The sequence below is a fragment of the Salmo salar genome, chromosome ssa22, assembly GCF_905237065.1.
Source record: "Salmo salar chromosome ssa22, Ssal_v3.1, whole genome shotgun sequence".
Classification (NCBI taxonomy): Eukaryota; Metazoa; Chordata; class Actinopteri; order Salmoniformes; family Salmonidae; genus Salmo; species Salmo salar.
In genome coordinates, this window is record NC_059463.1 from 63,585,360 (window position 1) to 63,646,307 (window position 60,948).

The 60,948-nt window shown below is 43.6% G+C and overlaps 4 protein-coding genes across 7 annotated transcripts in view; 2 read left to right on the top strand and 2 right to left on the bottom strand.

Moving 5' to 3' along the window:
* mkrn2 (makorin, ring finger protein, 2) overlaps positions 1-5,013 on the bottom strand; it is a 26,392-nt gene extending 21,379 nt beyond the window's left edge. Inside the window, 3 exon segments of one of the 2 annotated variants that reach the window (NM_001173723.1) lie at positions 3,462-3,655; positions 4,158-4,286; positions 4,761-4,855. In NM_001173723.1, the coding sequence (NP_001167194.1) occupies positions 3,462-3,655; positions 4,158-4,286; positions 4,761-4,786 (349 nt within the window). In that variant the 5' untranslated portion in view covers positions 4,787-4,855. 2 annotated transcript variants of the gene reach the window in all.
* mkrn2os.1 (MKRN2 opposite strand, tandem duplicate 1) lies at positions 4,666-7,454 on the top strand. Of its 2 annotated transcripts, none has more exons than XM_014168478.2 (5): positions 4,666-4,956; positions 5,060-5,355; positions 5,518-5,564; positions 5,662-5,833; positions 6,985-7,454. In XM_014168478.2, the coding sequence occupies exons 2-5, from the start codon at positions 5,129-5,131 to the stop codon at positions 7,190-7,192; spliced, it is 654 nt and encodes a 217-aa protein (XP_014023953.1). In that variant the 5' UTR covers positions 4,666-4,956; positions 5,060-5,128; the 3' UTR covers positions 7,193-7,454. The 2 variants fall into 2 exon arrangements, with proteins under 2 accessions (XP_014023953.1, XP_014023954.1); XM_014168479.2 differs by having other exon boundaries at positions 4,801-4,918.
* A 5,480-nt stretch (positions 7,455-12,934) lies between these two features.
* On the top strand, positions 12,935-17,070 carry mkrn2os.2 (MKRN2 opposite strand, tandem duplicate 2). The gene is made up of 4 exons (XM_014168477.2): positions 12,935-13,140; positions 13,290-13,339; positions 13,491-13,659; positions 16,853-17,070. Exons 1-4 carry the CDS (start codon positions 12,935-12,937, stop codon positions 17,064-17,066), a joined length of 639 nt encoding a protein of 212 aa, XP_014023952.2. The 3' UTR covers positions 17,067-17,070.
* A 10,061-nt stretch (positions 17,071-27,131) lies between these two features.
* tsen2 (TSEN2 tRNA splicing endonuclease subunit) lies at positions 27,132-54,645 on the bottom strand. 2 transcript variants are annotated; one of them, XM_014168481.2, is made up of 11 exons: positions 54,308-54,645; positions 54,022-54,088; positions 53,889-53,928; positions 47,118-47,685; positions 44,798-44,887; positions 39,167-39,217; positions 38,919-39,057; positions 34,719-34,755; positions 34,518-34,629; positions 28,288-28,377; positions 27,132-27,404 (listed from the first exon to the last, which is right to left on the bottom strand). In XM_014168481.2, the coding sequence occupies exons 1-11, from the start codon at positions 54,494-54,496 to the stop codon at positions 27,345-27,347; spliced, it is 1,443 nt and encodes a 480-aa protein (XP_014023956.1). In that variant the 5' UTR covers positions 54,497-54,645; the 3' UTR covers positions 27,132-27,344. The 2 variants fall into 2 exon arrangements, with proteins under 2 accessions (XP_014023956.1, XP_014023955.1); XM_014168480.2 differs by having other exon boundaries at positions 44,798-44,890.
* Between the last annotated feature and the right edge of the window lie 6,303 nt (positions 54,646-60,948).

Genomic DNA, 60,948 nt, shown 5'->3' on the forward strand with positions numbered 1-60,948 from the left:
TTATTTACAATGACAGCCTAGGAACAGTGGGGTTAACTGCCTTGTTCAGGGGCAGAACAACAGATTTTTACCCTGTCAGCTCAGGGATTCGATCTGGCAACCTTTCGGTTACTGGCCCAACGCTCTAACCACTAGGCTACCTGCCACCCCCTTTGTTTTATAGTGTACTTTCTTTTAATTCAGATGATTTCTCCATTGGCAGTACATTTGCCAATCGGTTGTGCAGCCAGACTTATTTGCCATTCCTTTTGCCTCATCCTGGCCCTGTCCGGGGGTATCATCGGATGGGGCCACAGTGTCTTCTGATCCCTCCTGTCTCAGCCTCCAGTATTTATGCTGCAGTAGTTTGTGTGTCGGGGGGCTAGGGTCAGTCTGTTACATCTGGAGTATTTCTCTTGTCTTATCCGGTGTCCTGTGTGAATTTAAATATGCTCTCTCTATTTCTCTCGGAGGACCTGAGCCCTAGGACCATGCCTCAGGACTACCTGGTATGATGACTCCTTGCTGTCCCCAGTCCACCTGGCCGTGCTGCTGCTCCAGTTTCAACTGTTCTGCCTGCAGCTATGGAACCCTGACCTGTTCACCGGACGTGCTTGTTGCACCCTCGACAACTACTATGATTATTATTATTTGACCATGCTGGTCATTTATGAACATTTTAACATCTTGACCATGTTCTGTTATAATATCCACCCCTCATAGCCTGGTTCCTCTCTAGCTTTCTTCCTAGGTTTTTGGCCTTTCTAGGGAGTTTTTCCTAGCCACCGTGCTTCTTTCACATGCTTTGCTTGCTGTTTGGGGTTTTAGGCTGGGTTTCTGTACAGCACTTTGAGATATCAGCTGATGTACGAAGGGCTATATAAATACATTTGATTTGATTTTGATCCTACTCAACCATACAATGTTTCAATTCCTCATCAATCCACGGGGATTTAACAGTTTTTAACAGTCATTTTCTTAAATGGGTGCATGCTTACTAGTAACTGGAATAAGCAATTTCATAAGTGCAAAGTCTGTTTGCTTCTCAATACACACCACAGACCAACAACATAGGAATCACTACAAAAAAAACATATTGTATGACCTCTTAAACACTATATTAGGCCCAGCCTTAGGTTTTCCTAGATATGGCTACTATATTGTGATCACTACATCCTATGGATCTGGATAATGCTTTCAAGCACATTTCTGCAGCGTTAGTAAAGATGTGATCAATACATGTTGAGGATTTAATTCCTGTGCCGTTTGTAACTACCCTGGTAGGTTGACTGAACCTGAACCAGGTTGCAGGCACTGGTTACAGATCGAAGCTTCTTCTTGAGTGGGCAGCTTGATGAAAGCCAGTCAGTATTTAAAATCACCCCAAAAATTAGCACATACATTTCACACATTACTGACTGTTAGCACTTGGTCTATAGCAGCTTCCCACCAGAATGGGCTTTAGGTGAGGCAGATGAACCTGTAGCCATATTACTTCAACAGTATTTAACATGAGATCCTCTCTAATCTTTACAGGAATATAAACAGCAACATCTCCACCACTGGCATTTGTCTTTTCTGTAAATGTTATAACCTTGTATTGCTACCACTGTATCATCAAAGGTATTGTCTAAGTGAGTTTCAGAGGGATATAAATTAGGCTACTTACATTGTGTCTACCAACGCCCCTGGTATAATGTACATTTGCTAAAGCATTATGATGACTCGGCGACACAATGGTAGGGATGAACTGAGCTGGGTCATTGATAAATCATTGTCTCAACGCAGCCTTATAGTGCTGTGAAGGGATCCAGGATCCTACATTATTTGGGTGAACCCCATCCTCCTTATAAAACCCATTTTGTTTCTAAAAGGTATCGAAATTGTCAACAAAAGTAACACCCATTGAGCTGCAATAATCACGTAGCCAGTTGTGAAGAGAAATAATCTTGCTGAAGCGTTTAATGCCATGATTCAGAGAAGGGCACAGGGCCAGATATGATGGGTCTTTTATTAGTGTGTAGCAGAGAGTCAATCAAAAATCCAGTTTCAACTGTTCAAAGCTGCCCTTCATAATGTCATTAAAACCCACATGGACTAGGATAGAATCGATGTCCTGGTGTAGTGCATTCAGGACCAGCTTAGTAATGTCATTTACTCGAGCTCCGAGATAGAACTTAACAGGAATAGTCATTTCTTAACATGGAGCTGCACAAAATCACGGCTGGCGAGGATATCCGCCCACTCCCACGTTTCAAAGGATGGTGCAGGCCTCCGACAGATGGAGAAGCCCGCTCAATCCAGAGCAGGGACAGAAGGTTGCCGACGTCAACTTCGAAATCTTAGGGGAAGGAGTAGGCACAGGTAACCCCAGCGTGGAAGGTGCAGGGAAGATCAGGCTCCAGACACAGGTAACCCCAGCGTGGAAGGTCAGGCTCCAGGACAGTTTAACTATCCGCTCCAGGCCTCTTGTTAGGAGTGTAGACTGCTTTGCGAGAGGCCGCTGTGTTCGGCTTCCACGGCTTCGTGACATGTGACCATTGTTGATTGCCATGTTCCTCTGGCTGTGCTCCTTTGACCGCTATCAGGTGGGGGAGCTCCGGGCAACACTGGCCAGTCAGATAACAACCAGCGACAAGGCGGAGATTAGGGTTGCAAAATGACTGGCACTTTCAATAAATTCCCTGTTTTTCATAAAAATCCTGGTTTGAGTAGTCTGGATTTCCTGCTTATTCCTTCCTGATTTCTGGAAAACCATGTAATTTATTGAAAGTTCCTGGAATTTTGCAACCCCAGCGGAGATGCATCCAACAAGCGTCAACGCCGTCCAGCCACCGGCATAGAAAAGGTAAACATTTCACTCTGCGTTTCCCCCAGTTTCTTACGTAGGCTGGCGACCTGCATGATTAACGAAGCCACCTCAATACTATAAATCCTCGGCATTGGAACTCTGAGTGATCCAGTTTATCCTGAAACAGATCGTAGTAGATACAGCTCCTACAGCACTGGAACACAGTGGTCTGGTTTGTCCTGAAACAGTGGGTGATAGCTTCAGCTCCTACAGCACTGGAACACAGTGGTCTGGTTTGTCCTGAAACAGATCGTAGTAGATACAGCTCCTACAGCACTGGAACACAGTGGTCTGGTTTATCCTGAAACAGTGGGTGATAGCTTCAGCTCCTACAGCACTGGAACCATTCATTTAGTTCTCCAGATAAAGAGGACTCCATTGCAAAACTCATCTGGGACTAACTTCGTTAGCTTGATGGCTAACGTTTGGAGTATAGAGGCTCTTTCAAGCAGACTTTAACTTGTCAGTTAAGCGGGATTCCGGGACAATAGCGGTTCTAGATGTTAAAAGCTAACCGCGTCGCGGAATCAATGCAAAAACAAGTTTGGTATTTGTTTAACAAAGATTGGTTATGTTTTAGTTTAAAATAACAAACCCGAGTGTTTCCAGCATACAGTGTTCAGTACTGTACCTCTATCTCTCAGCACCAGGGGTTTCTTCCCTCCATTGTGCCTGGGTGGGGGTGCAGAGTTGCCTGGATGTCCCGGGACAGCAACACCAGGGGGGATGAAGGCCCCAGCAGTGATGGGGTTTCTGTTAGGGAGGTCCATGGGCACACCTCTCCCCCCTCCACCACCACCACCAGCCGGCTTGATGTGGTCATACCTACAACACAGAGTCACACACCATCATAATAACAGATATTGAACACGATGGTTGGGCTATGTACATAAAACGCATACAGTGACTGTAGATTGGGGATTATGTTGTATATTGGTATTGTACTGTTAGTTACTTACTGCACTGTAAGCATCATGAGCATTTCGCTGCACCTGCTTTCACATATGATAATCTGTGTACGCGACCAATGAACTTTGATCACTTACGCTGCTGCTACTGTTATATCTAGCTGTTGCCTAGTCATTTTATTCCTAATTATATGTACATATCTACCTCAATTACCCTGTACCCCGTGTATATATAGCCACGCTATCATTGTGAATTTATTATGTATTATTACTTTTCTATTTTCTTTTTTTGCGTTGTTGGGAAGGGCCTGTAAGTAATAATGTCACAGTTGGCCTATTTTATAAACCATTCGACAATTAAAATGTGATTTGTAGCCTACATTCCAGCCCATCGGTGTGGTCAGTATGTTGGATCGTACCTGCAGCGGTCTCCGTAGGCGCACACACCTCTCTGGTAGAACTTACAGATGGTTGAAGGTTTACTGGTGGTCAGGTCATGAGAAAACATGCACCTATTCCCCTCTCGGCAGACACCATGGAGAAAATACCTGCAGAGCAACACAAGAAACCGGTAGAATTAGCAGAGGTTAGCTATGATATCTACTGCTAGCTACGTTTTGAGGCCTGGTGTTCGGGGATAGAGTCTGATTAGGTTCATATACTGGAGTGATTGGAGGCTACTGGTTAGCAACAGAAACGGTCTGACATCAACAGCTTCTTACTGGTAGGTGTCATTCATACACGCTAGCCTAGCTAACTAGCAGCTAACACAGCTAGCTACTGGTAGCTGCACTTTCTAGTGCTAACTAGCGAGCAAAAACACCAATCGCGTGTTAAATGGAAATGTTCACTTTGCACAACACACTGCAGCATGTTTTCACAAATATATCGTACCAGTATCGTTAGCGGCATCCCAGCTAACTTTAGCTAGCTAAGAAGCTAACATCTGCCAAATACAAGAACTGAAACAGCTCGAAGCAAGACACACACTCAACAAACAGTAAACACGGGACAAGTTGTACCTGCAGGTGACTTGCTTCGTGTTCATTTTTTATGCTCAATAACATTGGAGCGACGGTATTTATGTTCCCGTTGTCACGTTTGAGTGCAAGCAGAAACTCCCGCCTATAAACCCCCAGATGCAATGAACGAAAGGTTCCGAGGGGAAGGTTCAAGACAGGTAGGTAGCCAGGTATGAGTCTATCGAGAATACGACAGGTATGTTGAAAAACGATTATCTTTAAGAATAAATAAACAGTTATTCTTTATGAATAAAATAATGACTTTTTAACGCGTTGTAATTGTTTCCTTTTTTTTTTAGCAACGTTTGTAACCCCTAAAAACACCGGTGTGTGTCACCTAGCTCTGCACTTCCCGGTTCAACCTTCCAATGGACTGCACTGTCTTGAAGTTTAACCATTGTGGAAGAAAAATCTATAGTTTTGACAAAAATAGGCTCCAAACAGAAAACACAGGGCGAAAATGCCCAATCTGTCAGGAGCAGATGAGATTCAGTCTCCTCCAGGCACCTGTCATAGTTCCATGTCCATTTAGTAATGGACACAAGGTCCGCTGTGCCTTCCTCATTGGATCCTCACTGGGACCTGCTTTTCTTAGGTAAAACCAACACTTTACTGATATTTTTACTGTATTCTCATATTGTCAACAAATGTTTATTTATTTTTGCAACATTGAATGTTAAAAGGTAAATCATTTTAAATGTGTATTTTCAACTTTCATGTGTCTTCCTGACCGGACCTGTCATGGTGTTTGTCACAGTGAATGGCAGGACTCGGAGCTGCATGTTGGAGTTACTAACTCACAAGGTGCCTTCAGAATAGTTTACTTGCAGTTTGAATATCAAAACAGCCAGTTTGGGTGTTAGACTGGACTAGGTAACTAGAGCTGATGTCTGTGTTCAAGGTGTGGTGTACAGCTACACCTCCTCGGGGGTCCAGAGAGAGGAACAGGGCTGGGAGCAGTGCCTCTGTGTGCCGCTGGTGGCCCCCGGGACTGGCAGGGACAGCCTAGCTGGGACGCTGTGGGACAGTGAGCTGGAACAGTTCTCCCTCCTCTCCACCTGGTCACGACACAGGTGAATATTACAAATGGAAATAGTTCATTCTGAAAACCTAATAGATATAAGATGGTGGTTCCACTTTATATACCCCACATAAAGAATACCTTTAATATAAAGGGGTTCTAAGTAGTTTACAATAATCAAAATATTCATGTTGAAGTTTTTGTTAAGACAGACTAATCTCCAAAAGTATTTGTACTGTGACAATGTTTTTGTTTGTTTTGGCTCTGTACTCCAGCACTTTGGATTTTAACCGATACAAATAATTTGAGGGTATTTTCATCCATATCGGGTGAACTGTTTAGAAATCCCCTCCCTGAACCGGTCGGAAATTACAGCTTTTTGTACATAGTCGTCCCCATTTTAGGGAACAAAAAGTATTGGGACACTTATGTGTATTAAAGTAGTAAAAAGTGAAGTATTTGGTCCCCTTCATAGCACACAGTGACTACATGAAGCCTGTGACTCTACACATTTGTTGGATGCATTTGCTGTTTGTTTTGGTTGTGTTTCAGATTATTTTGTGCCCAATAGAAATGAATGCTAAATAATGTATTGTGTCATTTTGGAGTCACTTTCATTGTGAATTGAATATGTTTCTAAACACTTCTACACTTCTTCATGTGAATGCTACCATGATTACAGATAATCAACCCTGAATGAATCGTGGATAATGATAAGTGAGAAAGTTAGACGCACAAATATCATACCCCCAAGACATACTAACCTCTCACCATTACAGTAACAGAGGTGGTTAGCATTTTATATCATACCCCAAGACATACTAAGCTCTCACCATTACAGTAACAGAGGTGGTTAGCATTTTGGGGGGGTATAATATGTGCGTCTAACTTTCTCACTCATTATAATTCACAATTAATTCAGGATTATTCATAATCATAATATAGAACCAAATACTACATGTTTTTAATACACATAAGTGAATTTGTCCCAATACATTTGGGCCCCTAAAATGGGGGCACTACTGTATGTACAAAAAGGGCTGTAATTTTGAAACGGTTCACCCGATACAGATGAAAAATAACCTCAAATTAAAGCTGACAGTCTGCCCTTTAACCTCAGTCATTGTATAATTTCAAATCCAAAGTGGAGTACAGAGCCAAAACAACAACACGTGTCACTGAAGCTCACTGTATTTGCTCCAGATTTGAAGAGGAGAGGGAGTTTGGCTCGTGTTGCTATGGCTTTGCCCTGTCCTTCCTGAACCAGCTGAGGAGAGCAGAGGGCAGAGAGTCGGTCACTAGGGATGACTTCACACAGCAACATGTCCTGCCCCACGTTAAGACTGCCTCCAGATACATCACAGTCTACCAAGAGATCCATCAACATGGTTTCTACGTAGCTGATTTATAAGATGCTTGTATTTAGTGTAATTTTCAGAGGGATTGGGATAAAGCTGAAGGACCTTCGGTTGGATCTTGTATAGAATTGATATTGTTAATGCTTAGTTGTTCATCACAGATACATCCTGAAGCTTTTAATTTGTTTAAGTAATTTACAGAATATGGGTAGATGAATGTCTGTATTTTATACTCTTGAGCAAACTTTCACAAAAGCTCTGACGAAGGCCTGGAGGCCGACAAGTAAGCTTGAATAAAATAAGTGATACTCGCAAGAGCAGTTTGCAGGGTTCATTTTAATTTCAAGTATTCACATTATTCCCAATCACCTGCAACCAGACAACTCAGAAGTGGGAGTGCTTTTTTAAATGAGCTCTACACTATGTAAAGGAAACCACAGTGTATAGTAGCTGACATGGAAAAACAATCTCCAACAAACATTTAAACAACACCACACCATGTGGTATTGAAAACACCACACCACACCATGTGTTATTGAAAACACCACACCATGTGTTATTGAAAACACCACACCATGTGTTATTGGCAACACCACACCACACCATGTGTTATTGACAACACCACACCATGTGTTATTGACAACACCACACCATGTGTTATTGACAACACCCCACCATGTGTTATTGACAACACCACACCATGTGTTATTGACAACACCACACCATGTGTTATTGGCAACACCACACCATGTGTTATTGACAACACCACACCATCCCATGTGTTATTGACAACACCACACCATGTGTTATTGACAACACCACACCATGTGTTATTGACAACACCACACCATGTGTTATTGACAACACCACACCATTTGTTATTGAAAACACCACACCATGTGTTATTGGCAACACCACACCATATGTAATTGGCAACACCATACCATACCATGTGTCATGGACAACACCACAAGTCCCGTATGGCTCAGTTGGCAGAGCATGGTGTTTGCAACGCCAGGGTTGTGGGTTCGATTCCCACGGGGGACCAGTACGGGGAAAAGAAATGTATGAAATGTATGCATTCACTACTGTAAGTCACTCTGGATAAGAGCGTCTGCTAAATGACTAAAATGTAAAACAACATTTGTTATTGACAAAACCACACCATGTGTTATTGACAACACCACACCATTTGTTATTAACAACACCACAACATGTGTTATTGAAAACACCATACCATGTGTTATTGAAAACACCACACCATTTGTTATTGACAACACCACACCATCCCATTTGTTATTGACAACACCACACCATGTGTTATTGACAACACCACACCATGTGTTACGGACAACACCACACCATGTGTTATTGAAAACACCACACCATGTGTTATTGAAAACACCACACCATTTGTTATTGACAACACCACACCATCCCATTTGTTATTGAAAACACCACACCATGTGTTATTGAAAACACCACACCATTTGTTATTGACAACACCACACCATCCCATTTGTTATTGACAACACCACACCATGTGTTATTGGCAACACCACACCATGTGTTATTGACAACACCACACCATGTGTTATTGGCAACACCACACCATGTGTTATTGACAACACCACACCATGTGTTATTGGCAACACCACACCATGTGTTATTGACAACACCACACCATGTGTTATTGACAACACCACACCATGTGTTATTGACAAGACCACACCATGTGTTATTAACAACACCACACCATGTGTTATTGAAAACACCACACCATGTGTTATTGAAAACACCACACCATGTGTTATTGAAAACACCACACCATCCCATTTGTTATTGAAAACACCACACCATGTGTTATTGACAACACCACACCATGTGGTATTGACAACACCACACCATGTGTTATTGACAACACCACACCATCCCATTTGTTATTGACAACACCACACCATGTGTTATTGGCAACACCACACCATGTGTTATTGACAACACCACACCATGTGTTATTGGCAACACCACACCATGTGTTATTGACAACACCACACCATGTGTTATTGACAACACCACACCATGTGTTATTGACAAGACCACACCATGTGTTATTAACAACACCACACCATGTGTTATTGAAAACACCACACCATGTGTTATTGACAACACCACACCACACCATTTGTTATTGACAACACCACACCATGTGTTATTGACAACACCACACCATGTGGTATTGACAACACCACACCATCCCAGAAATGTATGAAATGTATGCATTCACTACTGTAAGTCACTCTGGATAAGAGCGTCTGCTAAATGACTAAAATGTAAAACAACATTTGTTATTGACAACACCACACCATGTGTTATTGACAACACCACACCATGTGTTATTGACAACACCACACCATTTGTTATTAACAACACCACACCATACCATGTGTTATTGAAAACACCATACCATGTGTTATTGACAACACCACACCATGTGTTATTAACAACACCACACCATTTGTTATTGACAACACCACACCATCCCATTTGTTATTGACAACACCACACCATGTGTTATTGACAACACCACACCATGTGGTATTGACAACACCACACCATGTGTTATGGACAACACCACACCATGTGTTATTGAAAACACCACACCATGTGTTATTGAAAACACCACACCATTTGTTATTGACAACACCACACCATCCCATTTGTTATTGACAACACCACACCATGTGTTATTGACAACACCACACCATGTGGTATTGACAACACCACACCATGTGTTATGGACAACACCACACCATGTGTTATTGAAAACACCACACCATGTGTTATTGAAAACACCACACCATGTGTTATTAACAACACCACACCATGTGTTATTGACAACACCACACCATGTGTTATTGACAACACCACACCATGTGTTATTGACAACACCACACCATGTGTTATTAACAACACCACACCATGTGTTATTGACAACACCACACCATGTGGTATTGACAACACCACACCATCCCATTTGTTATTGACAACACCACACCATGTGTTATTGGCAACACCACACCATGTGGTATTGACAACACCACACCATGTGTTATTGAAAACACCACACCATTTGTTATTGACAACACCACACCATGTGTTATTGACAACACCACACCATGTGGTATTGACAACACCACACCATCCCATTTGTTATTGACAACACCACACCACACCATTTGTTATTGACAACACCACACCATGTGTTATTGACAACACCACACCATGTGGTATTGACAACACCACACCATCCCAGAAATGTATGAAATGTATGCATTCACTACTGTAAGTCACTCTGGATAAGAGCGTCTGCTAAATGACTAAAATGTAAAACAACATTTGTTATTGACAACACCACACCATGTGTTATTGACAACACCACACCATGTGTTATTGACAACACCACACCATTTGTTATTAACAACACCACACCATACCATGTGTTATTGAAAACACCATACCATGTGTTATTGACAACACCACACCATGTGTTATTAACAACACCACACCATTTGTTATTGACAACACCACACCATCCCATTTGTTATTGACAACACCACACCATGTGTTATTGACAACACCACACCATGTGGTATTGACAACACCACACCATGTGTTATGGACAACACCACACCATGTGTTATTGAAAACACCACACCATGTGTTATTGAAAACACCACACCATTTGTTATTGACAACACCACACCATCCCATTTGTTATTGACAACACCACACCATGTGTTATTGACAACACCACACCATGTGGTATTGACAACACCACACCATGTGTTATGGACAACACCACACCATGTGTTATTGAAAACACCACACCATGTGTTATTGAAAACACCACACCATGTGTTATTAACAACACCACACCATGTGTTATTGACAACACCACACCATGTGTTATTGACAACACCACACCATGTGTTATTGACAACACCACACCATGTGTTATTAACAACACCACACCATGTGTTATTGACAACACCACACCATGTGGTATTGACAACACCACACCATCCCATTTGTTATTGACAACACCACACCATGTGTTATTGGCAACACCACACCATGTGGTATTGACAACACCACACCATGTGTTATTGAAAACACCACACCATTTGTTATTGACAACACCACACCATGTGTTATTGACAACACCACACCATGTGGTATTGACAACACCACACCATCCCATTTGTTATTGACAACACCACACCATGTGGTATTGACAACACCACACCACACCATTTGTTATTGACAACACCACACCATGTGTTATTGACAACACCACACCATGTGGTATTGACAACACCACACCATCCCAGAAATGTATGAAATGTATGCATTCACTACTGTAAGTCACTCTGGATAAGAGCGTCTGCTAAATGACTAAAATGTAAAACAACATTTGTTATTGACAAAACCACACCATGTGGTATTGACAAAACCACACCATGTGGTATTGACAACACCACACCATGTGGTATTGACAACACCATACTCTGTTCTGACCCTTTACAGTGAACTACCTAGACAGTATAGGACTGACCTTTTACAGTGAACTACCTAGACAGAATAGGACTGACCTTTTACAGTGAACTACCTAGACAGAATAGGACTGACCTTTTACAGTGAACTACCTAGACAGAATAGGACTGACCCTTTACAGTGAACTACCTAGACAGTATAGGACTGACCCTTTACAGTGAACTACCTAGACAGAATAGGACTGACCCTTTACAGTGAACTACCTAGACAGAATAGGACTGACCTTTTACAGTGAACTACCTAGACAGTATAGGACTGACCCTTTACAGTGAACTACCTAGACAGAATAGGACTGACCCTTTACAGTGAACTACCTAGACAGTATAGGACTGACCTTTTACAGTGAACTACCTAGACAGTATAGGACTGACCCTTTACAGTGAACTACCTAGACAGTATAGGACTGACCCTTTACAGTGAACTACCTAGACAGTATAGGACTGACCCTTTACAGTGAACTACCTAGACAGTATAGGACTGACCCTTTACAGTGAACTACCTAGACAGAATAGGACTGACCTTTTACAGTGAACTACCTAGACAGAATAGGACTGACCCTTTACAGTGAACTACCTAGACAGTATAGGACTGACCCTTTACAGTGAACTACCTAGACAGTATAGGACTGACCCTTTACAGTGAACTACCTAGACAGAATAGGACTGACCTTTTACAGTGAACTACCTAGACAGAATAGGACTGACCCTTTACAGTGAACTACCTAGACAGTATAGGACTGACCCTTTACAGTGAACTACCTAGACAGAATAGGACTGACCTTTTACAGTGAACTACCTAGACAGAATAGGACTGACCCTTTACAGTGAACTACCTAGACAGAATAGGACTGACCCTTTACAGTGAACTACCTAGACAGTATAGGACTGACCCTTTACAGTGAACTACCTAGACAGTATAGGACTGACCATAACCCTTTACAGTGAACTAAGGAATGAGCAAAAAACAGGACTGCTGAACAGAAGAGAATGGGGACAGTATAGGTGCAACCTGATAGGCCCCAGTCGGTTAGTGACAAATGAGAAGGTTGTGTGAGTGCAGCGTCATAGACCAGATAGGTTAAATTACCCTGCTGTCCTGCTAGGGTGTTAGTGTGAAGACCTAGCACTGGGTAGGGAACTTAGTAAGCAACCTAGTAGGGAAGTTCTATTCCATCTGTTTCCATGGAGAAAAAGAGTGTGATTAAGTTCAGCCACTGTGAGAAGGACATCTTCTGTTTCTTCGTTCCAGAGAAATGTCCAGAGTGTGGAGTGAGCTTCAGCAGTGGCAGGCTGGAGGAGGCTCCTATCCGTATCCCTAACCCTTTTTCTAACGGACACAAGACCCCATGCTGCTTCCTGGTCGCACCTGCTGAGGAAAACAACCTCAGGTAACCAATGACTACTGTGTTGGTGTAAAAGGCAACATGCTCTTCTAAGCAGATGGTCTGTTTGCTGCACATTGAATGGACACAAACTCAATGCACGGACAGCTGTTACACACATCATAGATTGATTGAATGTAGATTGCTGTGTTTAGGGAGTTTGATGGCGGCTCAGACCTACACACTGGGATCACAGACACTAATGGTAGGTTTTTTTTACCCATACTGTAACGGTACATGCTACAACTTCCCTTCACAATTTACTCAATGGAAAGTTAACATTACTGACATCAAAATGTCATTAGGACTAAAACTGGAAACACTTAATACTGACAGTCCGTGTCTTTGTTCTAAAGGAGTGGTGTTCAACTACACTAAGCCAGGGGTCCGGCAGGACCAGCGAGGCTGGGAGATGTGTATCAGTATTCCCCTTATCCAACCAGACATGTTTAACCTTCTCAACCAGTGGGACCAATACCTCAACAAGTTCTCAGACGCCGAGATGTGGGACCCAGCATACAAAAGGTGCACCTTCATATTGAACTTTAAGATCCTATTACTGTATTAGTGATATAGGAACAGTTGATAAAGTCTCTATTTGTCGCGGCTGTGTGAATGATCGGAACCAACGCGCAGCATGGTTGTGGTTCCACATATTTATTAAACGTGAAACTGAATGAAATACACTTAAATACTTGAAGAAACAAAAACAACAAACCGTAACGCGGAGAGGAAAACACACTACTCGAAAGATAATCACTCACAAAAACAACTAACCGTGACGCGGAGAGGAAAACACACTACTCGAAAGATAATCACTCACAAAAACAACTAACCGTGACGCGGAGAGGAAAACACACTACTCGAAAGATAATCACTCACAAAAACAACAAACCGTAACGCGGAGAGGAAAACACACTACTCGAAAGATAATCACTCACAAAAACAACAAACCGTAACGCGGAGAGGAAAACACACTACTCGAAAGATAATCACTCACAAAAACAACAAACCGTAACGCGGAGAGGAAAACACACTACTCGAAAGATAATCACTCACAAAAACAACTAACCGTAACGCGGAGAGGAAAACACACTACTCGAAAGATTATCACTCACAAAAACAACAAACCGTAACGCGGAGAGGAAAACACACTACTCGAAAGATAATCACTCACAAAAACAACAAACCGTGACGCAGAGAGGAAAACACACTACTCGAAAGATAATCACTCACAAAAACAACAAACCGTAACGCGGAGAGGAAAACACACTACTCGAAAGATAATCACTCACAAAAACAACTAACCGTGACGCGGAGAGGAAAACACACTACTCGAAAGATAATCACTCACAAAAACAACAAACCGTAACGCGGAGAGGAAAACACACTACTCGAAAGATAATCACTCACAAAAACAACAAACCGTAACGCGGAGAGGAAAACACACTACTCGAAAGATAATCACTCACAAAAACAACAAACCGTAACGCGGAGAGGAAAACACACTACTCGAAAGATAATCACTCACAAAAACAACAAACCGTAACGCGGAGAGGAAAACACACTACTCGAAAGATAATCACTCACAAAAACAACAAACCGTAACGCGGAGAGGAAAACACACTACTCGAAAGATAATCACTCACAAAAACAACTAACCGTAACGCGGAGAGGAAAACACACTACTCGAAAGATAATCACTCACAAAAACAACAAACCGTAACGCGGAGAGGAAAACACACTACTCGAAAGTTAATCACTCACAAAAACAACAAACCGTAACGCGGAGAGGAAAACACACTACTCGAAAGTTAATCACTCACAAAAACAACAAACCGTAACGCGGAGAGGAAAACACACTACTCGAAAGATAATCACTCACAAAAACAACAAACCGTAACGCGGAGAGGAAAACACACTACTCGAAAGTTAATCACTCACAAAAACAAGTGGGACAAACATCAACTTAAATATGACCTCCAATTAGAGACAACGACAACCGGCTGCCTCTAATTGGAGATCATACCAAAAAACAACATAGAAATACAAAACTAGAAACTGAACATAGAAATAGAGAAACAGACAAACACCCCCTGACCTACTCTACCATAGAAAATAACAACTTAGGTCTTCCTTGGTCTTCCCTGTGGCTCAGTTGGTAGAGCATGGTGTTTGCAACAACCAGGGTTGTGGTTTCGATTCCCACGGGGGGCCAGTACAAAAAAAATGCATGAAATTAAATTAAATGTATGAAATGTATGCATTCACTACTGTAAGTCACTCTGGATAAGAGCGTCTGCTAAATGACTAAAATGTCAATGTCAGGACGTGACACTATTACTGTATTAGTGACAGAGGAACAGTTTGTTTTTTATTTAACCTTTATTTAACCAGGAAAAGCCCATTGAGAACAAGTATATTTTTCAAGGGAGACATGGCCAAGAAGGCAGCAACAATCAATACATTATAGAATTATAACATACAACAATACAAGAACATGATCCAGCCTAAAAACAAGCATTTACATTCCTCCGTAACAGAGTCTCCCATCAATATTTTAAAGTCTCTATTACTGTATTACTGACAGGGGATCAGTTGTTAAAGTATATTACTGTATTACTGACAGGGGAACAGTTGTTAAAGTATATTACTGTATTACTGACAGGGGAACAGTTGTTAAAGTATATTACTGTATTACTGACAGGGGATCAGTTGTTAAAGTATATTACTGTATTACTGACAGGGGAACAGTTGTTAAAGTATATTACTGTATTACTGACAGGGGAACAGTTGATAAAGTATGTTACTGTATTACTGACAGGGGAACAGTTGTTAAAGTATATTACTGTATTACTGACAGGGGAACAGTTGATAAATTATGTTACTGTATTACTGACAGGGGATCAGTTGTTAAAGTATATTACTGTATTACTGACAGGGGAACAGTTGTTAAAGTATATTACTGTATTACTGACAGGGGAACAGTTGTTAAAGTATATTACTGTATTACTGACAGGGGAACAGTTGTTAAAATATATTACTGTATTACTGACAGGGGAACAGTTGTTAAAAGTATATTACTGTATTACTGACAGGGGATCAGTTGTTAAAGTATATTACTGTATTACTGACAGGGGAACAGTTGATAAAGTATATTACTGTATTACTGACAGGGGAACAGTTGATAAATTATGTTACTGTATTACTGACAGGGGATCAGTTGTTAAAGTATATTACTGTATTACTGACAGGGGAACAGTTGTTAAAGTATATTACTGTATTACTGACAGGGGAACAGTTGTTAAAGTATATTACTGTATTACTGACAGGGGAACAGTTGTTAAAATATATTACTGTATTACTGACAGGGGAACAGTTGTTAAAAGTATATTACTGTATTACTGACAGGGGATCAGTTGTTAAAGTATATTACTGTATTACTGACAGGGGAACAGTTGATAAAGTATATTACTGTATTACTGACAGGGGAACAGTTGTTAAAGTATATTACTGTATTACTGACAGGGGAACAGTTGTTAAAGTATATTACTGTATTACTGACAGGGGAACAGTTGATAAAGTATGTTACTGTATTACTGACAGGGGAACAGTTGTTAAAGTATATTACTGTATTACTGACAGGGGAACAGTTGTTTTGGCATTGAGATTGAGGTAAAGGTACTGTAATAAACATGTTTATCTTCTGGTCTTGTAGGTTTGACAAGGAGACGCACAACTGCTACAACTACACTCTGATGTTTCTAAACCGTGTGCTAGCAGCACAGGGGAAAGGCTCTCTGACCAAAGACCAGTTCACTCAGAGCTTCGTCCTGCCCAAGATCAAGAGAGCCTGTAAATACACCACAATGTGCAGGGAGATATCACAGAACTACTTCTATATAGTGGACAGTCCTGTTAATACTTCATAGTAAATACACCACAATGTGCAGGGAGATATCGCAGAACTACTTCTATATAGTGGACAGTCCTGTTAATACTACATAGTAAATACATAGTAAATAACTTATAAAATTGTATGAAATGTATGCATTCACTACTGTAAGTCGCTCTGGATAAGAGCGTCTGCTAAATGACTAAAATGTAAAATGTAAAATGAGATATCACAGAACTACTTCTATATAGTGGACAGTCCTGTTAATACTTCATAGTAAATACATCACAATGTGCAGGGAGATATCACAGAACTACTTCTATATAGTGGACAGTCTTGTTAGAGTGATGGCCACAGTGCTACACAGAACATGAGTTAAAATGACCATCATCCCAGAAACCCTGGACTCACTCCAATTCGCATACTGCCCCAACAGATCCATAGATGCCACAATCTCTATTGCACTCAACACTGCCCTTTCCCACCCGGACAAAAGGAATGCACTCTATGCTCATCACTAAGCTAAAGATCCTGGGACTGAACACCTCCCTCTGCAACTGGATCCTGGACTTCCTGACGGGCCGCCCCCCAGGTGGTGAGGGTAGGCAACAACACATCCACCACGCTGTCCCTCAACAGGGGCCCCTCAGAGTTACAGTTCATATAAGGAGATCAGTCAATTGAAATTCATTACGCCCTAATCTATGGATTTCACAACTGGGAATACAGATATGTACAGTTGAAGTCGGAAGTTTACATTCACTTAGGTTGGAGTCATTAAAACTTGTTTTTCAACCACTCCAAAAATGTCTTGTTAACAAACTATAGTTTTGGCAAGTCGGTTGGGACATCTTGGGACATTTTTCCAACAATTGTTTACAGACAGATTATTTCACTTATAATTCACTGTATCACAATTCCAGTGGGTCAGAAGTTTACATACACTAAGTTGACTGTGCCTTTAAACAGCTTGGAAAATTCCAGAAAATTATGTCATGGCTTTAGAAGCTTCTGATAGGCTACTTGACAACATTTGAGTGAATTGGAGGTGTACCTGTGGATGTATTTCAAGACCTACCTTCAAACCCAGTGCCTCTTTGCTTGACATCATGGGAAAATCAAAAGAAATCAGCCAAGACCTCAGAAAAAGTCTGGTTCATCCTTGTGAGCAATTTCCACACGCCTGAAGGTACCATGTTCATCTGTACAAACAATAGTACGCAAGTATAAACACCATGGGACCGCGCAGCCATCATACCGCTCAGGAAGGAGACGCGTTCTGTCTCCTAGAGATGAACCTGAAAGGCCGCTCAGCAAGGAAGAAGCCACTGCTCCCAAACCGCCATAAAAAAGCAACAGCACATGGGGACAATGATCGTACTTTTTGGAGAAATGTTCTCTGGTCTGATGAATCAAAAATAGAACTGTTTGGCCATAATGACCATCGTTATGTTTGGAGGAAAAAGGGGGACGCTTGCAAGCCGAAGAACACCATCCCAACCGTGAAGCACGGGGGTGGCAGCATCATGTTGTGGGGGTTCTTTGCTGCAGGAGGGACTGGTGCACTTCACAAAATAGATGGCATCATGAGGAAGGGAAATTATGTGAATATATTGAAGCAACATCTCAAGACATCAGTCAGGAAGTTAAAGCTTGATCGCAAATGGGTCTGTCAAATGGACAATGACCCCAAACATACTTCCAAAGTTGTGGCAAAATGGCTTACGGACAACAAAGTCAAGGTATTGGAGTGGCCTTCACAAAGCCCTGACCTCACTCCTATAGAACATTTCTGGGCAGAACTGAAAAAGCGTGTGCGAGTAAGGAGGCCTACAAACCTGACTCAGTTACACCAGCTCTGCCTGGAGGAATGGGCCAAAATTCACCCAACTTATTGTGGGAAGCTTGTGGAAGGCTACCCGAAACATTTGACCCAAGTTAAACAATTTAAAGGCAATGCTACTTGAGTGTATGTAAACTTCCGACCCACTGGGAACGTGATGAAAGAAATAAAAGCTGAAATCAATCCTTCTCTCTACTATTATTCTGACATTTCACATTCTTAAAATAAAGTGGTGATCCTAGCTGATCTAAGACAGGGAATTTTTACGAGAATTGAGTTTAAATGTATTTGGCTAAGGTGTATGTAAACTTCCGACTTCAACTGTATATAGGGCAGCAACCCCTAAGGTGTAGAGTATCCATCTTGTGATGGCTATTTAACAGTCTGATGGCCTTGAGATAGAAGCTGTTTCTCACTGTCTCGGTCGCAGCTTTGATGCACATGTACTGACCTCGCCTTCTGGATGATAGCGGGGTGAACAGGAAGTGGCTCAGGTGGTTGATGTCATTGAGGATCTTTTTGGCCTTCCTGTGACATCGGGTGGTGTAGGTGACCTGGAGGGCAGGTAGTGTGGAGAGCCTTGCGGTTACGGGGGGTGCAGTTACAATACCAGGCGGTGATACAGCCCAACAGTACGCTCTCGAATTGTGCATCTGTAAAAGTTTGTGGGTTTTAGGGGCCAAGACTAATTTCTTCAGCTTCCTGAGGTTGAAGAGGCACTGTTGTGCCTTTTTTACCACACTGTCTGTGTGGGTGGACCATTTCAATTTGTCAGTGATGTTTACACCAAGGAACTTGAAGCTTTCCATCTTTTCCACTGCGGTTTTGTTGAGGTGGATAGGGGCATGCTCCCTCTTCTGGTTCCTGAAGTCCACAATCAGCTCCTTAGTTTTGTTAACGATGAAGGAGAGATTATTTTCTTGGCACCGCTCCGCCAGGGCCCACACCTCCTCCCTGTAGGCTGTCTCGTCATTGTTGGTAAACAGGCCTACTACTGTTGTGTCGTCTGCAAACTTGATTATTGATTTGGAGACGTGAATGGCCACGCAGTCATGGGTGAACAGGGAGTACAGGAGCACGCACCCTTGTGGGGCCCCTGTGTTAAAATAAAGTGGTGATCCTAACTGACCTAAGACAGGGAATTTTTACTAGGATTAAATGTCAGGAATTGTGAAAAACTGAGTTTAAATGTATTTGGCTAAGGTGAATGTAAACTTCTGACTACAACTGTATCTGTTGGTCACAGATACCTTAAAAAAAAAAGTAGGGGTGTTGATCAGAAAACCAGTCAGTATCTGGTGTGACCACCATTTGCTTCCTGCAGCGCCACATCTTCTCAGAGTTGATCAGGCTGTTGATTGTGGCCTGTGTAATGTTGTCCCACTCCTCTTCAATGGCTATGCGAAGTTGCTGGATGTTGGTGGGAACTGGAACAAGCTGTAGTACACGTCAAGCCAGAGTATCCCTCAATGGATCTGGTGAATATGCAGGCCATGGAAGAACTGGTACATTTTCAGCTTCCAGGAATTGCGTACAGATCCTTGTGACATGACCCATGCATTATCACGCATGACCCAATGCATTATCACGCATGACCCATGCATTATCACGCATGACCCATGCATTATCACGCTGAAACATGCATTATCATGCTGAAACATGCGGTGATGGCGACGGATGACTACAATGGGCCTGAGGATCTCATCACGGTATCTCTGTGCATTTAAATTTCCATTGATAAAATGCAATTGTGTTCGTTGTCCATAGCTTATGCCTGCCCCATACCATAACCCGCCCCCGACACCATGGGGCGCTCTGTTCACAACGATGATATCAGTAACCCACTCGTCCACACGACGCCATACACTCCATCTGCCTGGTACAGTTGAAACTGGGATTCATCCATGAAGAGCACACTACTCCAGCGTGCCAGTGGCAATCAAACATGAGCATTTACCCACTGTAGTCAGATCAAGACCCTGGTGAGGATGACGAGCACGCAGATACACAGCCCATCTGTAAACAGCCCATCCAACCAACTACCTTCCTCATCCCCATATTTGTTTTTTGTTTTCTGCTCTTTTGCACACCAGTATTTCTACTTGCACATCCTCATCTGCACATTTATCACTCCAGTGTTAATTGCTAAATTGTAATTAATTCGCCACTATGGCCTATATATTGCCTTACCTCCTTACTTCATTTGCACACACTGTATACAGATTTTTCTATTGTGTTATTGACTGTACTCTTGTTTACTCCATGTGTAACTCTGTGTTGTTGTTTGTGTCACACTGCTTTGCTTTATCTTGGCCAGGTCACAGTTGTAAATGAGAACTTGTTCTCAACTAGCCTACCTGGTTAAATAAAGGACTTGTTCTCAACTGGCCACCTGGTTAAATAAAGGACTTGTTCTCAACTAGCCTACCTGGTTAAATAAAGGACTTGTTCTCAACTGGCCACCTGGTTAAATAAAGGACTTGTTCTCAACTAGCCTACCTGATTAAATAAAGGACTTGTTCTCAACTGGCCACCTGGTTCAATAAAGGTGAAATAAAAATAAACTAAAGATGAGCTTCCCTGAGACGGTTTCTGACAGTTTGTGCAGGAATTCTACGGTTGTGTAAACTCACAGTTTCATCGGCTGTCCGGGTGGCTGGTCTCATCAGACAATCCCACAGTTTCATCAGCTGTCCGGGTGGCTGGTCTCAGACAAACCCACAGTTTCATCAGCTGTCCGGGTGGCTGGTCTCATCAGACAATCCCACAGTTTCATCAGCTGTCCGGGTGGCTGGTCTCAGACAAACCCACAGTTTCATCAGCTGTTCGGGTGGCTGGTCTCAGACAAACCCACAGTTTCATCAGCTGTTCGGGTGGCTGGTCTCAGACAAACCCACAGTTTCATCAGCTGTTCGGGTGGCTGGTCTCAGACAAACCCACAGTTTCATCAGCTGTCCGGGTGGCTGGTCTCAGACAAACCCACAGTTTCATCAGCTGTTCGGGTGGCTGGTCTCAGACAAACCCACAGTTTCATCAGCTGTCTGGGTGGCTGGTCTCAGACAAACCCACAGTTTCATCAGCTGTCCGGGTGGCTGGTCTCAGACAAACCCACAGTTTCATCAGCTGTCCGGGTGGCTGGTCTCAGACCATCCAGCAGGTGAAGAAGACGGATGTGGAGTTCCTGGGTTGCCGTGGGTACACGTGGTCTGTGGTTGTGATGCCTGTTGAACATACTGCCAAATTCTCTAAAACATCATCAGAGGTGGCTTATGGTAGAGAAATTAACATTCAATTCTATGGCAACAGCTCTGGTTGACATTCCTGCAGTCAGCATGTCAATTGCACGCTTGAGACATCTGTGACATTGTGTCGTTTGACAAAACTGCACATTTTAGAGTGGCCTTTTATTGTCCCCAGCACAAGGTGCACCTGTGTAATGATCATTCTGTTTAATCATCTTCTTGATATGCCACACCTGTCAGGTGGATGGATTATCTTGGCAAAGGAGAAATGTTCACTAACAGGGATGTAAACAAATTTGTGCACAAAATTTGAGAGAAATCAGATTTTTGTGCGTATGGAATATTTTTGGGATCTTTTATATCAGCTCATGAAACATGGGAACAGCACCATACATTTATATTTTTGTTCAGTATAATATGACCCCACTATGGAAAGGGGAGGTTCTCACGAACACTATCTCCGTTTTGCTCTACGACCCCACAAGAGTCATGGTACTCTTCTGAAGGTAACTCGGTACCAGTTTTAAAAAATGAATAGAAGTATGGAGGTAATTTTGCATCAACAAAAAAAAGGGTTAAATATGTGTCCAAAAAACAAAAATATTTCCTGAGCTTTCTTATATCTCCTAGATATAGGACACACTCCAAAACCTTAGTCCTTATGGGGGCCTGTCTGTTTTGTGATTTCTGAATGTGTTATTCAATGTGTTTCTATTGGCTATAGTAGTAGAGGCTAAATTCAATGTTCTATCAATTTTTATTTATTTATTATACAGGGGTCCTAAAATCCCAAATCAAATTTTCAAATGATCCATGGTATGGCCATCTTAAAAAATACTTTGTAGGTTAATAAATAGCTTAAAAATGTACTTTACTGCTGCTCCCTCACTCGGATCAGCCCTGGCCTGGATCTGGCCAGGTCTATATGGAACGGGTCTACTTGTTCTCGGGTCCGTTCGGAAGGGGTCTCAATATTTAAACATTTAAACTAATTTATGCATACTGGTTCCAGACAGGAAAGCCCCAGATCCATTTTTGGGACGGGTCCAACTTTTTGGACCCGTGAAGGCCTCTACATTCAGGACTTCTATACCAGGTGGTGTCAAAGGAAGGCCCTACAAATTGTCAAAGACTCCAGCCACCCAAGTCATAGACTGTTCTCTCTGCTACCGCACGGCAAGCGGTACAAACACACCAAATCTGGAACCAACAGGATCCTGAACAGCTTCTACCCCAAAGCCATAAGACTGATGAATAGTTAGTTAAATAGTTAACCAATAGCTACCCAGACTATTTGCATTGATCCTTTTTGCACTAACTTTGACTTATTTAAAAAAATGTGTCCCTCTTATCCAGAGTGACTTACAGGAGCAATTAGGTACCTTACTCAAGGGCGCAGACAGGTTTTTCACCTCGTCGGAGATTCAAAGAAGTGACCTTTCGGTTACTGGCTCAATGCTCTTAACCGCTACGCTACCTGCCGCCCATAAGCTGCTGGTACGGTTTCCTATCTGTCACTTTATTCCTAGTTAGATGTACACATCTACCTCAATTACCTCATACCCCTGCACATCGATACTGGTACCCCATGTATATAGCCAGCGTCCCAACAGGGGTTAAGCCAAAACCAGGCCCCGTTATTCAGAGGTCCCATTGGCTAGCTAGCGTTGTCTCACTCTCAGGTGATCAGCGCAGAGACGGTGACCTTCCAAGGTAAGGATGGAAAGTGTAATTTAACAGTTAGCTGCCTACAGTAATGCAGGCCGATTGGCAACATTTGCCCATGTATTTATTTTCAGAGTTTCAATGAGCTGTAAAAATGTCTCAGAACGCTGCTGAATTCCCTGTATTGAAGGTCAGCTAAGTTAACCGAGGCTACTTAACGTTACTAGGTAGGGAATTTAAAGTTATATCATTAGTAGTCTATTATCCATTATCATATTTTCTCATATTTATTAGCTAATCATTCAGTCGAATACGCAATGCTACAGCCATTGAATCTGTCTTTGAGCGTTAAGGGAGGTTAACGGCTAGCTCGGTCCACGACATTGTTAGATTTTTCAGTCTTGAAATACAAGGGCAAATATGATTAAATCTTGGAGAGCGCTCAAAGCGCTGTAGAATGCCTCTCTGAATAACAAGAGCGTGGTTTTGGCTTAACTGCATTGGGAAAAAGATTCATATAGCCAAGTTATCTTTACTCATTGTGTATTTATTCCTCATGTTATCTTTCTATAATGTTTCTCTCTGCATTGTTGGAAAGGGCCCGTAAGTCAGCATTTCACTGTTCGTCTACACCTGTTGTTTACGAAGAATGTGACAAATAAAATTTGATTTGACTGAGACCATGTTGTCTTTCTACACTAGAACACTGGGAATTACCCAGGTCTCCTCTAGAAACCATCACTTTACACACAGAGCTAATTGATTAAAACAAGACAAATTATATCATATTTTTAATCATCTGAATTTTTACTTTCACTTCAATCAAACAGAAAAATGTCTGTTATAAAGCATGTTCAAAAACAAATGTTTATTGATACTTTCACATGTTAAGTAACAACACTAAACTCCACTGAAAACAAATCATTGAAATGGATGGAATGCCTTCAGAAAGTATTCATACCCCTCAACTTATTCCATATTTTATTGTGTTCGCCTGAATTCAATAATTATTTTCTTACCCATCTACACACAATACCCCATAGTGACAAAGTGAAAACATGTTTAGACATTTTTGCCAATTTATTGAAAAAGAAATACTGAAATCTAATTTACCTAAGTATTCAGCTCCCTGTGTCAATCAATACATATGAAAATGAAATTCTGAAATCTCATTTACATAAGTATTTAGCTCCCTGACTCAACACATGTTAGAATCACCATTGGCAGTGATTACAGCAGTGAGTCTTTCTGGGTAAGTCTAAGAGCTTTGCACACCTGGATAGCACGATATTTGCACAATATTCTTCTTAGAATTCTTCAAGCTGTGTCAAGTTTGTTGTTGATCATTGCTAGATAGCCATTTTCAAGTCTTGCCATAGATTGTCAAACTGATTTAAGTCAAAACTGTAACTAGGCCACTCAAGAACATTCAATGTCGTCTTGGTAAACAACTCCAGTGTATATTTGTCCTTTTTAGGTTATCGTCCGCTGAAAGGTGAATTTGTCTCTCAGTATGTGTTAGAAAGCAGACTGAGACAGGTTTTCCTCTAGGATGCAGACTGATCCAGGTTTTCCTCTAGGATGCAGACTGAGCCAGGTTTTCCTCTAGGATGCAGACTGAGCCAGGTTTTCCTCTAGGATGCTGCCTGATCCAGGTTTTCCTCTAGGATGCAGACTGATCCAGGTTTTCCTCTAGGATGCAGACTGAGCCAGGTTTTCCTCTAGGATGCAGACTGATCCAGGTTTTCCTCTAGGATGTTGCCTGATCCAGGTTTTCCTCTAGGATGCAGACTGATCCATGTTTTCCTCTAGGATGCAGACTGATCCATGTTTTCCTCTAGGATGCAGACTGATCCAGGTTTTCCTCTAGGATGCAGACTGATCCAGGTTTTCCTCTAGGATGTTGCCTGATCCAGGTTTTCCTCTAGGATGCAGACTGATCCATGTTTTCCTCTAGGATGCAGACTGATCCAGGTTTTCCTCTAGGATGCCGACTGATCCAGGTTTTCCTCTAGGATGCCGACTGATCCAGGTTTTCCTCTAGGATGCCGACTGATCCAGGTTTTCCTCTAGGATGCCGACTGATCCAGGTTTTCCTCTAGGATGCAGACTGATCCAGGTTTTCCTCTAGGATGCAGACTGATCCAGGTTTTCCTCTAGGATGCCGACTGATCCAGGTTTTCCTCTAGGATGCAGACTGAGCCAGGTTTTCCTCTAGGATGCAGACTGAGCCAGGTTTTCCTCTAGGATGCAGACTGAGCCAGGTTTTCCTCTAGGATGCAGACTGATCCAGGTTTTCCTCTAGGATGCAGACTGATCCAGGTTTTCCTCTAGGATGCAGACTGATCCAGGTTTTCCTCTAGGATGCAGACTGATCCAGGTTTTCCTCTAGGATGCCGACTGATCCAGGTTTTCCTCTAGGATGCAGACTGATCCAGGTTTTCCTCTAGGATGCAGACTGATCCAGGTTTTCCTCTAGGATGCAGACTGATCCAGGTTTTCCTCTAGGATGCAGACTGATCCAGGTTTTCCTCTAGGATGCAGACTGAGCCAGGTTTTCCTCTAGGATGCAGACTGATCCAGGTTTTCCTCTAGGATGCAGACTGATCCAGGTTTTCCTCTAGGATGCAGACTGATCCAGGTTTTCCTCTAGGATGCAGACTGATCCAGGTTTTCCTCTAGGATGCAGACTGATCCAGGTTTTCCTCTAGGATGTTGCCTGAACTTAGCTCTATTGTTTCTTTTTTTCCCTAGAAAACTCCCTGGTCCTTGCCGATGGCAAGCATACCCATAACATGATGCAGCCACTACCATGCGTGAACATATGACAACTCAGTGATGTGTTGGACTTGTCCCAAACAGACATTAAACCGTTTTAAAATCACCATTGGCCTCATGGTGAAATCCCTGAGCGGTTTCCTTCTTCTCCGGCAACTGAGTTAGGAAGGATGCCTGTATCTTTGTAGTGGCTGGGTGTATTGATACACCATCCAAAGTGTATTTAATAACTTCACCATGCTCAAAGGGATATTCAATGTCTGTTTTAAAAAATATATATATATATATATTACACATCTACCAATAAGCGCCCTTCTTTGCGAGGCACTGAAAAACCTCCCTGGTTTTTAGTGGTTGAATCTGTACTTGAAATTCACTGCTCGACTGAGGGACCTTACAGATAATTGTATGTGTTGGGGTACAGAGATGAGGTTGTCATTCATAAATCATGTTAAACACTATCATTGCACACAGAGTCCATGCAACTTATGTGACTTGTTAAGCAAAATGTGTACTTCTGAAACGATTTAGGATCGCCATAACAAAGAGGTTAAATACTTACTGACTCAAGACATTTCAGTTTACATTTTTATTTAAAAAAAATATTTCTAAAAACATAATTCCACTTTGACATTATGGGGCATTGTGTTAAGGCCAGGGACACAAAATTGAAATGTTATCCATTTTAAGTTCAGGCTGTAACAACAAAATGTGGAACAAGTCAAAGGGTGTGAATACTTCCTGAAGGTGCTGTATATTTACACAGCAGCAGACAAAAAAAAATAAGTCATATGTCGTCCGTCTCTGTCCGCTCTCGTGATGATATCCATCTGCTTAAAATAATCTCCTGAAGAACAACAGATTAGAGCGAGAAAGAGGTTAGAGAGATGACAGGTAGAGGGGAAAGAGGTTAGAGAGATGACAGGTAGAGGGGAAAGAGGTTAGAGAGATGACAGGTAGAGGGGAAAGAGGTTAGAGAGATGACAGGTAGAGGGGAAGGAACAGAGCAAGGGTTAACAGAGAGAGAGGTTAGAGAGATGACAGGTAGAGGGGAGAGAGGTTAGAGAGATGACAGGTAGAGGGGAAAGAGGTTAGAGAGATGACAGGTAGAGGGGAGAGAGGTTAGAGAGATGACAGGTAGAGGGGAAAGAGGTTAGAGAGATGACAGGTAGAGGGGAAAGAACAGAGCAAGGGTTAACAGAGAACGGGTTAACAGAGAACGGGTTAACAGAGAACGGGTTAACAGAGAAAGGGTTAACAGAGAACGGGTTAACAGAGAACGGGTTAACAGAGAACGGGTTAACAGAGAACGGGTTAACAGAGAACGGGTTAACAGAGAAAGGGTTAACAGAGAACGGGTTAACAGAGCAAGGGTTAACATTAACAGAGAACGGGTTAACATTAACAGAGAACGGGTTAACATTAACAGAGAACGGGTTAACATTAACAGAGAACGGGTTAACAGAGAAAGGGTTAACAGAGAACGGGTTAACAGAGAACGGGTTAACAGAGAACGGGTTAACAGAGAAAGGGTTAACAGAGAACGGGTTAACAGAGAAAGGGTTAACAGAGAACGGGTTAACAGAGAAAGGGTTAACAGAGAACGGGTTAACAGAGAACGGGTTAACAGAGAAAGGGTTAACAGAGAACGGGTTAACAGAGAACGGGTTAACAGAGAACGGGTTAACAGAGAAAGGGTTAACAGAGAAAGGGTTAGGCGGAAGTCGTACCTGAACTTTGACCCTGCAGAGACAGTCTGGAGAGGAGAGTTGTTCCTCTGTCAGGTGAGGTGGGTAGATGACGTAGCACAGCATCAAGTCCTAGAATACAACACACAGACAGGAATCATCCTCAATGTATTGATCACATCTTTACTAATACCGCAGAAATCAGCATCCAAATCCATTGGATGTAGTGCTCAATGTTTCTTCAAATTATTTTCGTGACTGAGCAAAATTTCAGATCTGCTGAGCGCAAACTTGAACGTTGTGAAAATTCTGTGCAACTTCCAGCACACGTTTACTGTAAACACTAAGGCTGTACCCGCTTTTAGTTACAGTTTTAACAGAGGCCAAGTAGGCTACTGTGGCTATTGATCATAATGTAGGCCTACTAGAGTGGTCTACCATAAAAAAACAATGGAGAAAATGCATCCCATAACATCTCGCTTTGATCTCAAACAAGTGCATCCACTATGCTGTAAACACAGTCCAGTTCAAAGTAAGTGGCACAGATCCATATATGGCAATGGTTTATTTGCATATAGGCCTACTGCAGCTCTGATTGGTTATGCCGCACCGGTCTGTGTAGGGGCTGAGTAGTGCATGTCAATGCAATAGAATCCTACACCTATACGTTCTGCCTACAACAAGATCTCTTGCTTAGTTTGTTTTGTTTTGGTATCTAGTATTGTGTTGATTCTATTACAATTGCCAAAGTAAAAGGAAACATTGATGGTGTTAACATGGAAAACTCTAGAACAGTGGTCACCAACCTTTTCTGAGTCAAGATCACTGAGTCAAAAATGCAAGCCGAGATCTACCGCTCAGATTTTTTTTTTAACATGACGTAAATAACGTAAGCCTATGCAACATTAACATATCAATGAGGTTTGTGCAGTAGGCTGTAAGGCCCAATATATATTAGCTTTGCTTGAATTGCCCTGCCAATGCATGGTTGTTCAGGCCATTTAAAAAATATATATATTTCAAAATTGGAGGTGATCACACCGGTAATAGATCAGTTGTTGTATTACTTGTGAGGCACAGCTGAGTGAGCATACATGTAAATCATTTGCTTTTTATTTTACTGGGCTGATGGTGCCTGCATCTCCGTCAGCGGAGGGAGAGAGCAGCAGATGAGGGTCCGCCTCTCAACATCCCGCCGCTCTCCCTTTCCTCCACTGACAAAAAAGGAATGGCGAAACAAGTCGCACCGCATTACTTCTGCCACATGCACAAATTCATGTTGTTACTTCTATGAGCAGAGAAATGACTTCAATGCGAGCTTTGAGGCAAGCAACACTGAAGCATGCTTGAGAGCACCAGCTGTTCCGGATGACTGTGTGATCACACTTTCATCGGCTACGGAGAGCAAGACATTTAAACAGGTCAACATTCACAAGGCCGCAGGAGTAGACGGATTACCAGGACGTGTACTCAGAGCATGCGTTGACCAACTGGCAAGTGTCTTCCCTGACTTTTTCAACCTCTCCCTGACCCAGTCTCTAATACCTTCATGTTTCAAGCAGACCACCATAGTCCCTGTGCCCAAGAACACCAAGGTAACCTGTTTAAATGACTGCAGCCATGAAGTGCTTGGAAAGGCTGGTCATGTCTCACATTAACACCACCATCCCAGAAACTCTAGAACCACTCCAATTTGCATACCGCCCCAACAGATCCACAGATGACGCAATCTCAATAGCACTCCACACTGACATTTCCCACCTGGACAAAAGGAACACCTACGTGAGAATGCTGTTCATTGACTACAGCTCAGCATTCAACACCATAGAGCCCACAAAGCTCACGGGCTGCCCCCAGGTGGTAAGGGTAGGTAACAACACATCTGCCACGCTGATCCTCAACACTGGGGCCCCTCAGGGCTGCGTGCTTAGTCTCCTCCTGTACTCCCTGTTCACCCACGACTGCGTGGCCAAGCCCGACTCCAACACCATCATTAAGTTTACAGATGAGACAGCCTATAGGGAGGAGGTCAGAGACCTGGCATTGTCAAATCAAAGTTTATTTGTCATGTGCGCTGAATTCAACAGGTGTAGACCTTACAGTGAAATGCTTACTTACAGGCTCTAACCAATAGTGCAAAAAAGGTATTAGGTGAACAATGGGTAATAAAACAACAGTAAAAAGACAGGCTATATACAGTAGCGAGGCTATATACAGACACCGGTTAGTCAGGCTGATTGAGGTAGTATGTACATGTAGATGTGGTTAAAGTGACTATGCATATATGATGAACAGAGAGTAGCAGTAGCGTAAAAGAGGGGTTGGTGGGTGGGACACAATGCAGACAGCCCGGTTAGCCAATGTGCGGGAGCACTGGTTGGTCGGCCCAATTGAGGTAGTATGGACATGAATGTATAGTTAAAGTGACTATGCATATATGATAAACGGATAGCAGCAGCGTAAAAAGAGGGGTTGGGGGGCACACAATGCAAATAGTCCGGGTTAGAGGTCGACCGATTATGATTTTTCAACGCCGATACCGGTTATTGGAGGACCAAAAAAAGCCGATACCGATTAATCGGCCGATTTTTTACATTTATTTATAATAATGACAATTACAACAATACTGAATGAACCCTTATTTTAACTTAATATAATACATCAATAAAATCAATTTAGCCTCAAATAAATAATGAAACATGTTCAATTTGGTTTAAATAATGCAAAAACACAGTGTTGGAGAAGAAAGTAAAAGTGCAATATGTGCCATGTAAAAAAGCTAACGTTTAAGTTCCTTACTCAGAACATGAGAACATATGAAAGCTGGTGGTTCCTTTTAACATGAGTCTTCAATATTCCCAGGTAAGAAGTTTTAGGTTGTAGTTATTATAGGAATTATAGGACTATTTCTCTCTATACGGTTTGTATTTCATATACCTTTGACTATTGGATGTTCTTATAGGCACTTTAGTATTGCCAGTGTAACAGTATAGCTTCCGTCCCTCTCCTCGCTCCTACCTGGGCTCAAACCAGGAACACATCGACAACAGCCACCCTCGAAGCAGCGTTACCCATGTAGAGGAAGGGGAACAACTACTCCAAGTCTCAGAGCGAGTGACGTTTGAAACGCTATTAGCTCGCACCCGGCTAACTAGCTAGCCATTTCATATCGATTACACCAGCCTAATCTTGGGAGTTGATAGGCTTGAAGTCATAAACAGCGCAATGCTTGAATTATTGCGAAGAGCTGCTGGCAAAACGCACGAAAGTGCTATTTTGAATGAATGCTTACGAGCCTGCTGCTGCCTACCATCGCTCAGTCAGACTGCTCTATCAAATCATAGACTTAATTATAACATAATAACACACAGAAATACGAGCCTTATGTCATTAATATGGTCGAATCCGGAAACTATCACGTTTATTCTTTCAGTGAAATACGGAAACGTTCCGTATTTTACCTAACGGGTGGCATCCCTAAGTCTAAATGTTCCTGTTACATTGTGTGGTGGATGAATCAGAATTAGTTGGGTAACATAGATAATTAAGATGTTTTATTAGTATAATATGCTTATTTGAGATACTTGTCATTAGAAAGTGTCCTTTGGACTCTGGTGTCTTTCAGTTGCATGTCTACCTTAGCTGGGGCTCAGACACTTGGGGCCCAGAGAGGGGAGAGGTCAGGCTTGTTTTTTACATGTCTCTGTTGCTATGCAGAATATCAGCAAGAGAGGAGGACAGAATGAAATATTGTCTTCATATGTGAGTGTCTTTACCTATTCTTAAACCATGTGAAGGGATGGCGTGATTAATGGGGAACCAATTATTTGTCTCCACAATGTCTGTGCGCAGGTCACTCCCCTCAGTGAGCTTGTCCAGGAGTGGGAACAAGAGGTGTTTTACTGAGGATGGGCCTCTATGAGATAGCGCTGACAAAGGAGATTTATGATGTATTTTGATAAGAAAGCCTAAAAAGCATTCCAGAGGACATGAGCTAATGGTTCTGTTCTATACCGTACCAGGGAGGGACGGTTCTAGGGGGACCAGATACTGGTCTATATAATGAACACTGTTGAGATAGCAGTTGCTGTCTGCTGTGCTTTATAGATATATTTTCATACAAAACTTAACCTTTGTGAACTGTTCCTAAGATTTGTGGTTCGTCAATGTACGTTGAAGGGGTGGTTCTTGGGTATAAAATATCTCAGTAGCCATTGTGTTAAAACCTTCCTGGTTCATTCGAGAGAGTGCATTATTGAAGATCAAAGTACTTTTGCAAAAGTATCTTAAGTATTAAAGATGTAGTTTAACTCAGACTGGTGTGTTTGTAACTCTCCTCATTTGGTAATGCAGAAATTAGCCACCACAATTGCACAACCTTCAATGTTATGTCATAATTTGTAAGTCGCTCTGGTTAAGAGCGACTTAAGAACTCATGAACTGGCAAATCTGGTGCAGTTCATGAGGAGGAGATGCACTGCAGTATTTAATGCAGCTGGTGACCACACCAGAAACTGACTTACTTTTGATTTCGGCCCCCCCTTTGTTCAGGGACATATTATTCAATTTCTGTTAGTCACATGTCTGTGGAACTTGTTCAGTTTATGTCTCAGTTGTTGAATCTTGTTACGTTCATACAAATATTTACACATGTTAACCTTTATTTACACATGTTAACCTAAGTTTACATACACTAAGTTGACTGTGCCTTTAAACAGCTTGGAAAATTCCAGAAAATGATGTCATGGCTTTAGAAGCTTCTGATAGGCTAATTGACAACAGTTGAGTCAATTAGAGGTGTACCTATGGATGTATTTCAAGGCCTACCATCAAACTCAGTGCCTCTTTGCTTGACATCATGGGAAAATCAAAAGAAATCAGCCAAGACATCAGAAAAAAATTGCAGACCTCCACAAGTCTGGTTCATCCTTGGGAGTAATTTCCAAACGCCTGAAGGTACCACGTTCATCTGTACGCAAGTATAAACACCATGGGACCACGCAGCCGTCATACCGCTCAGGAAGGAGATGCGTTCTGTCTCCTAGAGATGAACGTACTTTGGTGCGAAAAGTGCAAATCAATCCCAGAACAACATAAGACTATATACTATACATTACATATACTAACTATGTAATATAATGTTCATAGATGACCAGCAGGGTCAAATAATAATAATCACAGTGGTTTTCGAGGGTGCAACAGGTCAGCACCTCAGGAGCTAACATCCCACACACTCCATATGCTTACCATAATTTATACACACTACACACAGCATATACTAACTACTACATACTACACACTCCATATACTTACCATAATATATACACACTACACACAGCATATACTAACTACTACATAGACTACATACTACACACTCCATATACTTACCATAATACATACACACTACACACTACATATACTAACTACTGCATAGACTATATACTACACATTACATACCACATACACTAACTACTACATAGACTACATCCCACACACTACATATACTTACCATAATACATACACACTACACACAGCATATACTAACTACTGCATAGACTATATACTACACATTACATACCACATACACTACATATACTAACTACTACATAGACTATATACTACACATTACATATACATACCACATACACTACATATACTAACTACTGCATAGACTATATACTACACATTACATACCACATACACTAACTACTACATAGACTACATCCCACACACTACATATACTTACCATAATACATACACACTACACACAGCATATACTAACTACTGCATAGACTATATACTACACATTACATATACATACCACATACACTAACTACTACATAGACTATATACTACACATTACATACCACATACACTACATATACTAACTACTGCATAGACTATATACTACACACTCCATATACGTACCATAATATATACTACACACTGCTAATACAACTCCATATTAGAAAGGTTTTCTTAATGTTTTGTCCACTCAGTGTATTTCTACATCTTATTTATATGTACAACACTGTCAGAGGTATCTGTCAGGTGAAATGGGTAGATACAGCATCAACTCCTGGGATACCATACGGTTGATTTATTAGTTACTTTGTATATGTTATTGTGGAGAACATATTTTTGTATTAAGGGAAGACACCGCCATGAATATGCCCCAAGGCTAGGTAGGGGTATAAACAAATAATTAATTAGAAATAGAATTACAATGTTATGGTGGACTGGACCCAGGTAGTAAGGTGAAGGTGTGTTACCTTGGAAACGTTGCCGGTAATCCTGCTGAGAGCAGCCAGAGACCTCCAGCTGAACGGACGGAGAGCCCCTCCCCCACATGGCTGGTCTACCTTCTCCACCACCACAGAATAACTAGAGGGAGATAAATATTTCACATAAACACTATTTAAACAATTACTGGATCTCAATGGAAATGTTAATGTACTGTAATTCATACAAACCTTGCATGGTAGAAAGGTGGTCCTTTTCGGTAAAGCACTGCATGGAAGAGAAAATACAGTACAAGACAATAAGACTAAGAATTATCATAGCATCTCACATCTGAGTGTCTAGTGTTTTATAGCTGGAGGATCACAGTCAATCCATTCAACTAACAGTGAAACAAGGTCTATACTGCAAACATTCAGATTCAACCCATCAGGTTAACAGAGAAACTGTACCGCCAGTCAACCCATTACACTAACAGAGAAACTGTACCGCCAGTCAACCCATTAAACTAACAGAGAAACTGTACCGCCAGTCAACCCATTAAACTAACAGAGAAACTGTACCGCCAGTCAACCCATTAAACTAACAGAGAAACTGTACCGCCAGTCAACCCATTAAACTAACAGAGAAACTGTACCGCCAGTCAACCCATTAAACTAACAGAGAAACTGTACCGCCAGTCAACCCATTAAACTAACAGAGAAACTGTACCACCAGTCAACCCATTACAAAAAAGACAGATCATGAGCAGATGAGCCACTTAATCTTTCAGCATGTTTTACAAAAAGATAGATTTACAGTTGGATAAACTTGGATAAAATCTAATTTTATTTGTCACATACACACGTTTAGCAGATGTTATTTCGGGTGTAGCGAAATGCATGTAGGACATACATACAGGATTCTTATTCCCAAGGACTACAGAGCAAATGCTCTGGCAAACCAACGACCAGCAAAAGAAGCAGAAACCTGAAACTACCATCCAACCTGGAACTGAGTGAGTCATGTTTAGTCTGAAGCTACTTTTAAAGCCAAGAACAAAAAGACATCACAATAATCTATTTTCATTTATAAGGACTGGATACTAAGGTTACTAGGACAGAACAGATCCAGATACAACTTCAATAAGCACTGTGGTGTGAAGTGAGAGGTGTCAAAGCCCTTGAGCCCAACAATTGCAGGAGAGTTGCAGGAAGCTCCATGGCTTCCCCCTGTTCAGAGGTCATCACAATATAGTACCCCTTGGATGAAAAAAATGTATAAAAAATGAGAAGGCACAGAGACACTTTTTTGTAGAGCTGGCCACCCGGCCAAACTGAACAATCGGGGCAGAAGGGCCTTGGTCAGGGAGGTGGCCAATAACACGATGGTCACTCTGACAGAGCTGCAGAGCTTCAGAGTTCCTCTGTAGAGATGGGAGAACCTTCCAGAATGACAACCATGTCTGCAGCACTCCACCAATCAGGCCTTTATGGTTGAGTGGACAGTCAGAAGCCACTCCTCAATAAAAGGCACGACAGCCCGCTTGGAGTTTGCCAAAAGGCACCTAAAGGACTCTGACCATGAGAAACAAGATTCTCTGGTCTGAAGAAACCAAGATTGAACTCTTTGGCCTGAATGCCAAGCGTCACGTCTAGAGAAAAGCTGGCACCATCCCTATGGTGAAGCATGGTGGTGGCAGCATCATGCTGTGGGGATGTTTTCAGTGGCAGGGAATGGGAGACTAGTCAGGATCGAGGGAAAGATGAACGGAGCAAAGTACAGAGAGATTCTTGATGAAAACCTGTTCCAGAGGGCTCAGGAAACATGGCTCACTCGGGATACGTTAGAGTCGGTACAGCCACTTGTTTTTTCACACGCATCGCGCCGACAGAAACAAACATCTCTCTGGTAAGAAGAAGGGTGGGGGTGTATGCCTTATGCCTTATGATTAACTAGTCGTGGTGTGATCATAACAACATACAGGAACTCAAGTCCTTTTGTTCACCTGACCTAGAATTCCTTACAATCAAATGCCGATCGCATTATCTACCAAGAGAATTCTCTTAGATTATAGTCACAGTCGTGTATATCCCACCCCAAGCAGACACATCGACGGCCCTGAAAGAACTTAATTGGACTCTATGTAAACTGGAAACCACATATCCTGAGGCTGCATTTATTGTAGCTGGGGGTTTTAACAAGGCTAATCTGAAAACAAGGCTCCCTAAATGTTATCAGCATCTCAAATGCGCGACCTGGGCTGGCAAAACCCTGGATCATTGCTACTCTAACTTCCGCGACGCATATAAAGCCCTCGCCCGCCCTCCTTTCGGGAAATCTGACCACGACTCCATTTTGTTGCTCCCAGCCTATAGACAGAGACTAAAACAGGAAACGCCCGTGCTCAGGTCTGTTCAACGCTGGTCTGAACAATCGGATTCCACGCTTCAAGATTGCTTCGATCACGTGGACTGGGATATGTTCCGGATAGCGTCGAACAACATTGATGTACACGCTGATTCGGTGAGCGAGTTTATTAGCAAGTGCATCGGTGATGTTGTACCCACGGCGACAATTAAAACCTTCCCCAACCAGAAACCGTGGATTGATGGCAGCATTCGCGCAAAACTGAAAGCGCGGACCACTGCTTTCAATCAGGGCAAGGCGACCGGAAACATGACCGAATACAAACAGTGTAGCTATTCCCTCCGCAAGGCAATCAAACAAGCTAAGCGTCAGTATAGAGACAAAGTAGAGTTGCAATTCAACGGCTCAGACACGAGAGGTATGTGGCAGGGTCTACAGTCAATCACAGACTACAAAAGGAAAACCAGCCCCGTCGCGGACCACGATGTCTTGCTTCCAGACAAACTAAACAAATTCTTTGCTCGCTTTGAGTACAATACAGTGCCACTGACAGGGCCCGCTAACAAAACCTGCGGGCTTTCTTTCACCGCAGCCAACGTGAGTAAAGCATTTAAACGTGTTAACCCTCGCAAGGCTGCCGGCCCAGACGGCATCCCTAGCCGCGTCCTCAGAGCATGCGCAGACCAGCTGGCTGGTGTGTTTACGGACATATTCATCAATCCCTATCCCAGTCTGCTGTTCCCACATGCTTCAAGAGGGCCACCAATGTTCCTGTACCCAAGAAAGCTAAGGTAACTGAGCTAAACGACTATCGCCCCGTAGCACTCACCTCCGTCATCATGAAGTGCTTTGAGAGACTAGTCAAGGAGAGACTAGTCACCTCCACCCTACCTGACACCCTAGACCCACTCCAATTTGCTTACCGCCCCAATAGGTCCACAGACGACGCAATCACACTGCCCTAACCCATCTGGACAAGAGGAATACCTATGTAAGAATGCTGTTCATCGACTACAGCTCAGCATTTAACACCATAGTACCCTCCAAACTCGTCATTAAGCTCGAGACCCTGGGTCTCGACCCCGCTCTGTGTAACTGGGTCCTGGACTTTCTGACGGGCTGCCCCCAGGTGGTGAAGGTAGGAAACAACATCTCCACCCCGCTGATCCTCAACACTGGGGCCCCACAAGGGTGCTTTCTCAGCCCTCTCCTGTGCTCCCTGTTCACCCATGACTGCGTGGCCATGCACGCCTCCAACTCAGTCATCAAGTTTGCAGACGACACTACAGTGGTAGGCTTGATTACCAACAACGACGAGACGGCCTAGGGACTTCAGAGTGTGGTGTCAGGAAAATAACCTCACACTCAACGTCAACAAAACAAAGGAGATGAACTTCAGGGACTTCAGGAAACAGCAGAGGGAGCACCCCCCTATCCACATCGACGGGACAGTAGTGGAGAAGGTGGAAAGTTTTAAGTTCCTCGGCGTTCACATCACGGACAAACTGAAATGGTCCACCCACACAGACAGCATGGTGAAGAAGGCGCAACAGCACCTCTTCAACCTCAGGAGGCTGAAGAAATTTGGCTTGTCTAAAACACTCACAAAGCTTTACAGATAAACAATCGCGAGCATCCTGTCGGGATGTATCACCGCTTGGTACGGCAACTGCTCCGCCCACAACCGTAAGGCTCTTCAGAGGGTGGTGCGGTCTGCGCAACGCGTCACTGGGGGAAAACTACCTGCCCTCCAGGAACCCTACACCACCCGATGCCACAGGAAGGCCAAGAAGATCAATGTGGATGGGGGGTGCTCCCTCTGCTGTTTCCAGCTACAACAGTCATTTACAAGATTAACAATGTCTACACTGCATTTCTCATCAATTTGATGGACAAAAAAAAGTGCTTTTCTTTCAAAAACTATGTCTAAGGGACACCAAACTTTTGAAAGGTAGTGTGAACACACACACACACACACACACACACACACACACACACACACACACACACACACACACACACACACACACAATGAATTGGCAAGGGCACTAGAACAGTCTACAATTAATGAATTATTAACTCACTGAGGTCAGTCCCGTACTTCACCCCAGGCTTGGGCACCCACCCCCTGCTGCGGAAGTAATGGTAGGCCATGTATGACGTCTCAAAGTGGGGCTGAACCGACCGGAACATCTCCCACAGCTGGAGCACCGACAATGGCTCCTGAAGAGGAAGTCAGAATAAGCAAGACTCGCACTAAACAAACATGCACCATAACAACAAAGGCTTTAGTTAATAAGACGTATATGTTTATAAGACTGTAGCTTCTTACCTCATTGTAGTAAACTGAAAGGCATCCTAATGCATAGACCAAGAAGAAAGCCTGAAAGAAGAAAATAATTTTCAAAAGATCAGAAAAAGATGAGAAATACAGTGCAGTCTTAGAGGGAGGAGCTCCTAACGTTTAAAATGGCATCTATCCCATTGATCAGTGGTCACCAACCAGTCAATCGTGATCGACTGGTCTATCTCCAAGCCTTTCCTAGTAGATCGCCAAACATTTCTGTAAAAAGCCCAATGATAAAGCCTTGCATTCCTATTTTGTTTAGCTCTGTCTGGTAGCGGTAGGTGCACTTGATTCAGCTGGCCAGCTCACCGGGTAGTCAGTGTTCTGATTTTGAACCATTTCATGTGTCTGAAGGTACAAACTCCACCTACCGGGCGGGCCTGGAGAGCAAATCAAGTGCACTTAGGCCTAACTGTCACGTCCTGACCAGCAGAGGGAGTAGTTGTTTAGTATTGGGTCAGGACGTGGCAGAAGATGTGTGTTGTATGTAGTTTCTAGTTGTTCTGTTTCTGTGTTAGTCTGTGTGACTCCCGATCAGGAACAGCTGGATATCGTTGTTCCTGATTGGGAGTCATATATTAGGTGTGTGTTTTTCTCTTGGGGTTGTGGGTTGTTTTATTTTGCACTGCTGTAAGTATCTATATGGACAGTAGAACTGTCGGTTTGTCCTTCGTTATTTTCTTGTTTTTCCGTGTTCTCATTATTTAATGAATTATGATGTTGAGCACGCAATCCGCTGCGCCTTGGTCTTCTCTACAGTACGACAACCGTTACACTAGCATGACCATCCTTGAGATGTTTCTACAACTTGATTGGAGTCCACCTGTGGTAAATTCAACTGATTGGATATGATTTCTCTGACCGTGCATGTCAGAGAAAAACCTAGCCATGAGGTTGAAGGAATTGTCCGTACAGCTCTGAGACAGAATTGGGTCGAGGCACAGATCTGGGGAAGGGTAACAAGACATTTCTGCAGCATTGAAGCAAGAACACAGTTCAAATACCTTAGAAATGCTATTACTTCAATTTCTCAAACATATGACTATTTTACACCATTTTAAAGACAAGACTCTCGTTAATCTAACCACACTGTCCAATTTCAAAAAGGCTTTACAACGAAAGCAAAACATTAGATTATGTCAGCAGAGTACCCAGCCAGAAATAATCAGACACCCATTTTTCAAGCTAGCATATAATGTCACATAAACCCAAACCACAGCTAAATGACACCCCTAGGACATTATGTTATACAATACATGCATGTTCTGTTCAATCAAGTTCATATTTATATCAAAAACCAGCTTTTTACATTAGCATGTGACTAGCATGTGACTAGCATTCCCACCGAACACGTCCGGTGAATTTACTAAATTACTCACGATAAACGTTCACAAAAAACATAACAATTATTTTAAGAATTATAGATACAGAACTCCTCTATGCACTCGCTATGTCCGATTTTAAAATAGCTTTTCGGTGAAAGCACATTTTGCAATATTCTCAGTAGATAGCCCGGCATCACAGGGCTAGCTATTTAGACACCCAGCAAGTTTAGCACTCACCAAAGTCAGATTTACTATAAGAAAAATGTTATTACCTTTGGTGTTCTTCGTCAGAATGCACTCCCAGGCCTTCTACTTCAATAACAAATGTTGGTTTGGTCCCAAATAATCCATAGTTATATCCAAACAGCAGCGTTTTGTTCGTGCGTTCAAGACACTATCCGAAAGGGTAAAGAAGGGTGACGAGCACGACGCATTTCGTGACCAAAGAATTCTAAATATTCCATTACCGTACTTCGAAGCATGTCAACCGCTGTTTAAAATACATTTTTATGCCATTTTTCTCGTAAAAAAGCGATAATATTCCTACCGGGAGTGGTGGTTTTCGTTCAAAGAGAGGGAAAATAAAAACATCTCGTGCCCTCGTGCACGAGCCCCAGTCTGACGGTCCTCTGACAGGCCACTATCCAAACGCTAATGTGTTTCAGCCTGGGGCTGCCTCGATATCATTCAGCTTTTTCCCGGGTTCTGAGAGCCTATGGGAGCCGTAGGAAGTGTCACGTTACAGCAAAGATCCTCAGTCTTCAATAAAAAGAGCCAAGATGAACAAGAACTTGTCAGACAGGCCACTTCCTGTTCAGAATCTTCTCAGGTTTTTGCCTGCCATATGAGTTCTGTTATACTCACAGATACCATTCAAACAGTTTTAGAAACTTTAGGGTGTTTTCTATCCAAAGCCAATAATTATATGCATATTCTAGTTACTGGGCAGGAGTAGTAACCAGATTAAATCGGGTATGTTTTTTTATCCGGCCGTGTAAATACTGCCCCCTATCCCCAACAGGTTAAAAGGAAGAAGTTCGGAACCACCAAGACTCTGGCTAAAGCTGGCCGCCCGGGCAAACAGCAATCGGGGGAGAAGGGCCTTGGTCAGGGAGGTGACCAAGAACCCGATGGTCACTGACAGAGCTCCAGAGTCACTCTGGAGATGGGAGAACCTTCCAGAAGGACAACCATCTCTGCAGCACCAACAATCAGGCCTTTATGCTAGTGTGTCCAGGCGGAAGCCACTCCTCAGCAAAAAGGCACATGACAGCCTGCTTGGAGTTTGCCAAAAGGCATCTAAAGGACTCTCAGACCATGAGAAACAAGATTCTCTGGTCTGATGAAAACAAGATTGGCCTGAATGCCAAGTGTCACGTCTGAAGGAAACCTGGCACTATCCCTATGGTGAAGCATGGTGGTTGCAGCGTCATGCTGTGGGGATGTTTTTCAGCGGCAGGGACTGGGACACTTGTCAGGATCGAGGGAAAGATGAACAGAGCAAAGTACAGAGAGATCCTTGATTAAAACCTGCTCCAGAGCGCTATGGACCTCAGACTGGGGCAAAGGTCACCTTCCAACAGGACAACAACCCTAACCACATAGCCAAGACAATGCAGGAGTGGCTTCGGACAAGTCTCTGAATGTCCTTGAGTGGCCCAGCCAGAGGCTGGACTTGAACACGATCGAACATCTGTGGAGAGACCTGAAAATAGCTGTGCAGCGACTCTCCTAATCCAACCTGACAGAGCTTGAGAGGATCTGCAGAGAAGAATGGGAGAAACTCCCCAAATACAGGTGAGCCAAGCTTGTAGCATCATACCCAAGAAGACTCAAGGCTGTAATCACTGCCAAAGGTGCATCAACAAAGTACTGAGTAAAGGGTCTGAATTATTCTTCTGTAAATGTGATACTTTGTTAATTTTTTATAAATTTGCTAACATTTCTAATAATCTGTTTTTGCTTTGTCATTATGGGGTATTGTGATGTCATTATGGGGTATTGTGATGTCATTATGGTGTATTGTGTGTAGATTTGACGAGGGAAATAAACAATTTAATCAATTTTAGAATAAGGCTTTAATGTAACAAAATATGGAAAAAGTCAAGGGGTCTGAATACTTTCCGAATGCACTGTATACCTCACGTGTTGAAATATAATTTTTAAATGGTTGGTGAAGAACAACATTGGCAGGGCAATTCAAGCACAGCCAATATGCAGTGATAATGTATTGGGCCTATAGCCAACTGCACAAACCTCATTGCTACAGTACTTTTTAATAGGTTAATGTTGCATAGGCTTACGATTTTTTTAAGTAATTAAAATGAAGTTTGAGCAGTAGATCTCGGCCTGCATTTTGACTCAAAGTGATCTTGGCTCAGAAAAGGTTGCTTTACAACACCCTAGATAATGGCACTCTAGTGCACTAGGGGCACAGTATTGGTGGTGCTAGTGGAGGTGTCATCAGGACAGGGAGAGTGGTGGGGACAGTGGACAGGGAGGGTGGTGGGGACAGAGGACAGGGAGGGTGGTGGGGACAGTCGACAAGGGAGGGTTGTGGGGACAAGGGAGGGTTGTGGGGACAAGGGACAGGGAGGGTGGTGGGGACAGTGGACACGGAGGGTTGTGGGGACAAGGGAGGGTTGTGGTGACAAGGGAGGGTGGTGGGGACAAGGGAGGGTGGTGGGGACAAGGGAGGGTTGTGGGGACAGAGGACAGGGAGGGTGGTGGGGACAGGGAGAGTTGTGGGGACAAGGGACAGGGAGGGTGGTGGGGACAGAGGACAGGGAGGGTGGTGGGGACAGGGGACAGGGAGGGTGGTGGGGACAGTGGACAAGGGAGGGTGGTGGGGACAAGGGAGGGTGGTGGGGACAGGGGACAGGGAGGGTGGTGGGGACAGGGAGGGTGGTGGGGACAGGGGACAGGGAGGGTGGTGGGGACAGTGGACAAGGGAGGGTTGTGGGGACAAGGGAGGGTTGTGGGGACAAGGGACAGGGAGGGTGGTGGGGACAAGGGAGGGTGGTGGGGACAAGGGAGGGTGGTGGGGACAAGGGACAGGGAGGGTGGTGGGGACAGAGGACAGGGAGGGTGGTGGGGACAGGGAGAGTTGTGGGGACAAGGGACAGGGAGGGTGGTGGGGACAGAGGACAGGGAGGGTGGTGGGGACAGGGAGAGTGGTGGGGACAGGGGACAGGGAGGGTGGTGGGGACAGGGAGGGTGGTGGGGACAGGGAGGGTGGTGGGGACAGGGGACAGGGAGGGTGGTGGGGACAGGGAGGGTGGTGGGGACAGGGGACAGGGAGGGTGGTGGGGACAGTGGACAAGGGAGGGTGGTGGGGACAAGGGAGGGTGGTGGGGACAGAGGACAGGGAGGGTTGTGGGGACAAGGGAGGGTTGTGGGGACAAGGGACAGGGAGGGTGGTGGGGACAGAGGACAGGGAGGGTGGTGGGGACAGAGGACAGGGAGGGTGGTGGGGACAAGGGACAGGGAGGGTGGTGGGGACAGAGGACAGGGAGGGTGGTGGGGACAGAGGACAGGGAGGGTGGTGGGGACAGGGAGAGTTGTGGGGACAAGGGACAGGAGGGTGGTGGGGACAGGGAGGGTGGTGGGGACAGGGGAGGGTTGTGGGGACAAGGGACAGGGAGGGTGGTGGGGACAGTGGACAAGGGAGGGTGGTGGGGACAAGGGAGGGTGGTGGGGACAGGGGACAGGGAGGGTTGTGGGGACAGAGGACAGGGAGGGTGGTGGGGACAGAGGACAGGGAGGGTGGTGGGGACAGAGGACAGGGAGGGTGGTGGGGACAGGGGACAGGGAGGGTGGTGGGGACAAGGGACAGGGAGGGTGGTGGGGACAGTGGACAAGGGAGGGTGGTGGGGACAGGGAGGGTGGTGGGGACAGGGGAGGGTTGTGGGGACAAGGGACAGGGAGGGTGGTGGGGACAGTGGACAAGGGAGGGTGGTGGGGACAGGGAGAGTTGTGGGGACAAGGGACAGGGAGGGTGGTGGGGACAGGGAGGGTGGTGGGACAGGGGAGGGTTGTGGGGACAAGGGACAGGGAGGGTGGTGGGGACAGTGGACAAGGGAGGGTGGTGGGGACAAGGGAGGGTGGTGGGGACAGGGGACAGGGAGGGTTGTGGGGACAGAGGACATCCTCATCATCATCATCAGATCCAGCTGTAACAATACAATCCTCATTAACATGTTATTGATTCCCTCTATCACAGCCAAACTATTGTTCAGGACAACTAGCGTAGAGAAGAAAACAGAGAAGAGCAGAGTGGATGGTGTCTTACCTCCTCCAGAGTCAGTTGAAGGTACTCTAGCAGTCTGAAGGGGTTGACTCTACACACTCTCCTCAGTGTCGTCCCTGGCCCTGCTCTGCCCTGCTGGAACACACAGAACCACAAAACATCAGAAACATGATCCCATGGTGGTCTATGTAAGATCCCAGGGCCTCTGACACATCACAGTGTTGAGGCTTCACTACAGCCTGGGGTTTGATCCCAGGCTGTGTCACAGCCCGCCAGGACCGGGAGTCCCAATGGACTCCCCACAATTGGCCCAGCATCGCACCGGGTTAGGGGAGGGTTTGGCCGGGGGGCTTTCCTTGGCCCATCGCATTCTAGCGACTCCTTGTGGCGGGCCGGGTGCTTACAAGCTGAATTCAGTCATCAGTTGAACAGTGTTTCCTCCGACACGTTGGTGCGGCTGGATTCCGGATTAAGCGAGCGGTTGTTAACCTGTCTGGGCTAGGGGGCAGTATTTTCACGGCCAGATGAAAAACGTACCCAATTTAAACAGGTTACTACTCTGGCCCAGAAACTAGAATATGCATATTATTAGTAGATTTGGATAGAAAACACTCTGAAGTTTCTAAAACTGTTTGAATGGTGTCTGTGAGTATTACAGAACTCATATGGCAGGCAAAAACCTGAGAAAAATCTAAGCAGGAAGTGGAAAGAATTGTTGTAGTTCTTTTGATTCTCTATCGAAGCTACAGTGTCTGTGGGGGACGTTGCACTTTCTAAGGCTTCCATTGGTTGTCTAAAGCCTTCAGAAAGTGGTTTGAGCATTTTCCTGTCACTGGGCAGATAATAGGAGCTCAGTTACTGAGTTATCTGCCTGGCAACAAAGGGATTGGATATGCTCGGTCCCGCGAGCACACCCCTCCTTTTTCTTCTTGAATGAATACGCTATTGTCCGGTTGGAATATTATCACAATTTTACGTAAAAAATACCATAAAGATTGATTTTAAACAGCGTTTGACATGCTTCTAAGTACGGTAATGGAACATTTTGACTTTGTCTCTCGTTCCACACTCGCGCGTTATGCCTTTGGATAAGTGATCTGTACGCACGAACAAAACGGAGGTATTTGTACATAAATATGGATTATTTCGAACAAAAACAACATTTCTTGTGGAAGTAGCAGTCCTGGGAGTGCATTCTGACGAAGATCAGCAAAGGTAAGAGAATATTTCTAATACTAATTCTGAGTTTAGGTTGCCCCGAACTTGGCGCGTGTCTGAATAGCTCACCGTGATGGCTGAGCTATGTACTCAGAATATTGAAAAATGTGCTTTCTCCGTAAAGCTATTTTAAAATCTGACACAGCGGTTGCATCCAGGGGTAGTCTATCTATAATTCTTTAAATAATTGTTATATATTTTGTCAACGTTCATGATGAGTATTTTTGTAAATTGATGTGCACATTCACCAGGCGTTTTGGTGGGAATACATTTTCTGAACATCACGCGCCAATGTAAAATGCTGTTTTTGGATATAAATATGAACTTTATCAAACAAAACATACATGTATTGTGTAACATAATGTCCTAGGAGTGTCATCTGATGAAGATCATCAAAAGGTTAGTGCTTCATTTAGCTGTGTTTTGGGTTTTATTGACACATGTCCTTGCTTGGAAAATGGCTGTGTGATTATTTTTGTCTATGTACTCTCCTAACAATCTAATGTTTTGCTTTCGCTGTAAAGCCTTTTTGAAATCGGACAATGTGGTTACCATCAAGGAGAAGTGTATCTTTAAAATGGTGTAAAATAGTTGTATGTTTGAGAAAGTTGAATTATGACATTTTGTTGTTTTTGAATTTGCCGCCCTGATATTTCACTGGGCTGTGGTTAAGAAGCAGCGCGGCTTGGCGGGTCACATGACTTGACCTTCGCCTCTCCGGAGCCCGTTGGGGAGTTGCAGCGATGATACAAGATTGTAATAATAATAAACCAATTGGATATCACGAAATTGGGGAGAAAAAGGGGGTACATTTTTATTAACAACGAATAATAACTAACCCTAAATTAAATATATATATATATAAAATATCCCAAAACACATCAGTTACATTATTATTATATTACATGTCAATAAGAACACTGTCAGCAACGTCTGACACAGTAGGCCTAGGCTACGCAGAACACATGGTTCTAGTTTATACATACACTGAATAACGAGTCAGACCAGGGTAGACCACAAGACCTGACCAGGACAAACTCCTGACTACAACTAGGGCCCAGAGGTTTTCCTGGTTGGGTCACCTGGTCAGGAACAACTTGTGAGAAAATGTGTTAAATGATTTGTCCTGATAATTACACCGTACCTTGACAACACTATTCTCCTCTTCCATCACCAGTACATACTCATACCCACGGTCTGCCCCCTGTTGGCCTGCCTCTGTCTGTCTGTCTCTCTGCAGGGTGAGGGTCTCCAGCACGCTGTCGTCCAGGCGACAGCCACAGTCAACCAGCCAGTCATCATGCCTGGGGCATCGGACCGTAGCCAGGGCCGCTGGGTCTATCTGCTGGGGCTCCTGGGGGTACAGCTCAGACAGTGGGTCGAACCGACCATCTCCTTGACTCCTAGGCCTCTTAGCCTGGGGACACTGACTGTCCTGCTCCCCCTGCTCCTCTGGGCTCCAGGAGGCTGATGCCTGGCCCTGCTGTCTCCCTGTCCCTGCCTGCTCTGAGGCCACTTCCTGGGGTTTACCTGCCCCTGACCCTGTTTCCTCACTCCTGTGAGGGCTGGCTGGGCAGTCATCATTTCCATTTTCCTCTCTGAGCTCTGGCTCCATTGGCTGACTAAGTCTCTGCAGCATCTGATTGACAACCTCCTCCTCCAATCCTTGAGCTAGGAGTACGTCCCGTGCCCAGCTCAAATGCTTCTGGTACCTGGGAGAGAGGAGACAGGTAGACTCATGCTGTGTAACTGGTAGACAGCAATACACTACATGATCAAAAGTAAGTGGACACCTGCTCGTCAAACATCTCATACCAAAATCATGGGCATTAATATGGAGTTGTTCCCCCCCTTTGCTGCTATAACAGCCTCCACTCTTCTGGGAAGGCTTTCCACTAGATGTTGGAACATTGCTGCAGAGACTGCAGCTTCCATTCAGCCACAAGAGCATTAGTGAGGTTGGGCGCTGATGTTGGGAGATTAGGCCTGGCTCGCAGTCGGCGTTCCTATTCATCCCAAAGCTGTTCGATGGGGTTTAGGTCAGGGCTCTGTGCAGGCCAGTCAAGTTCTTCCACACAGATCTCAACAAACCATTTCTGTATGGACCTCACTTTGTGCACAGGGGCATTGTCATGCTGAAACAGGAAAGGGCTTCCCCAAAGTTGGAAGCACAGGATCGTCTAGAATGTCATTGTATGCTGTAGCGTTAAGATTTCCCTTCACTGGAACTAAGTGGCTCAAACCATGAAAAACAGCCCCAGACCATTATTTCTCCTCCACCAAACTTTACAGTTGGCACTATGCATAGGGGCAGGTAGTGTTCTCCTGGCATCCACCAAACCCAGATTCATCCATTGGACTGCCAGATGGTGAAGCGTGATTCATCACTCCAGAGAACGTGTTTCCACTGCTCCAGAGTTCAATGGCGGTGAGCTTTACACCACTCCAGCCGACGCTTGGCATTGCGCATGGTGATCTTAGGTTTGTGTGATGCTGCTCGGCCATGGAAACCAATATCATGAAGCTCCCAACAAACAGTTCTTGTGCTGACTTGCTTCCAGAGGCAGTTTAGAACTCAGTAGTGAGTGTTGCAACTGAGGACAGACGATTTTTACGCACTTCAGCACTCCGAGGTCCCGTTCTGTGAGCTTGTGTGGCCTACCACTTCTCGGCTGAGCCGTTGTTGCTCCTAGATGTTTCCACTTCACAATAACATCACTTACAGTTGAACGGGGCAGCTCTAGAAAGGCAGAAATTTGACAAACTGACTTGTTGGAAAGGTGGCATCCTATGACAGTCACGTTGAAAGTCACTGAGCTCTTCAGTACGGACCAACGGATGTGGCTGAAATAGCAGAGTCCACTATTCGAAGGGGTGTCCACATACTTTTGTATATAGACTTGAAGTCGGAAGTTTACATACACTTAGGTTGGCGTCATTAAAACTCATTTTTCAACTACTCCACACATTTCTTGTTAACAAACTATAGTTTTGGCAAGTCGGTTGGGACATCTACTTTGTGCATGACACAAGTAATTTTTCCAACAATTGTTTACAGACAGATTATTTCACTTATAATTCACTGCATCACAATTCCAGTGGGTCAGAAGTTTACATACACTAAGTTGACTGTGCCTTTAAACAGCTTGGAACATTCCAGAAAATGATGTCATGGCTTTAGAAGCTTCTGATAGGCTAATTGACATAATGAGTCAATTGGAGGTGTACCTGTGGATGTATTTCAAGGCCTACCTTCAAACTCAGTGTCTCTTTGCTTGATATCATGGGAAAATCAAAAGAAATCAGCCAAGACCTCAGAAAAATAATTGCAGACCTCCACAGGTCTGGTTAATCCTTGGGAGCGATTTCCAAACGCCTGAAGGTACCACGTTCATCTGTACGCAAGTATAAACACCATGGGACCACATAGCCGTCATACCGCTCAGGAAGGAGACGTGTTCTGTCTCCTAGAGATGAACGAACTTTTGTGCGAAAAGTGCAAATCAATCCCAGAACAACAGCAAAGGACCTTGTGAAGATGCTGGAGGAAACAGGTACAAAAGTATCTACATCCACAGTAAAACGAGTCCTATAATCGACATAACCTGAAAGGCCGCTCAGCAAGGAAGAAGCCACTGCTCCAAAACCGCCATAAAAAAGCCAGACTACGGTTTGCAACTGCACATGGGGACAAAGATTGTACTTTTTGGACAAATGTCCTTTGGTCTGATGAAACAAAAATAAAACTGTTTGGCCATAATGACCATCATTATGTTTGGAGGAAAAAGGGGGAGGCTTGCAAGCCGAAGAACACCATCCCAACCGTGAAGCACAGGGGTGGCAGCATCATGTTGTGGGGCTGCTTTGCTGCAGGAGGGACTGGTGCACTTTACAAAATAGATGGCATCATGAGGAAGGGAAATTATGTGGAGATATATATATATATATAGAAGCAACATCACAAGACATCAGTCAGGAAGTTAAAGCTTGGTCACAAATGGGTCTTCCAAATGGACAATGACCCCAAGCATACTTCCAAAGTTGTGGCAAAATGGCTTAAGGACAACAAAGTCAAGGAATTGGAGTGGCCATCACAAAGCCCTGACCTCAACCCTATAGAGAATTTGTCGGCAGAACTGAAAAAGCGTGTGCGAGCAAGGAGGCCTACAAACCTGACTCAGTTACACCAGCTCTTTCAGGAGGAATGGGCCAAAATTCACCCAACTTATTGTGGGAAGCTTGTGGAATGTTACCTGAAACGTTTGACCCAAGTTAAACAATTTAAAGGCAATGCTACCAATTACTAATTGAGTGTATGTAAACTTCTGACCCACTAGGAATGTGATGAAAGTAATAAAAGCTGAAATAAATAATTCTCTATACTATTATTCTAACATTTCACATTCTTAAAATAAAGTGGTGATCCTAACTGACCTAAAACAGGGAATTTTTACTAGGATTAAATGTCTGTAATTGTGAAAAACTGAGTTTAAATGTATTTGGCTAAGGTGTATGTAAACTTCCGACTTCAACTGTATAGTGTATCATAAAATGAATGCACTAAGTTGCTGTGTGTGAGTGTCTGCTAAATGACTAAAATGTAGAGGGAGGAGAGGAGTGAGATCTGCAAGGCCATGATGCTGGAACTAAAAAACAGATCAGAGGGTCAGGCTGAGGGTTTACTCTGCTAGCTAGTTTGTTAAATAACATGCTGCTGTTTCCTGCCATGCTTCCTCTGGTCAACTATCAACTCAAAACATTTCACATGTATCAGAATGTGGACTCTCGTTCTATTCGGATCTATTCCATTGTACTGTATATTCTACTGTACTCTGTCATAACATACACCTGTCAGCAACGGGTGTGGCTGAAATAGAAGAATCCACTAATTTGAAGGGGTGTCCACATACTGCTGTATATATAGTGAATGAAGGGGTGTCCACATACTGCTGTATATATAGTGTATGAAGGGGTGTCCTCATACTGCTGTATATATAGTGGATGAAGGGGTGTCCTCATACTGCTGTATATATAGTGGATGAAGGGGTGTCCTCATACTGCTGTATATATAGTGGATGAAGGGGTGTCCTCATACTGCTGTATATATAGTGGATGAAGGGGTGTCCTCATACTGCTGTATATATAGTGAATGAAGGGGTGTCCTCATACTGCTGTATATATAGTGTATGAAGGGGTGTCATACTGCTGTATATACAGTGTGTGAAGGGGTGTCCTCATACTGCTGTATATATAGTGTATGAAGGGGTGTCCACATACTGCTGTATATATAGTGTATGAAGGGGTGTCCTCATACTGCTGTATATATAGTGGATGAAGGGGTGTCCTCATACTGCTGTATATATAGTGTATGAAGGGGTGTCCTCATACTGCTGTATATATAGTGGATGAAGGGGTGTCCACATACTGCTGTATATATAGTGAATGAAGGGGTGTCCTCATACTGCTGTATATATAGTGGATGAAGGGGTGTCCTCATACTGCTGTATATATAGTGTATGAAGGGGTGTCCTCATACTGCTGTATATATAGTGTATGAAGGGGTGTCCTCATACTGCTGTATATATAGTGGATGAAGGGGTGTCCTCATACTGCTGTATATATAGTGGATGAAGGGGTGTCCTCATACTGCTGTATATATAGTGGATGAAGGGGTGTCCTCATACTGCTGTATATATAGTGTATGAAGGGGTGTCCTCATACTGCTGTATATATAGTGTATGAAGGGGTGTCCTCATACTGCTGTATATATAGTGTATGAAGGGGTGTCCTCATACTGCTGTATATATAGTGGATGAAGGGGTGTCCTCATACTGCTGTATATATAGTGTATGAAGGGGTGTCCTCATACTGCTGTATATATAGTGGATGAAGGGGTGTCCACATACTGCTGTATATATAGTGTATGAAGGGGTGTCCACATACTGCTGTATATATAGTGAATGAAGGGGTGTCCTCATACTGCTGTATATATAGTGTATGAAGGGGTGTCCTCATACTGCTGTATATATAGTGAATGAAGGGGTGTCCTCATACTGCTGTATATATAGTGTATGAAGGGGTGTCCTCATACTGCTGTATATATAGTGGATGAAGGGGTGTCCTCATACTGCTGTATATATAGTGGATGAAGGGGTGTCCTCATACTGCTGTATATATAGTGTATGAAGGGGTGTCCTCATACTGCTGTATATATAGTGAATGAAGGGGTGTCCTCATACTGCTGTATATATAGTGGATGAAGGGGTGTCCTCATACTGCTGTATATATAGTGGATGAAGGGGTGTCCACATACTGCTGTATATATATAGTGTATGAAGGGGTGTCCTCATACTGCTGTATATATAGTGGATGAAGGGGTGTCCTCATACTGCTGTATATATAGTGTATGAAGGGGTGTCCTCATACTGCTGTATATATAGTGGATGAAGGGGTGTCCTCATACTGCTGTTATATATAGTGGATGAAGGGGTGTCCTCATACTGCTGTATATATAGCGAATGAAGGGGTGTCCTCATACTGCTGTATATATAGTGTATGAAGGGGTGTCCTCATACTGCTGTATATATAGTGTATGAAGGGGTGTCCTCATACTGCTGTATATATAGTGGATGAAGGGGTGTCCTCATACTGCTGTATATATAGTGGATGAAGGGGTGTCCTCATACTGCTGTATATATAGTGGATGAAGGGGTGTCCTCATACTGCTGTATATATAGTGGATGAAGGGGTGTCCTCATACTGCTGTATATATAGTGTATGAAGGGGTGTCCACATACTGCTGTATATATATAGTGTATGAAGGGGTGTCCTCATACTGCTGTATATATAGTGTATGAAGGGGTGTCCTCATACTGCTGTATATATAGTGGATGAAGGGGTGTCCTCATACTGCTGTATATATAGTGGATGAAGGGGTGTCCACATACTGCTGTATATATAGTGGATGAAGGGGTGTCCTCATACTGCTGTATATATAGTGGATGAAGGGGTGTCCTCATACTGCTGTATATATAGTGGATGAAGGGGTGTCCTCATACTGCTGTATATATAGTGGATGAAGGGGTGTCCTCATACTGCTGTATATATAGTGGATGAAGGGGTGTCCTCATACTGCTGTATATATATAGTGGATGAAGGGGTGTCCTCATCCTGCTGTATATATAGCGAATGAAGGGGTGTCCTCATACTGCTGTATATATAGTGTATGAAGGGGTGTCCTCATACTGCTGTATATATAGTGGATGAAGGGGTGTCCTCATACTGCTGTATATATAGTGGATGAAGGGGTGTCCTCATACTGCTGTATATATAGTGGATGAAGGGGTGTCCTCATACTGCTGTATATATAGTGGATGAAGGGGTGTCCTCATACTGCTGTATATATAGTGTATGAAGGGGTGTCCTCATACTGCTGTATATATAGTGGATGAAGGGGTGTCCTCATACTGCTGTATATATAGTGGATGAAGGGGTGTCCTCATACTGCTGTATATATAGTGGATGAAGGGGTGTCCTCATACTGCTGTATATATAGTGGATGAAGGGGTGTCCTCATACTGCTGTATATATAGTGGATGAAGGGGTGTCCTCATACTGCTGTATATATAGTGGATGAAGGGGTGTCCTCATACTGCTGTATATATAGTGGATGAAGGGGTGTCCTCATACTGCTGTATATATAGTGGATGAAGGGGTGTCCTCATACTGCTGTATATATAGTGAATGAAGGGGTGTCCTCATACTGCTGTATATATAGTGGATGAAGGGGTGTCCTCATACTGCTGTATATATAGTGGATGAAGGGGTGTCCTCATACTGCTGTATATATAGTGGATGAAGGGGTGTCCTCATACTGCTGTAGCCATCTAGTCCTGCTCTATCAGCAGCTACTTACTTGAACAGGGAGATGACAGGTAGAACTCTCTCACCAAACTCTACAGAGACAGAGAGAGAGGACACGTTAAGATGGGCCAGCTCCACAACACTGTTGACCAATCCAATTATCGACAAGCCTGGTTAATACTCACTTTCCCATTGGTGTGAGATACTGTGGTCTGGTCTGCTTCTTGACAAGATGCCTTTACCAAAGTAACCCTTGATAATAAAAAAAAACATGACAAAGTCAAAATGAGCAGCTCCATAATCTTGGAACAGAACAAAGTATTTTACTATGACTAGTTACTGAAGTAGTGAAGGGCTAGTAGCTAACTTCATCATACTAACGTTAGTAGGCTCCTCTCAACAGTGAATATGTATTGAATATTTAGCTAAACAACTGTATTTTATCAACAGAGCCTGCTGGCTGCTACACACCTTGCCGTAGAGAGCTTGTATGTGGTCAGGGTCCCTGACAACGACATGCTGGTTGACCATATCTGCTCTGTAGATTAGGGTCTGCTGCAGCCTCGCATCCACCGCAGCAAGAGGGACCGGAAACGGGGCGTCGTACGTCTCATACACTCTGGGCCGCCGTTTGGGTGCCTGGAACACCGCCTCCATCATGGCGTTAAATATGGACGTATCTGACAACACATATGTTATTTGCTTCTCCTCTTGTAAGGATGCGTTACATTACTAGAACAAGCGGTAATGTGAACACACTCTGTTCAATGAGTGTTACACGAATTCCTTCCGTCGGGAACACACTGGTACATTACACTTACTTCCTAGCCACACTGAGTGTAATAAAGATTTCTAACCAGTAAGGGGGGGTGTTTGTCATGTTAATGCCTGTTAGGGTCAGAAAGCTACTGTTCTATCTATTCTACAACCTTGATCATACTCAATTAGTAGAATTACACGCTTAAGGTCAACATCTTCAGACTATGATGTGTGTACTAATGTTTCAGAGTTTACCAGCATCAGACCTACCTTATTCTCACTTTCAAACATCGTTTTTGTGTCTAATAGGCTAAAACACACATTATGTTACCATCTGACTCCAGAGTAAACTGTTCTTGCCATTTGTAGTCCACGACATTTCAGATTTACATATGATCATTTCTCACAAAGTAGTTTGTATGTAGTGAACTACTTTTTTTAAAGTAACTTTAGTTAACTAAACTATGCTTAAGGATAGCTTTAGTGTAGATGAACTTCTTCTAGTGTGAAGTAATTGGTATCTTGGTAATCTATCTTTTTAGAGTAGCTTCCCCAATACTGATTAATGTTGATGTTTAGAGTAGCTTCCCCAACACTGATTAATGTTGATGTTTAGAGTAGCTTCCCCAACACTGATTAATGTTGATGTTTAGAGCAGCTTCCCCAACACTGATTAATGTTGATGTTTAGAGCAGCTTCCCCAACACTGATTAATGTTGATGTTTAGAGTAGCTTCCCCAACACTGATTAATGTTGATGTTTAGAGCAGCTTCCCCAACACTGATTAATGTTGATGTTTAGAGTAGCTTCCCCAACACTGATTAATGTTGATGTTTAGAGTAGCTTCCCCAATACTGATTAATGTTGATGTTTAGAGCAGCTTCCCCAACACTGATTAATGTTGATGTTTAGAGCAGCGTAGGTTAGTATGACGATTAGTAAATACTCCAGTGGTCCAGTCATCATCCTGAAGGAAACTTCCACACATGGAAAAATTTCAGCCATGGACGGAGCAAAGGTTGGCACTGACCCTGAATCCCTTCTTTCAAAACCAGCATCGGCACCAGTGACCTGATCCTAACCCTAACCTGACCCTAACCCTAACCTGAACCTAACCCTGATCCTAACCCTAACCTGACCCTAACCCTAACCTGAACCTAACCCTGATCCTAACCCTAACCTGATCCTAACCCTAACCTGAACCTAACCCTAACCTAACCCTAACCTAACCCTAACCCTAACCCTAACCCTAACCTGATCCTAACCCTAACCTAACCCTAACCCTAACCTAACCCTAACCCTGATCCTAACCCTAACCCTGACCCTGAATCCCTTCTTTCAAAACCAGCATCAGCACCAGTGACCTGATCCTAACCCTAACCCTGATCCTAACCCTGACCTAACCCTAACCTGAACCTAACCCTAACCTAACCCTAACCCTAACCCTAACCTGATCCTAACCCTAACCCTAACCCTAACCCTAACCTGATCCTAACCCTAACCCTAACCCTAACCTGAACCTAACCCTGAACCTAACCCTAACCCTAACCCTAACCCTAACCTAACCCTGATCCTAACCCTAACCCTAACCCTAACCTAACCCTAACCCTGATCCTAACCCTAACCCTAACCCTAACCCTAACCCTAACCTAACCCTGATCCTAACCCTAACCCTAACCCTAACCTAACCCTAACCTAACCCTAACCCTGATCCTAACCCTAACCTAACCCTAACACTAACCTAACCCTAACCCTAACTTGATCCTAACCCTAACCTAACCCTAACCTAACCCTAACCCTGACCCTGAATCCCTTCTTTCAAAACCAGCATGAGCACCAGTGACCTGATCCTAACCCTAACCTGAACCTAACCCTAACCCTGATCCTAACCCTAACCCTAACCCTAACCCTGACCCTAACCCTAACCTAACCCTAACCCTGATCCTAACCCTAACCCTAACCTAATCCTAACCTAACTCTAACTCTAACCCTAACCCTAACCTGACCTAACCTGAACCTAACCTAACCTAACCTGACCCTAACCCTAACCTAACCTAACCCTAACCCTAACCTAACCTAACCAACCCTGATCCTAAACCCTAACCCTAGCCACCCTAACCTAACCACAACTAACCTAACCTAACCTGACCCTAACCCTAACCTAACACTGGTCCTAACCCTAACCTAACCCTAACCTAACCCTAACCGTCCTAACCCTAACCTGGTCCCTAACCCTAACCTAGTCCTAACCCTAACCTGAACCTAACCTAACCCTAACCTAACCCTGACCTAACCTGACCTAACCCTACAGTCCTAACCCTAACCCTAACCTAACCTGCCCAACTGATCCTAACCCTAACCTAGACCTAACCCTAACCCTGCACATCCTAACCCTAACCTAACCCTAACCCTAACCTAACCCTAACCTAACCCTAACCTGACCCTAACCTAACTTCATCCTAACCTGACCTAACCTAACCCTAACCCTAACCCTAACCTACAACCCTAACCCTAACCCTAACCTGAGCCTAACCTGAACCTAACCCTCAACCCTAACCCTAGCCTGCCTAACCCTAAGCCTAACCCTGATCCTAACCCTAACCTGGCCTAACCCTAACCTGGCCTACCCTGACCCTAACCTCAACCCTAACCTGGCCTGGCCTAACCCTGACCTAACCCTAACCCTGGCCTAACCTGCCTGGCCTAACCCTAACCCTGCCTAACCCTGACCCTAACCACCTAACCTGCCTAACCCTAACCTAACCGCACAACCTAACCCTAACCTAACCTACACACCTGAGCCTAACCCTAACCTAACCTAACCTAACCTAACCTAACCTGAACCTAACCTGACCCTAACCTAACCTAACCTAACCCTAACCTAACCCTGACCTAACCCTAACCTGAACCTAACCCTAACCTAACCCTAACCCTGATCCTAACCCTAACCCTAACCTAACCCTAACCCTAACCTAACCCTAACCCTAACCTGAACCTAACCCTGATCCTAACCCTAACCCTAACCTGACCCTAACCCTAACCTGAACCTAACCCTGATCCTAACCCTAACCCTAACCCTGATCCTAACCCTAACACTAACTTGATCCTAACCCTAACCTAACCCTAACCTGATCCTAACCCTAACCCTAACCTGATCCTAACCCTAACCTGATCCTAACCCTAACCTAACCCTAACCCTAACCCTAACCTGATCCTAACCCTAACCTGATCCTAACCCTAACCTAACCCTGACCCTAACCCTAACACTAACTTGATCCTAACCCTAACCTAACCCTAACCTGATCCTAACCCTAACCCTAACCCTAACCTGATCCTAACCCTAACCCTAACACTAACTTGACCCTAACCCTAACCTAACCCTAACCTAACCCTAACCTAACCCTAACCTGATCCTAACCCTAACCCTAACCCTAACCTGATCCTAACCCTAACCTAACCCTAACCCTAACCTAACCCTAACCTGATCCTAACCCTAACCCTAACCCTAACCTGATCCTAACCCTAACCCTAACACTAACTTGACCCTAACCCTAACCTGACCCTAACCTAACCCTAACCTAACCCTAACCTGATCCTAACCCTAACCCTAACCTGATCCTAACCCTAACCTGATCCTAACCCTAACCCCAACCCTAACCCTAACCTAACCCTAACCCTAACCCTAACCTGATCCTAACCCTAACCTAACCCTAACCCTAACATGACCCTAACCTGACCCTATCCCTAACTTGACCCTAACCCTAACCTGACCCTAACCTGATCCTAACCCTAACCCTAACTTGACCCTAACCAGCACCAGTGACCTAACCCTAACCTGACCCTAACCCTAACCCTAACCTGACCCTAACCTACCCATCAGCATTTGATGCATCATAATATTACCGAAGACTGCATCATGGTCACGTGCCAGTGGAGTCAACAAAAAGGAAGGCATGCCCTCATTGCTCAGGCTACAGAGCAAAGATTACTGGGACAAAAGTCAAGATTCTCCTCTCCCTTGTCTCCTCATATTGTGTGTCATGTTTGATGTTTAGTCACAATACAGTTTATTTACTGGCAATACTTGTATTAGGGTTAGGGTTGGTTGTAACTACTAATCTGACTGGGTTGGAATATGTGAATATATATTGTATATTAGTTTGTATGTATTTATGTGAAAATGTCTATTGTTGAAACCAAGCCCGAACACCCGGGCCATTTTCCCAGACACAGATTAAGCCTAGTCCTGGATTAAAACACATTCTCCATTGATATTCTCATTGAACACACATTTTAGTCCAGGACTAGGCTTAATCTGTGTCTGGGAAATCAGCCCAAGTTTTATACCTCCTACATACAAAGTGTTATTCTGAGCCAATGGGCTGTGGGGAGGATCCAGACTGGAGTCAGAATGAAGGACAAGATACTCTGGTGTTTTGGAACAGTTATGTGGATCCACACTGGAGTTAGAATGAAGAACAAGGTGTTTTGGAACATTGATGTTCTGACATCAAGGCCAGAGCTCAGACACAGCTAAGCACTGTACAATTCGTATGACTGATATTCAACATTCATTTCAAGTGGGAAAAAGCTCTTGATTTGTTAATTTCTCCAGTCAGTGGAAATTAATGACAACAACAGTCTAAATTCCTAAAACAATTGAACATTTATTCAATACAACATATTCAGCGTTTACCCTGAATGCAGTCTCTGCGAACATGGTAACATTGTCTTTAAATTTCAATCACGCTACAGCGCGGATCTTCCTTGCTACGGATTGAATGTAGCCCTATTTAGATCCACTGCTGAGAGTTTTAGAATCTAGGGAGAGTTCCACTGCTGAGAGTTCAAGTGAGAGTTCCACTGCTGAGAGTTTTAGAATCTAGGGAGAGTTCCACTGCTGAGAGTTTTAGAATCTAGGGAGAGTTCCACTGCTGAGAGTTCAAGTGAGAGTTCCACTGCTGAGAGTTTTAGAATCTAGGGAGAGTTCCACTGCTGAGAGTTTTAGAATCTAGGGAGAGTTTCACTGCTGAGAGTTTTAGAATCTAGTGAGAGTTCCACTGCTGAGAGTTTTAGAATCTAGGGAGAGTTCCACTGCTGAGAGTTTTAGAATCTAGGGAGAGTTCCACTGCTGAGAGTTTTAGAATCTAGTGAGAGTTCCACTGCTGAGAGTTTTAGAATCTAGGGAGAGTTTCACTGCTGAGAGTTTTAGAATCTAGGGAGAGTTTCACTGCTGAGAGTTTTAGAATCTAGGGAGAGTTCCACTGCTGAGAGTTTTAGAATCTAGGGAGAGTTCCACTGCTGAGAGTTCAAGTGAGAGTTCCACTGCTGAGAGTTTTAGAATCTAGGGAGAGTTCCACTGCTGAGAGTTTTAGAATCTAGTGAGAGTTCCACTGCTGAGAGTTTTAGAATCTAGGGAGAGTTCCACTGCTGAGAGTTTTAGAATCTAGGGAGAGTTCCACTGCTGAGAGTTCAAGTGAGAGTTCCACTGCTGAGAGTTTTAGAATCTAGGGAGAGTTTCACTGCTGAGAGTTTTAGAATCTAGGGAGAGTTCCACTGCTGAGAGTTTTAGGTGGGCGGACAGCTCTCTGGGACGGGTTTCACAACGTGTGGCCAAGAAGAAACTCTTTCTCAACTCACACAGTCTCATACACTGAGAACCCGTTCCCTTTCCTTTAGATCTTCACAGAATGCTTGTCTCAGAAAATATGTTTCATAGTGTAATAAAACAGAGACATGCTTGAGCATGTTATTGAATCTTTACCTTGACTGCCTAATTTGACTTTGGGGATTTCTGTCGACTAAGTTCTCTGGACAACTGTTTGTACTCTGTTCTACATGTGGAGACTGAACATTTGAAGATTTTCAAGCTCTTAATGTCTAAGTCTCTAGAATGGCTATGATCTGTGTGTAAAGTAAAATGGAAAAATACCAGAAATTCACAGAGATATTATCTGCACCCAATGAAAGAAAGCAGTTCATTGTGAATGTTATGAAATGTGTCATGTCTGACTGAATAATAATCCATCTCCTCTTGCAGGGTGTCAGACACTAAACACTAATCAGGTTGAAGCCTTTGTTACCAGTGAATGACTGAAGGGGAAGTGTTCAGCAGGCATGGTTGAACCTGTCACACCCCCACATGACTCATTTTAATGTAGTGTGAAATCTGATTATTGCAAACCTCCCACTTTCTCTGTGTGCTCTATGGTCATCTGTAGATCAGTTAGTAGAACATGGTCGTCTGTAGATCAGTTAGTAGAACATGGTCGTCTGTAGCTCAGTTAGTAGAGCATGGTCCTCTGTAGCTCAGTTAGTAGAGCATGGTCCTCTGTAGCTCAGCTGGTAGAGAA

Coding starts and splice junctions, on each gene's coding strand:
- mkrn2os.1 (XM_014168478.2), top strand. CDS start 5,129: ATGGACTGCACTGTCTTGAAGTTTAACCATTGTGGAAGAAAAATCTAT. Junction 5,356..5,517: donor CTGGGACCTGCTTTTCTTAG/GTAAAACCAACA, acceptor TGTTTGTCACAG/TGAATGGCAGGACTCGGAGC. Junction 5,565..5,661: donor TGGAGTTACTAACTCACAAG/GTGCCTTCAGAA, acceptor TCTGTGTTCAAG/GTGTGGTGTACAGCTACACC.
- mkrn2os.2 (XM_014168477.2), top strand. CDS start 12,935: ATGGAGAAAAAGAGTGTGATTAAGTTCAGCCACTGTGAGAAGGACATC. Junction 13,141..13,289: donor GCTGAGGAAAACAACCTCAG/GTAACCAATGAC, acceptor TGCTGTGTTTAG/GGAGTTTGATGGCGGCTCAG. Junction 13,660..16,852: donor TGGGACCCAGCATACAAAAG/GTGCACCTTCAT, acceptor CTGGTCTTGTAG/GTTTGACAAGGAGACGCACA.
- tsen2 (XM_014168480.2), bottom strand. CDS start 54,496: ATGATGGAGGCGGTGTTCCAGGCACCCAAACGGCGGCCCAGAGTGTAT. Junction 54,089..54,307: donor TACAAGCTCTCTACGGCAAG/GTGTGTAGCAGC, acceptor TTTATTATCAAG/GGTTACTTTGGTAAAGGCAT. Junction 44,891..47,117: donor AGGAGAATAGTGTTGTCAAG/GTACGGTGTAAT, acceptor TGTGTGTTCCAG/CAGGGCAGAGCAGGGCCAGG.